The following is a 55,007-nucleotide window of genomic DNA, read 5'->3' on the forward strand; positions in this document are numbered from 1 at the left end:
ACATATAATATTTTAATCACGTTATATATTAATTTATTTATACTTTTCAATATCTGATTATAATCCAAATATGATATAAATCCACTGGACAATACAAAATTCGGATTCAAATATAAACGAACCAAATTTGGATCTACCAGTATCCAAATCGATTGGACATGTTGGTAACCCTTTTGAGTTATTGATGGTTCTCTTAGACAAAAGTGTACAATGACACTTTTGGCCCTGGCATCTATTTAACCAAAATAAATAAAAGAGAAAAACATAACCAAAATGTTGATTTGAAATAACACAAATAGAAAATAAAAATGTAATAGACAATAAAATTAATATTTTCTATTATGGTCAATTTTACTTATTTTTATGTTTTGTCTTCCTTTATTTCTGCTTTATTTTTTAAATAAAATAATGTGAGGAAGTTTATTCTTTCTAAAAGGCTGATATGAGACGTTTTTACTGGTATTTTTGGAATAAAAATTCATTCCCAAATAAATATACAAATGGTTCTTAACAGAAGATGTATCAAATAAAGCGATTGCAAAATAGAAGGGGCATCTTATTATTACCACACATGAACTTATACAAGTGAGTCTTACTGATAGTTACATTTGAAAATGACAAACCCTTTAAAGAAGACACTATTCATTATCATCTACCTTGAGACCAAGACAAAAATCATAGATTCATTTTGCAAATACAGAAATCACACACAATGCACGTCGATAACAATGTTTTTGCATAATTCTAAGATCTATCCAATATGCAGCATAAAAGGGTGTTGACATCTTGTAAACAACATAAAGAAAGGCAAATACATCTTATGAACGGCACAAGTTCATCTAAAACAGGACCCAAATTCCAAGTATTCTTCTCTTTTCCTCCAACTTTTGGACAATAAATCTTCCTCTGATACCTCCCCACTCTCAACCTCAATCCATTGAACCCATAAATCAGCATGTTGACCCAACACTCTCTCCCAATCACCAATAACAACGGTCCGCAAATTAGAGTCCTTGGCCCTCTTGAGCATTAATTTTTTGAGAAGTCTGAATCATCGGAAACCAAGAAGAGCCAATCAATACCGTGGGTCATGGAATGCTGCATCTACCATTTAAGTGCCCAGTCGACAACCTGAGGTTATCCTCCATGGTCTTAACAAAAACCCTGGCACACCTTAACTCCGAAGCAAGACCATATATATCCAACCTTGGGAATGAGCAATCAAGGATCTAGCGGCTTCCTCGTACTTGTGGTTCCCAGAGATGAAACGCTCCTTGTAGCATTTTCGCTTCTTGCCCTTGAAGGAACGAATGCAATTCAACTTCTTCTTCTCGTACTCCCGCTCGTGGAGCTGCTTGAAGTGCTTCTTGAGGTCGAGGTTGGTGAGACACTTATTGCCACAGAATGCTGCAAACGTAGGGCTCAATCGGGGTGGAGAGGCCCTTGCGTTCTAGGATGCCCATTTGGCAGTAAGGCTGCAACTTGGGCCAGGTTGGCTTGAACCCATTCCAAAAAAGTCAGGTTGGTTTGGGTCGGGTTGATGCTCGGGTTAGAGTTAGAATTGAAATTTATGAAGCCGACTTTACTTCAGGTTGGATTAGGGTTGACCCCTTTGGCAATCCGAACCCAATTCTATAGTATATGTCATATATAAATATATGTTATATGTGTGATATATCATATATTGATTTGTTTAGATGCATGATAATTGTATAGCCCCCACCACATACTATCATTTATTTCTTTTAAGATAATCACTTCACTTAATCCTAATTGGAAATACTAAAACCTTAATAACATATTTTATTCTTTATCTCCTCTAGGTTGTTTTCCACCCATAGCTCGATGCCCATAAAAGATCTATTATAAGTCATAACTCATAATAAATTATAGTCATTTCAAACACATTTTTTTCTAAACCTTGTACTTGAAAGAACCAAGAAAAACATCAACAAACAAATACTAATAAAACATAGGGTTAATATATGTAGTGAAAGTTGAGTTAAGATCTGGGATTAAGAAGTTTGTATGAGATTTTAAGGGATGGGAAGAAGGTTGGGTTGGACCCAATCCGAAGTTGACCTTGGATTGGGTTGGGTTGGGTTGGGTTGGGTTGGGTTAGGGTTGAAAGAACTTAGTTAGGGTTAGCGTTAGGGTTGGGTAGGTCGGGTTGGATTAGGGTTAGAGTTGGGGTTCAGAACTTAGGGTTGGACTCAACCCAAACTAACCCGACCTGACTTACAGCCCTATTTGGCAGCACCTGTGACGCTCCTTGATACCCTTTGGGGGAGGTGGATGAAGGCATGGCAGTTGGCGTAGGCGGAGATGTCGACAACCTCACCTAAGCGTTGGGCAACCTCTCACAAGGCCATGGCCACCTGATAAAGCGAAGTGCGAGGAGACTTGTTGTCAGGTCCCATAAAACAACTACCTTCTTCTGTTTCGCCGTCCAGACCCCTTGACGATCCCTCACCATATCGACCTCTATAGTTGCGAGTAAGACTGCTTGGTTGGCCACGCTGGCTTCAAATCACCATCAGCACCGCTTTGGCTTGGATGGTGCTACTGCATTTCGTAAGACGAGAGGCTTACTGGTGATGTTGAGTTTGAATTTGGGGGTCATCAAAGGGAAAGTGGCAGTAGATGTAGTGGTAAGCTCATTTTTACGAATGGGAGGGTAAGCTTTAAGAGGAAGAATATTAGATGGGTTGCAGAGGGGACTCATCCTCATCGTCATTTCTCTCTCTCTCCATCAACTCTTGTGCACTAGGTCCTGTTGGGGATTATCAGTTGCAATTGCAGTTGCAGCTGCAGTGCAATGAGAGCCTGATCATTAGATAGAGTATAGTGTCAAGTGTGGATATTTTACTCCGGATCCAGTGCGCGCGTTTAGACTCAAAGGGATTTTCTTTCGAGTCTAGTAATATTTTGACACATCATTCGATGCTCGACTGGCAATCACCTACAACCAGTTGGGGATGTCTTTCGTACTCCTTCAAATGCATATCTCATCAGTCATGGCCTAAAGACGATAATCAACAATGTTCATAGTGGTCATCATCGCTAAACGAATTGGTTAGCAGAATATTGTAGCAGTAATGGTTCAGTCTTAACGTAGAAGACAATAAACAATGTCATCAAGAAGAACAAGGACCTCAATGGTAATAAAGCACAAGGACCAAATGGGTTTCCCATTACGTTTTATAAGAAATGTTCCCCTGTCTAGAGAGAAGAATTTATTTAAGTGATGCAAGACTGTCATGATCAAGTAAATCCATCACAGGCAGATAATTCCATCTTCATATCTTTCATTCAAAGACAGAATGTTCTTCAGACATGAAGAATTATCGCCCTATCAATTTAATTAGTAGCATTTATAAGGTGATTTCTATAGTGTTGGCAAATAGATTGAGAAGAGTGCTGACTTTTATCTTTTATCTTCTATCCATCTCAAAGTGCTTTTATATAGATAGATGTGAAATTTTACATGGTTCCCTAATTACCAACGAATGCATCAACTCAAGAATACGTCAAGGAATTTTAGGATTGAAAGACAAACTGGAGAATGGAAATAGCATAAGACCATGTCTAATGGAGTTGGAGTTTTGTTGAGTACATGCTTCATAGATTGGGCTCTGGAAGTCTGAAGTCAAATGGAGATTGTGCATTTCAAGTTTCAACATGTATATCATCTACAATGTTCTCTATTTTAATCAATAGCTCACAGAAAGCATATTTTGATAGAAAAAGGGACTTGCAGCAGGGTGATCTCCTAAAACCATTCCTCGCACAATCATGGCTGAAATGCTTAGCAGGCTGGTGTAATGAGTTGTACAAGGTGGATGCATTGAGAGATTCAGGGTAAACCAAGGCATCCTAACAGTTGTGATACTCCATTTTGCAAATTATAGATCTAAAATTCAAGCTAGCTAGCCAAGTTGACATGCTTTTCTTAAGATGTCCGTTGGTTTGTTTCAAGACAACATCGGATCTCAAAATTAACCATTCTTTGGATGCCAATTATATCTAGAAATTACAGGTACCATTTAGCAAGAGATTTAAAAGGAAGCTAGCAGGATGGGGGAAAAAAAGCACATTTGCGGAGGAGGGTCCTCATGCTTATTCAAAGATCTCAAAATTAACCATCAGTCATCCGAAGTTTGGAAAAGTTGTGGCAAGTATTATCACCTATTATCCTTGTCACAAGTGTGTGTAAACCAAGGGAGCTAGAGACTGTGGGAGTTTGCTTATTGGGCACTCCTACACAAGTGACTGTGGAGGTACACGGAAACAATTGAGTTATAGTGAAGATTGATCAAGAGTTAGGTATAGAATAATGGTTCTCTAACCATCGCATGGTGGAAAAGAAAGTTTATAAGGTCCCTGAAAGGGTTTAAATAAGTTAAACAAATCTTATTCTGGTAAGTTTTTCCAAACAAGAATAATTATTAACATCATCTAAGTCATGTCATAACTATATGAGGTTGGCTAGGGGTGAGCATTATTCGGTTAAAACCGAAATACCAAATCGAAAATTGCAGTTTTGGTTTTTCAGTTCGGTTTTTGGATAATTCAGTTCAGTTAATTCAGTTCTTAGGAATTTCAGTTCTCAGATTTAGAAATTCGATTAACCAAAAAAACAGAATTAACTAAAATTTATTATATAATATGTAATATATAATATACAATATATAACATTTAATATATAATATGTTATATTTTTATATACTAATATATTATATATAATGTATTATAATGAAATTCAATTTCATAATATATATATATATTATAGGTTATAATATATAATATTATATATATATATATTAATTAAATTCGGTATTTAACTGAAAACCGATTTGAAAAATTCAGTTCGGTTATTTCAGTTTAATTGTAATTCGATTTTGGTTCAGTTTTCTTTTTTATTTATTTCAGTTTTAAAAACTTCAGTTTATTTGGTTCGGTTTCTAACCGAATGCTCAACCCTAGGATTGGCAACATAAATCCTGATTACCTTGCAAAAAAATTAAAAGAAAGAAATGAATGCTAAATTGCGAGTTAAGTCCTTATCAAACTACATATATTGTACAAATCATAAGATTCATACAAGGAGTCATTTCTGGGACCTGTGGAAGAACAGTTCACCAAGAGGTTGGCCTTGTGGAAGAGTAATTATTTGTCCATAGGAGGAAGAATCACTTTGATCAAATCTACTTTGGCCAATCTACACGTTTACTACTTGTCATGTATAGGATACCAATTAGGGTAAGTAAAGGCCTAGAGAAGTTGATGAAGGATTTTTTGTGGGAGATGGCTGAGGTGAAGAAGGATCATAAGGTAAGTTGGGAGATGGTCTGTAGAAGTAAGAGATATGAGGGTTAGGTCATGGGAACATACAAGAGAGGAATATGGCATTGCTGGGGAAATGGTTATGGAGACCGCCAATGCATAGAGATAAGTTGCGGGCAAAGGTGATAGTCAGTATCCATGGACTTGTAGCAAATGGTTGGGACTCTAGAACTTCAGTATCCATTTGTAGTATTTTGCCTCTTTTTACCACATCAATTATAGTCCGAGACTTGAGAATCTAGTTAAGTTTTGGAATCATGTTTGGGTGGACAACCTTCCACTAAAGATACAATTTCCCGCTCTTTCCATCCATAGAGAGGAACCTATATCCTGTTTTCTAGATCTATCTAATGCAATTGCCGGGTGTAATTGGGATTTGGGCTTCAAAAGAAGGCTTCATAATCATGAGTTGAACAGTGTCACAAACCTACTACAAAGCTTGGAAGAGGTGTGTTTAGAAGATGGTAAGAGGGATAGCAGAACTTGGACCCTAACACCCTCTACTAGGGGTGGCAACGAGCCGAGCTTTTCACGAGCTGCTCGAGCTCGGCTCGTGAAAAGCTTGGCTCAGCTCGGTTTAAACAGAGCTAAAGCTCGAGCTTGAGCCCAATTCACTAGCTCGATTATTAAACAAGTCGAGCTCGAATATATATTATATATATAATAAAAATATTATAATTATTAATTATTATAATTCTTAATTTTTTAAATATCAAATAAAAATATTTTTATATATAATTTTTTATTTGTATAAATATTTTTTCTCAAAATCGAGCTCGAGCCGATCTTTAGCTCAAGGTTCTGGCTCGAACCAAACTCAAGCCTTGTAGAATAGTCTCGAGCCAAGCTCGAGGCTCGAATCCACCCCAACCCTCTAGTACCTTACTCGCAGTTCCTTTTTATCATCCCTTACCCAACCAAGTGAAAACTAGGGCCCTCTCTTTCCTTTTAGGGAGACTTTTGAATACTCCTATCCCTCCTAGGGTAGGTGATTTGTGCTAGGAAATATCTCTAAAGAGAATTAATACTTGTGAATTACTACAAAGAAAAAGACCTAATTGGTGCCTCTCCCTCCACTAGTGCTCCCTTTGCAAAGTTCATGGTGAGAATTGATATTTAATCTCCTGCCCTTTTTCTTTTTCAATTTGGGATTGGTTCTTTTCTTTGTTTGGGTGAAAGTGGAACGCTCCGACTAATGTACAAAGCTTATTTGCTCTTACTTTCCTGAGTTGGCCAAAGAAGAGGGGAAGATTTCTTTGGAGATGCACAAGGGCAGCGGTGTGTTAGACAATTTGGGAAGAGAGGAAACAATGAATATTTTTTTTTTATCAATAACATACTTTCATTAGATTAATATATTGCAACAGTACAGAAAACAGAGTTAAAAAAGGCTTAACCCTCCCCAAGAAGGCAACAACAAGCTCACAATATAGCCCAGTACAATTGATCCCTTCCCACACCTTGTTTTGCCAAAGCATCTGCAAAGGCATTCGCTGTTCTTTTCACCCACTAAAATTGGATGTCCATCCCCCTAGTTAGCCATTTGATTTCACTTCTTTCATTAGCAAACTTCCAAAGACCAGTTCCCCTCTGCAGCCAGCTCAACACTAACTTTTGAGTCCCCTTCAATAATTAATTTTTGTACACTCAGTTACTTACTCTTTCTAATACCCTCCAATACAGAATAGATCTTAGCTTTTAGAGAGTTTAAAACCCCAATGAAGCCTGAATACATTGCCATCACCTTCCCCTCCTCATCTCTGAAAACACCTCCTACACCTGAAGGGCCAAGATTACCTTCACTACTCCCATAAAAAATTAACTTTATAAAACCATTGCCACATGTTGACCACACAGGAGAAGCAGTAGACTAAGCCCGAGCAGAATTAGCCACTTCCACCCCGCAATTCAACAACATATTTGTAGACACATCATCAAATAGTTGCACAGATTTTAGCCAATGCACCACCCTAACTGTTATGGCCTCAATAACACCTTTGTTTCTTTCCTTTTCAGAAAAAAATTTCTGGAATTCCTTTCCTCCCATAAAGTCCAGCAAGTAGCAGCCCTCACACATTTCCACATGATCCTTCCCCTTCTTTTAGGCCATCTAAAGAACAAAGAGCTAAAAAGACTTTGGATGTTTGATGGGGGTCCACCTGCAACCAAAAAGGGAAAAAAAACTATTTTCCAAATAACAGAAGCAAAAGGGCAAGAAATTAATAAGTGGTAAGAGCTTTCACGATTAGCCTTACAAAGAATGCACCAATAAGGCCTTTTCCTTTGGAGGAAGTCACAAGTGTTACATCTTCCCAAGAAAGCTTCCCAACAGAAAGCTCCAATCCTTGAGGAATCGGCTTACCCCAAACTTCCTTAACTAGGAAAAAGGTTACTGTTAGAAGGCAAGAGGGACTTGAAAAAGGAAGCACAAGAGAAAGACCCGGAAGGAGTTAGAGTCCAGTCTCTTATCCCTTTCAAAGGGATCCAACACCACCTCATTTAAGATTTGAATCAAGTTCAGTATGCTTTCAGCTTCTGAATCCCTTAGGCCTCTCCTAAGCCCTAAATTCCAATCAAACCCAAATTTGGATTGAGAAGGAACCAGAAAACTAGATACAACCTTGCCTTTATATCGGGAAAGTGAGTAAAGGAAAGAAAAATTTTCATTCAAAGGTAAATCACCCACCCAAATGTGTTCCCAAAATTTAACCTGATTTCCAAAACAAAGGTCATACCTGATGTGTTGCAGAAAAGAGGGTAGAATTGCATGTATGGATTTCCAAGGAGAGGCATCAGTTGATCTTTCCAAGTCCCTGTATCCCAATCAAACCCAAATTTGGATTGAGAAGGAACCAGAAAACTAGATACAACCTTGCCTTTATACCGAGAAAGTGAGCAAAGGGAAGGAAATTTTTCTCTCAAAGGTAAATCACCCACCCAAATGTGTTCCCAAAATTTAACCTAATTTCCAAAACAAAGGTCATACCTGATGGTAGAATTGCATGTATGGATTTCCAAGGAGAGGCAACAATTGATCTTGCCGAATTCCCTGTATCCCAACGATCCTCAACCTGACTATGAATACTCAAAATAACACTAATCCACAACTTTTCCTTTTCACCTTCCAACCTCCACAATCATTTTCCCAACAAAGCTTCATTTTTCTTTCGAATATTACCTAGTCCCAAGCCTCCAACCCCTACTTTTAGAGGCCAAAATTCAAGCATGTTTGGTCCCCACCACCTAGAGATTTGTTAAGCACAATTTTGATTGTAGTAGTGAAGGCAACCTGTGCCCATAGCATTGGAGGAGTGCTGAGAAATGAGGAAGGAAATGTTAATGCATTTTACTCAAGCCCAATTGGAGTCGGGGACTCTATAGGGCTGAAAATTACAGTGGTTATTTAAGGGATTCAAAAGGCTAAGGAGATGAACATCAAGAAGTTTCTAATTGATGGTGATTCAAAGCTTATAATAAGCTGGCTCCAAAAATAAGAGGAGGCTGGATGGTGGTTCTATATATATGAGAAGAGGAAGGCTGTTAAATTGTTACAAGAGACAGAGGAGACTTGTAATTGGGTCAAAAGAGATGCAAATGCCTTCCCTGATACACTTGCTAAACAAGGGGTGTGAAGGAACAGTTTATTTTGGGTTGTGATGTAATTTCAGTTGGGGAGTGGCTAAGAGAGTTTATCCCTTCCCCCTTCTTTCTCTTCTATTGTACTTATTCTATTCTTAATTAATAACAATGTTTCTGTTAATGATAAAAAAAAAAATCATAAGATTCATGAAATGAATTGTACGATACTAATATTTTTCAGAAAAGATTCAAACATAAGATTGAGTCACGAATCGTAGTGTATTTTAAGATATTAACAACTAGCTTCGAGGGAAGGTGTAAACATGGCTGTTTCAGGATGGGGTGTACCAGTGCTAGAGGTACAGCCAAGAGTATAATGTTTTACTAGAAGCTAGAAGTAAATACTTTCCTGTTTTTCTTTTGGATATCAGCATATGTTTATTTGCCTCTCCTGGCCTTCCTAAGAGTAGGCACAGCCAAGGTTTAATCTTTCTGGTTGTATTACTTGTATGTCCTCTTCACTTACCTAATAATCTCTTCGGTTGCTATTGATCAGAAAGATAAGATGCCTACAAATAAAGACTGAATTACAAAAACAAAGAATAAGACCTATTACTGGATCCTCTCTATGCAATTAAATAACCAAAAAAAATATACTATTCACATCAACGAATTATCCAGCAAAGGTAACACTAAAATTATACTGTTCATATCAACGAATTATTTTACCAAAAAAAAATATCGAAGAACTACCAATTATCCAGCAAAGGTAGAAACATCTTCTCCAGTTTTACTACTGTGTCTCTTTCTTCATAGAATTTGAGGAAACTTTAAAATCTGTCTTGGCTTCTTTCTTGTTTTTTTTTTTTTTTTTGATCAGCAAAGATTTTGCTTTTTTAATTAATAATAGAGAAAAAGTTACAATAGTTATAGGTTGCAGAAATGCATTAACCCAATCTGCAACCACATACAATCAGCTACAGTTCAGCCCAGTACAAGGTAGATCTATTTGCTCCTTGTTTTGCTAGGGTATCCGCCATCCCATTTGCATTCCATTTGACCCAACCAAACTGAGAGTTGAACCTCCTTGGAAGTGTGTCAATTTCTCTGAAGATAAATTTGAGCTTCCAAGGTACTGATGTGATGTTTTTAGCCCAAGAAATGACCAGTAGTGAGTCTACTTCTATTTCTATATCTGTTGCTCCTATCTGCTCATCCATCTTTAAACCTTGAAGTAGGGCTAGGGATTCATCCTGTATTGAGTCACCAATACCTATTGGTCCTGAGAAGAGTGCCACCACCACACCTAGATGATTTCTAATCACACCCCCTATGCCTGCCCTTCCTGGGTTACCAAAGGAACTGCCATCAAAGTTTAGTTTTAGTTTGTTCAATGCAGGTGGCTTCCATTCCACTCTCACAACTACTTTGGGTGCATCTATTTGTGCTACTTCAGTCCAACTTCTTAGAATCTCATTCATGGAGAAATTTTTGAGCTCCATGGTCATCACCCAATGTGCAGCTTTGATTTTTATGGCTTCAATAACTTCCTCCTTTGATTTACTTTTTTCAAAGAAAAGTCTTAGGTTTCTTTCCTTCCATATAGTCTATACTGTAGCAGCTCTTGCTGCCTTCCATAAGTACTTCCCTCTTTTCTTCTGTTGTCTCAGGAAGGAGGGGCTGAATAGACTTACCACATCCCGTGTGGGAGCCCATCAGCATCCAAAGAGAGAACAAACAACATTCCAAATACCAGAAACAAAAGAGCAGGATACAAGGTTATAAGGATGTCTTTCCTTTATATTGGGCACATATATGATATATCATCCAAAGGTTGGAGGAGGCCTCAATTTAAGACCCCTCCAGCAGATAAGACCCCTGTTAGACAAGTGGTGGTAATTTGGTATTGCACCTCAGCACCCCTGTGGAGGACAGTGACAGCAAAGTATGGCACCATGTGTCTTGCATGAGGACCATCTCAAATAAGCAGTCCTATCATCCTATGTTATGCTGTTTGAAAAGGTATCAGAAGGCCCTTATCCTTTTATTAGTGGAATAATATATAATGTGGGTAATGAGGACAATTTTTTGGAAGGTACATGGTGTGACAGGTAATTACTAAAAGGTCCTCTTCCATTACTAAATTCAACTATTCAATAACATCCAACAAAGAGTATGTGATGCAGGATTTTTGTTTTTTGTAGTTAGCTACAACTATTATTATTCAAAAGATTAATCAAAACAGTACAGTTCTCTACAGCAGAGCTAATGATGCAACAAAAGTACAAAACTAGAAGAAGACAGCAACAAGAAGTGTTGAATCTTGAGGTGAAACAGTACACTTGAAACTAGAACGAAGAACAACCCACTTTTAGGAATGGAAATCACCACTTGAAACTGAAAATCCTTCTACAAACATTATATGAGGCTTTTATAGCTGCCTCCAAGCAAAGTGACGCCCTAACACAGTTTGACAAAAACACCCCAACTTAAGTGACTCACATGGCAGTCACATAACTCAACTCGAAAAAATAAAGGGTATACGCTGTACATTTGAGAAACTACTTATATATGCCCTAAACTTTTAAAAACAACTTATATGTACCTTGTTGAACTCTCCAATGTTAATTCTAACAGATAAACTGTAAAAAGACAAAAATATCCTTAACCTAGTCATTAAATTTTCAAAATCTGCCATTCTCTATTCATTTGGGAAGGGGAAAGAGAGAGAGAGAATGGGATGAAACTAACTATAGGTTCTCCATTAAACAGGAAGAGAGGTGGTGAACTATGAGATACCTAGACTTAACACTGGGATCACATGTTTGTGTTTGTTCTCTTCAAGCAGAAACAAAGACAAACAATCACTCCACCTACTTCAAGGGACCACTTCAGCACTCAAAAGTTCGCAGAGGAGAATGATTTGGGGTTTCCTGTGACCACTGCTTTCTTCAATGCCTGAAGTGAAACAGCTATGAGAAGACATTGAAGGAAGCAAGCAAATACCACCGAATATTCATTGGGCCATAACCAAAATGACTGGGGGAAAATTTTGAACCTCACCTGTTTACCCAAAGTCATATATGAGAGAGACCCCTCAGTACTTAGTACTTCCTCAACGATCTCAAACTCTGCGCTGAGACCTTTTAGATTCTAAATCTTAGACCTAAGTCATATATGAGAGAGACCTGTTTTCACCATTTAGAAGCCTAATCTTAGACCTTTTAGATTCTAAAACCAAAATCTTGACAAAAGACAAGAGTCAGAGATGTCGTCTCTAAAAGACATTGAGGATGGTGCCAAGGGATTACAGATGAGGAGTCAGAGACATCAATTATCAAATGTCCCTAAGTAAATGTTTTCTTAACAGATAGCCTATTTGTGTTATGTGGGGCCATCTTGTAAGGTACATATAAGTTGTTTTTAAAAATTTAGGGACACTGAAATAGAAAAGTTTTGCATTCTGATTGGGCAAATTATGTTATGTGAGAAATTATACTAAATTTTTTCCACTAATAGGCACAAAGGACAAAAACACTGAAATAGAAGAGTTTTGCATTCTGATGTCAATTTATGGACTGTTAATGGCTGCTTGCAAGAATTAAAGAGAAGATAAAGACCAAAATCTAGAACAATTCAATCAGCCCTAGAATAGAATCACTATAGGACTTATATGAATCACTCAGAATAGCAATAATAAGAATAAGTTACAATCAAAATATCCATAACCACCTTTTTGCATAAATATATAGACACTATATGGGTAATCAATCCCACTAGAACAAGAAAAACTAGATAACTCCTAAATTACTTACCAATTATTATGAAATTTTATACAAAACTAAACTGTGACCAGAAAAATCGAATTCTAATGTCAGAAAAACATGTAAAATGACCAAAATACCGCTAGTATCTAAAAATAAAAAACACATAAGAATATCAGAAATTTCATATCTGACCACTTGCCCCTGCATTAGATTGTCCGTGAACCAGTTAGAAATGACCCTCCAATTCATTAAGCACTCAGGGAGATGCATAAACCATAATGAGAAGAATGACACAAGGAAAAAGGAAAATGATATATGCATTGAAGTCAAGACAATAAATAACAAATGCTCCTAGAAAATGCAAAAGTCAATGGTAAAACAACTACTGAAAACATTCACTTACTCGATGGTAGAAATAATCATACAAGCATAGAATATGGTATATGTCAGCTGCATCATGCTTTTTGACATATTTGAGAAGCTTTATTTCATCAACGCTCTGATCAAACAAGTCTTTGTTGTTCTTGATAATTTTCAGATAGACATCCATACCTGTATGCAAATCATGTGCTTGAATAGCTTTGCTAAATGCAGCTGATCCAAGGAATTCAGTGACATGATAATGTCCAGCAATCACTGAATTTAGAACAAGATGGAAATTTGTATCCTCTTCAAAGCCCATCCTGCAGGGAAAAGAAACTGGATAATCAAGTGAGATAGATACAATACCATGGAGAAAGAGGAACTTAGAAAGCCTCTCACGAAGACATCCACCAGCGGTTACCAAAAAGTAATAATTGAACTACTCTAGCACAGATAGCATATTGTTAGAACAGTCCATGCGAGAATACAATGACTAATAACTCATATTTAAACAACCGTACGACATTTTACCCTCACTCTCTCCACCCCCCCCCCCCCCCAAAAAAAAAAAAAAACAAAAAATGGAAGCAAAACATGCCTGTTTTTCCCATGCACAATCTTGAGATTAAAAGTTTCAAACTCCTCCTAAGCTTTTATCTGTCTCACTTTCTCCGGCACAGCAGTTGCTTCTTCATCCTCTAGCGCCGTCCCCGTTTCCTCTTCTCTCGCATCGCTAACTTTGTCATCCTCCCTTTTCTTGATATGCTCCTCTTCACTAATAGCCATAGTTTGAGAGTGTTGAAGCAGTTGAGTTTGATGATATTATGGCATTAGCATTATTTTCATCCTGGAAACTCTTTCAAGGTGAAGAACCAATGCTCTTCCTCCTCCATGAGGCAAGCATGTCATCAGCCCCCATCAATGCATTCCCATAATCATCAACTTCATCACCGATCACAGCATTGCCCTCGGCAGACCATAGAGATTTAGTAGAATTTCCCTGTGCATCAAGTCCCCATCTCTCAGAGGGGGTGGAAAAGAAAATCCACCGTCAGTCCCTGTGCATCAAGTCCCCATCTATCAGAATCCTACTTGTCCTTCTTTTATATGTTATTTTTTATCGATTTACAAACCTTAATTAATTAGTTTTATTCTTAAGTTTTGAGGTCTTTTTGGGCCATTACGCCTTTAACCTTTTATCATCCTGTCTCCATCCCATCTTTGATTCCCTACTCCTAAACCTGAAAGCTTCAAAACTCTTACCTTCATAATGCTTCTTAAACAAATTGATCAATATCAACCGTGATCACCTTTTGATTTTGATGATAAGCCCACGCTAATAACCCCATCCCCAAAGTTGGTGGTTGTTGGAATCGAATCCCCATCTATATCGGAACGAACAAACTCGGATTCAGTCCTCTCAAGACCATGCTCACACTGTCCTCACAGCCCCTTGCAGCTGTGCATTAAGAATATCTCCCCCATGAACAAAAATATGCAAGTAAGGAGATATTCCCAATACACGGTTGCAAGTAGACCTGTTCATAGGCCGGGTAGCCCGTTGGCCCGGCCCGCACCCCGATTGGGCTTGGTCATGTAATTAGGCCCGCGAGCCTAACCTCATGCCTAACACAATAAGCCCGACTGTGTTACGAGCCAGGCTTGAGATTTGTCAAAAAAACCCAACCCGACGCGACTCAGCATTATATATTTTATAAAATACATAATATGTATTTTATATATTTTATAAAATATATAAATAATATAGTATTTATTGAAATATATATATTTATAATTTAATATATACATTTTTTTATTTTTTTCTTTATAATTTTTCTCTCACTCTCTCTCTCTCTCTATTCAGCCGCTTCGGCAATAGTAACAACATGGGCTAAATTTCGGGCTCGGGCTCAGGCCCGGGCTTCGGGCTTTTTATGAGGCTCGGGCCCAAGTTATAGGCCCGATGGCCGGGCCGGGCCGGGCTCAGACTCGGGCCTTAGAAAAATCTGTTAATACAGAATGAAAGCCCGGCCCGGCCCATGAATAGGTCTAATTGGCTGTGCAGAACAAACCAGCTAACCTACCAACCAAGCCACCCCTCACTTGGCTTGAAGGTACAGACCCAAGAATAAAGTTCCTCTATCAATATTAACATATTTTAATAAACAGCATAACTTTTGTTTATCCTCCAGGAAATTCGGAAGAATAGGAAGAAACAAGACTTGAAGACTAGGTACATAAGTATGATTGCATTCTTATTCCACCTCTTGTTCTGGTTCATGGTCCTGTTCTTCTTTCGAGACAATAAGCTTGCCCTCTGTAAACATACATGCACAAATAGGGATCCCAAGCTGTCTTTGAAGCTTCTTCACAACAAATACCTCAGGCTCCTCGCATATAGTGACAACCGTTCCCTTTCGACCCAGCCGACCTGTCCGGCCAGCACGATGTGCATAGTGTATTGAGTCAGTAGGCAAATCAAGATTGACCACAAGATCACATTCTGAGACATCCAATCCCCTTGCTGATAGCTCATTCGTCACCAGCACTCTCACCTCCCCATCCTTGAATTTCTTCAGAGTAGTCGATCTGGCAAGCTTGCTGAGATCCCCATGCAGCTCCACAGCCTTCAATCCACGAGCCTCTAGCTTGAACACAACATCCTTTAGTTGTTTGTTGTGATTCATGAAAGCAATCACACACTTAGCATTGAGTGCATGAACACATCTTCTCAGGGTGTCCACCTTGTGCTGCGGTTTTGTTACACAGTAGTAATGCTTCAGGACAGGTGGTAAGCTCTCAATTGCACCTTGAGTCATTGAGTTAGATGTAGAAACACAAGTAGTGCTTGACGAGGACACAGGTCCAGAAGGAGGCACAGACTCAAGTGGGACAACACTTTTTGCTCTAACAAGAAGAGGGTCACGTCCCCAGCTCCGAGCTGCACGTATCACAGAAAATGGCACAGTTGCAGAAACCATGATAATCTGACGTTCAGCCCACCTAGCTAGTGCACTCTTTGAGCTGGAGGATGTGTCTGCCCCGGACCTCCTTCCAACATGTTCCAATATCCTATGCATGTCCTCACGGAAATTGAAGGAAAGGAGCTCATCAACTTCATCTAAAACAAGGAAACGACAACCATGTGTATGCAGCTTTCCAGCTGCACTAATCTCTGCAATCCGTCCAGGTGTTCCAACAACAATTGCAGGCTTGTTTTTCTTAAGAGCTTCTTCCTGCCTTGATCGGTTTGCACCCCCAACAAGCTGCTGAACCTTCTTCTTGTCATATGGTCCAAAAAGCTTCTCAACTTCTCTCACAATTTGCATACCTAGTTCTCTTGAAGGAGCAACAATAACTGCTTCTATACCAGTTTTCTTTTCAGATTCATCCCCATTTGATATTTTTTTCTTCAGGGGACCCACTTCAGAGAGTATGGGAAGGAGATAGGCTAGTGTCTTTCCAGAACCTGTGTAAGACTGTATTACGACATCATGATTCTTTGTAATGGTGGGAATTGCTGTGGACTGAACATCTGTTGGAACTGTGAAGCCTTCTCTCTCCAAACGCTCAATTATCAAAGGTGAGAGATCCAGCTCAGAGAATGTCTTTGCAGCAAAAGGAGCTGCCTCTATTTCAAGGAATTTTTTAACTTCATTTTTGCTTCCACTGCTCTTAACTGGCTTGATTTTAGTCTTAGAAATTTCAACAGCCACATTTACCTGCCCAAGCTTATTGCTTTTATTTCTCTTTGTCGTCTCAACTTTAGGTTTGAATCCAAGGCTTGCAAGGGTTAGGGGCCCACTATTGCTATCATTTGATCTCTGGAACCGCACACTATTGTGAATCCCAGTTATACTGGATAAACTTGATAACTTTCGTAATGGCAGAGAATCTCCAACATAGAGGAATAACCGTGCTGAAACTAATGTAACCATGCTCCGTTGGGTTTTCCCAATTATTAGTTCCATAACTTGTTCACAACAGCTGCCCTGATCAACACTGGAGCATAAGCAGTTACACCCGCAGGAGCGAGGATAGACCCTACGTTAAGCTGCAAATCCAATATGTAGCTAGTTATGCTGCAAAGGTAATTAAAGAGATAAATACTTTCACTTCATGTATACCAACATGCTAGTTATTTCATATAGCATCATCAAAATTCAGGACCAATACAAGTCTAATGATTAAAAAGTTAATGCATCTTATAAATAAAATAAAAGTATAGTAATTTTGTCCATACCTACTGACTGGAAAAGTTAGAATCTAATGTTCCTTTTTTTTTTTACAAGTAACTTTAACTTTTATTAGAAAAACATCAATATATACAAGCATTACAAACAACCCAGGGAGAAGAGCAAGATGCAATCTCTCCCATTAGAACAATCAAAAAAGAAAATTACAACTGAGCCCAATACAAATAATCCCTATTAAACCCCTTGGTTGGCTAAGAATCAGCTATCCCATTAGCTGATCTCCTAACCCATTGAGTCCTCAAAGTCATGCTTCTGGTTAACCATTTAAACTTCTTAATTCCATCTCTACAAATCCACATTACAGACTCTGGCTCTTTAGCCATCCCACTACCAGTTCAACAATCAACTCATCCATATTCAAATATTGTCATCTGCACCCCTTGAGTTATACAGCTAGAAATTCAGCCCTGAGAGAATCCCTCACACCATTGGATCCAAGAACAAAGGCAAAACATTACCTAATCAAATTTTCACCTGATTAGGGTGGTGTGAGTGTTGGGAAACGGCTCACTTGGGTTGGTTTGGGTCACCACCCATCATTTGCAAGAATTAGAGGAGATGGGACCTCCAAGAATGGTTTTCAAAAATATTTTCATTTGATAGTGACTCCGAACCCAAGGCACCAGCTAAACCAGTCCGGGTATGACTCGGATGGGAAAGGGAAGGAGTTAAGCACCCCTCTCCCGGGTCCAATAGGTGAAGCCCACATGGAACCTAAGCAACCACAAACACAAATGCATGTTTCTTTAATTACCTAAAGACAACAATGATAGAGAAAGCAAAACAAGCCAAGAACAAGTCAACACAAGAGAATCCACCCCACTTCTACTTTTATTTATTATTTTCATAATTTATTTATTTATTTGAATTTGATTTTATCATGTTATTTTCTTATGGAACCCTATTTGTATACATATTGATTTTATTGGACTAGCAATTTATTTACTCTATTCTTTTATCAATTTTTTATTTTTTTATTTTTTTAAATTTTATTTATTTTATATTATTGTTCCTTTTTGATAGCTTATTCTTTTTTTGATCAATATTTTGATAGCTTATTCTCCTCCCTTGTCACCCAAATATGGTCGAATCTATTTAACTAGCCTCACCCTTTCATCCTTTTGTCCAATTGATTTATTATTTTATTTTTTATATTTTTGTTTTTCTTTATGATTGGATTAATTTGTCCTCCCCGGCCAATCACCCCTCTCATTCCGGTTCTGCACATCAAAGGACCATCTCCATTCTGCTATCTATTCCTTGTTGTCATTATCTACTTTTTCCCCCTTTCTTCTGTTCTTTTTTATTTTTTTATTTTCTTATTTTTAGCTATGAGAATCAAACTTCTCATTTACTGGGCGGTCTTCCTCAGCTCAGGCGACAAAAATAGCCAGCAAGTCTGAAATCCTTTATCACAGTGTCGTATGACCAAATTAAACAGACAATTCAAGCCTTGAACATTCATTCGATCAGCACAACAAAATACTCATTCTAAACATCAACTAGCAGAAGCAAAACAAATTTCGTCTTCGGACCGATTCCTAAACTAAACAAAACAAAACAAAATACTTATTCTAGACTACTGTGATGAAATGATTGAAAGGAGAAGATGCATGGGGATACATGAATCACTAGCTACTTTATTCAAACAGAGTTCGGCCTTCACTAATCGAAAACAATAAAACATAGTGAAATGGATAGCATCGTTATGAGCAGAATCTTCAGACAGAGGAACTGAACTAGAAAGAAATAGAGAGAGAGTGAGAGAGAGAAAACAGCAGAACTCTAATCGTCTCTCCGAATAGCTAGGAACATCTTTCCTCGAAAAAATGCACACGATAATCAGTGTAGAAGAGGAAAGCTGCGGCAGACCTGAGTAAGTTTCAAGGTTTTCACAGAACCGGTTCAGCAGAAGCTTCATCACAGGCTACGGCAACCATCCAGATATCGATTATCCCATAGCGGTGTTGCAACAATACAATGAATCAAACATTAAAGCAACGGAAAGATTACGGTGAGAACTGGACTCACCAGAATCGAATTTGGTCTGAGATTGGACGCTGCAACGAGGGAACCGAGAGTGTTTCGTTCTTAGTTTCCTTTCTTCAAACGATAATGACGACTGATGATCGCAACCGGGAGATTGGAGAGAAGAAACAATCCTCTCGGTATAGCTTTCGCCGGCGACCGAGAAGATAATGGATTCAAGTGGCGGCTGTTAGTGTGGTTTGCTCATGACCGGAGGCTGAGAACAGGGGGGCCGTTAGAAGGTTGGGGGAAGACGAAAAGGGAGGAAGAACGGAGAAAAAAATCGATGAGGGTAGAAGAAGAAATTGAAAAACAATGAAGGGTGTGCATAACGGTGATGAGTAAGAAAGAGGAAGAGTGGGAGAGTGAGTGAGGATTAGGTTTCTATTGGAAAAGATTTATTTTTTAAAAGATGGGGTGTATATATAAAAATAGAAACCGATAAAAATATACAAATTGATGAAAGAAAACATAAAGAATTTCAGCAAACTGAATAAACGTAAATAAAACCACCAATACAAGTAAATAAGCACATCTCAAATCAATCATAAACGGTCAGTAGACAGACGACTCTAAAAGACTGCCTTTGACGGAGAGATGCGAACAGAAGTCACCATGAGCAGCGAACTAGGGCTGCAAATCGACCCGGGTTAGATCGGATTGAGGCCAACCCTAGCCCAATTCTAAGTTTTAAACCCTAACTAAATTACTTCAATTCTAGCCCAATTCAACCCAACCCAAATTTCAGGTTGGGCCCAACCCAACCTTCTTCTCATCCTTTAAAACCTAATAGAATTTTTTGACTTTATATCTTAATTCGACTTTCACTACATATATTAATCCAATGTTTCATTAGTATTTGTTTGTTGACATTATTTTTTTAGTACAAAGTTCAGAAAAATAAATGTTAGAAATGACTATACTTTATTATGACTTATGATAGATCTTTCTTGGGTGGCAAACAACATAGAAGAGATGAAGAATAAAATTTTCAAAAAACATAAAATAGTGTTATTAAGGTTTTAGTCTTTTTTATCAGGATTAAGTGAAGCGATTATCTTAAAAGAAATACATGATACTATGTGGTGGGGGCTATACAAATATCATGCATCTAAACAAATCAATGTATGTTATATACATATAACATATATTTATATATGACATATACTATAGAGTCAGGTTCAGGTTGGGTTGGATTGGCTAAGGGGTCAATCCTAACTCAACCCGAAGTAAAATCGGGTTCATGAATTTCAACCCTAACCCTAACCCAAACATCAACCTGACCCAACCCAACCCAACATTTTCGGATTGTGTTAGGGTTGGGTTCAGGCAAACCCGACCCAAGTTGCAGCCTTACCGCGAACTGACTCAATCATAGACGAGTTAATTTTGGTTGTTGGGGCCCAACAACATAGGCTGTTGAGAAAGTTTTTGGGTTGGGCACGTTCTGGGCAGTTCACCTATTCATGCCCATGCTTTGGTATTTAGTCAAAATAAATTGAGATGTAATTACTAATTTACCCATTCTCATGGTAATGTGGCATTTCTAGAAATTGTCTCAATAGTCTATGCTATTGGCCCCAATAGCTAAAGTTTTTCCATCATAAATGGCAATCGTAAAGCTACATCCAACATAAAATAAAGTCCAAGGGAAGAACCTCGTGTCAAAACGCAAATGGGAGAAAAACAAGGGGAAAGAAAAGCCCAAATGGGAGAAACTAGAGAACAAAGCCTTGAGTAAACTCAAGGGGAGCCTCTCACATAATAGAAAGAGAGAGAGAGAGAGAGAGAGAGAGAGAGAGAGACCATATGGGGGAAGGGGAAGGACAACCAAGATGAGGCTCCCTTCGTAAGGGAGCCACCCCAAAAGAAAACCCTAAAGATCACCTCCTTTCCTCGATGAGTGGCTCCCAAGTTAACATATAGATAGTACTTTGGACCTGTGCGATGTATATAGGGACTTTAATTATTTATAAGTAAAATTGAAGATGGAACTATACTATATTTACAATTAAATGGTGTCCAACTAAAATCAATTCAAGTATTATTTTTTGGGGATATATCTGGTTTATCCGATCACAATCTAAGTTGCACTTTAGTGAAAGTAGTGATTTTCTTATTCTCTAGATAAATTTATATTATTTTTTATATCACAATGCTAATTTTTAGTATTTTTTAAAAAGATTTTGTTATTAATTTTTTATTGCTTATTATTATTTTTAGGTAAATTATAAAAACAAATATCCTCTTATAACAATTTTATAAATTACCTTTGTATTTTGACCGTAACAAAGGTCTTTCCTATAGTTTTGAGAAAAAAGTGCAAATATCTCCTTTTCCTTGACTTTTCGGTGATAAAGACATTAAAGTTACCAAAATACCCTTATCCTTTGCATTATCATACATAATTTAAAGTTTCAACTCTATGCATCACTAGTTTATTTTTTCAAAGAATAATTCTCCTAACTCTTCTTGAACAAAGTAAGGTCAAAAGGCTGAAGTGAAGTAAAATTAATGCATTAAATCAACACTTTTTATTTGGAATGCTGATGAGAGGACGGTATTTGCATCTTTATTCAAAACAATAAGGGTGGTTATTTGTTAAGGTTAAAACACTAGGAAGTTTTAAAGGATTGTTAGAAAACCTAAGGAGGTTTTAATAATTTTCCTTATTTTTAAATGGAATTTAAATTAATATTAAAAGAATTAAACTATATTTAAAATCAATATTTATATTAATTTTTAAATTAGCAAAAATTCAATTTATTTAACTATATTAAGTTTGTATTAAATTTAAATTCCTTGTGAAATTTAATAAAACTATATAAATTTTTTATTTTTCAATGGAATTTAAGTTGGTTTTTAATTAATAAAATTTAATTATAAAACTAATAATTGTTTGGAATTTTGTATTAGTTTTATATTAATTTTAAATTGACATTAGCTTTTAATTTATATTATTTCTTTTATTAATCAAATTATTTTTATTATATTAATAAAAAGATTTTAATAAATAACAATACTTAATAACATTTTTATTTTATTTAAGTAGCTTACTAAATTATTTTTATTATTGTTATCAATAACAATAATTTTTGTTGTCAAATAAATAGATTATAATTTTAAATGAAAGTAGATTATTTAGCACAATAATAAATCATTGAATATCTCAATTTCAATATAATTAATCTTTACTAATAATTACAATTTAATGCAAATGTATCTAATATATCTAATATATATATAGAAATAGTTAAATTAGAATGGATATATATATATATATATATATAATGGCATAATTAATGAGGAGATATTATTATTAAAAAAGTTAGGGAAAATACAAAAACTTCCATATATTTTCATTTTAATAAATACCTCCCCAGAACTTTTGATAAATGCAACAAAAACCTCTCTTCTGTTACCTCAACAAATGGAAAACGTTAGATTCATGCACCATTTTTTCCAAATACCCATTTTACCCATTTATGAATGATTTTTACATACAAAATTACTAAAGTAACCTGATGAGGGGTGATTTGGTACGACCTAGTAAGAAGGGGACACATAGACGCGATGTGCTCGAGGGGTGACAACTCAGCCAAACGAACCCATTTCGCAACATTCGGAACTCGGGTATCCAACCACCTCATCTTAAAAAACTACATCGGCGTAGAGACACCTTGACACCCAATACAGTTTGGGAATAAAGAATCGAAGTGCCAGTTCGGAGCTAATGAGTCGAAATGCCACATAACCGACTCAAAAGGCCCCCCCAACAAATCCCGAATTTCTCGAGATCATGATGAGAACTCGTCTTGGCTCCACCTGAATCGGAGGTAAACGATAAACCTTATCAACATCTTACTCTTCTTCAAAAACGTAACAAACCTTATCTGCACAGCCCGGAGATACCAAAGCTCTTTTGTAAGGCCCATGATTACTCCATTATATAAGGACAAGAAACCTCAAGGCAAAGGTACGCGTGATTATTTTATTCACTAGCATTCAAGCACTCAAGATTCAACTCGCATTTATAGCATAAGTACTGACTTAAGCATCAAAGCGACCTCACCGGATCAGCTACCCCGGATTCTCTGATTTACTATTCTGCAGATCGGTCCAACTTGCTACCCAACCAGAGTTCGAGTCGTCTTCCAGCTATGAGTATTTAGATCGCATACCATCATAACCCTTTTAACCCTTTAATAACTCGACAAAATTACTGAAGTAACAATTTTAGTCTTTTTAATTCTCTCCGTTCACACCACAAAGACCTCCTAGTTTGGGTCTGGGATTTTGTACATTATCTACTTGTGGATTCAATGGAGTGGGATGACAACGAGTTCTTTCTCTCTCACATACATAACAAAGAGTCTCAAAATGCTTCAGTCCAAATAATTCCTAATATATTATCACAACTATCTGTACACACAACATAGAAATCACTCGTGACATCCTTCCCATGGCATCGCCCAAGCAAAATTTATTAGATTTTTATAACAAAAAAACTAGTGTCATTCTAAAGATTCCAATATGATTGTTCATAGACCATGTATTTAGGGTCCATTTGGTTCATAGGAATAGGGGTCTGGAATCGGAATTGGAATGAGCTATTCTGATTCCAATTGTTTGGTTGCGGAATCCCATTCCTGCTGGAAAGACATTGCCCCATTTGAGGAAATGGCCATTTCTTGTTTTTCCCTCGAGAATGAAATTCCATTCTTGTTGATTTTAATTTTCATTCCTATTCCTGTCTGAATCAAACTTACTATGGGAATGGACCATTCCAATTCCGATTCTTGAGGATTTTGATTTTGGTTCATATTCTGATTCCAACTATGAACCAGACGGACACTTATTTCTCTCGTCATGTAAAAGAAAACAAAGAACGTCTGTCTGAGTCTGGATTCCTCCTCATGTTCGACCATTCAATCATCCCAAGAAAGAACCAAATAAGGAAAAGAGATCAAGAAAATGTCTTTTCCATTTGAATGATATAACTCTATGAAGCTTTAAAGACATCCACCATTCACAGTCAAAGAGACAAGAGTCCATCTCTTAGAATTGCTACAACATTACACTATCTGTCTCGCTATATGTAGCCAAAGATGCCTTCTCTGCTCCTCTTTTGCATTACTTCTTGCTTTCATTCTATTATTTACGCTGAACCGAGCAGACGCAACTAGCTTCTCCGTTCCTCTCAAAGACACCTTTGAGAGGGGTTTCAATTGCAAAACTAGGCAGACACAGGCAAATGACTTCGGGTGAGAGAGATCAACTGAGAGAAAAGAGACTAAAGGTTGTGTTGCATTTTAATTGGATAGCTATATAGAGGCAGGAACAGAGATTTGGTAATATGTATTGCGAGATAATATAGCAGTGTAGGTTGTCGAATGGATGCCGTTTATGTTAGACCGAGTGGCCTATCGCCAGCATGCACACACAATTATTATTATTATTATTATTTATTATTTTCCTATAAAATAAAATTTGTTTTTACTTATCTCTTTTAAACTTGGTCCATTAGAATAGTTGCTGGTTGAGAAAATGTCTCAACAACCAGGGACAAGTGTCTCATCCCAGTGGAGGCTAATCCCGATTGTTAAAAGAGATTTATGGGTAGTTCCTATCCATTGAAACAAACCCAACAGTCATAAAAGGGTTTATAAATAACATCTCTCTCTTAATCTTTCTTGATTATTAACAATTCTAGTTGTAGTAGAAAATAGCCTCCACTTTGAGCTGTTGAAGAATTTTGGGCCCCGTGTTCAAACTTGGCAAGAGTTCAGGGTGATTTCATAAATTTAATGGTTTTCTGTTTGGGAAGGTGATGGAAGGGAGGTTTTTGTCGATTCTTTTAAAAGTTCAAAGGAGGGTTTTGTTAAAGCGAAACTACGAAGGTGTTTTTTATAATTGTTAGAAACTTAGCGGAGGTTTTTCTATTTCACCCAAAAAGTTAATGGAAAAAAGGGGGGAGAGAGAGAGAGAGTTAATGATGTATTAATGATGAGTTTTTAATTTTAAAATTTGAAATAAAAAAAGAAAAAAAAGATAAATACCTTTGAGAAGAAACGAGAAAAAATAAGTGACTTTGAACATAAACCAAATCCAACCCAAATATTATCGTTGGCTTATGTATTATTTGATAATTTTGTATTACTTTTTATTACTATTAGATAAATTTATATTACTTATATTATTTTAATTAAATTTAAATGAATTTACTTTTTTAAGACATTTCCATTTGGGGAGAACCAGTCCAAGTCTAAAAGCTATTAATGAATGTGGCCACGACAACCAATCATTTACCGCTAAGTACGCTGGAAATTGGTGATGATTTAGAGAACAAAATCGGTTGATACACTTTAGAAAATAACATGATTGGAAAATAAGAAAACCAGAAACCATTTCAACATGTTAACGCATAAAGGGAAAAATGTAGGAATTGCATCCTTACCTCACTATTTGTGTTCCAAATCCAACATGTTAAAATTTCAAATTGCTTCATTGTTATGGTTGAAAAATGAAAAGAATGACAAATGTGTAAAAATGAAAAAAAGAAAATGCAAAAGAGTTAAAAGGTGATGGGTAAATGAAGACCAAATGGAAATCCAAAATTCATGAAACAAATGGACCACGGGACAAAACATAAAAATAATGTTAAAGTGCAGGAAGAGAGTGAGCATCGATCAGGTTTCTTCTCTCACATTCATGCTAGCTGCTTCAGTCACAAAGTATAAATTAGAAAAAATGGGTTCTCATTAGAAATGTAAAGATTGAGAATCTGACCTCACACTTAACCAGTGAGAATCAAAGAGATCAAAAGGTCCAACAGATGTACTTTCATTGAAGATATAACAATGTAACGATGAACCTATATCTGCAAGCTAATGAAAAAATACAATTAGAACAACATAATAAATATAAGAACAACAAATGGAAACAATATATAAGAAGGATGACACTGAACCATTTCATAGTTTGTACTCTGTAGCCTTAATTCAAGCAAATCGAGAGATAGAGAAAGAGCTTCCTCAACAACTAAAATAGGATTGAACCAAGGAAATAAATATGTGCCAAATCCAGTACTTTGAGAAATACTTCGGTGACACTTACGAAAACATGCATGTGCTTCTTCCTCCTGAAGTGGCCAAAATGCTCATGAAGAATATCTCTATCTAGTGTTTTTGAATCATCGTTGACCCAGACAGTCAGATCATTTGACCAGAAGCCATCCAAGAAACCAGTTCATTTCACCCTTGACCTGTTCTTGGGCCAAAAATCGTTGATTTGGTGAAAGAACCGATGACACAGGTGGTCGAACCGTTGACCCGTTCAACCTGGACAGCGGTTCATCATTTAATAACAAAAAGATGTTGAAAAATGGAGAGGATCTCTCGAATCAGAGATCACTTAGATCCCACTTTCCAGAGAGAAACAGAGGGGGAGATGCCAGAAAAAGATTGGAGCAAATAGATCTGAGATCTCAGTTCTCAGATCTGACTTTTGAGATCTCAGTTCTCAAATCTGAGATCTGAAACGAGAGAGAGAGAGAGAGAGAGAGAGAGGGACAAGAATGGATGTTGACTTGCTGCTGCATTTTGTTGTTGCCGTCATCACTAGTGAACGTCGGATCCTCCTGTTCATCCTCTTCCTCTTCCTTCATTTCCTTTCTCTCCTTTTTTTTTCTTTCTTTCCTTTCTGTCCTTTCTTTCTTTTCTTTCTTTCTCAGGTGATAACCACTTCTGTCTCAACCTCTCTTCTCATAAAATAAAGACAACCACAAATATTTGCCCTAATCTAATCAAACTGTCTGAACCATTCAACCTGTACAGTTGAACTGCTAACCGAGAACCGGTGGCCACAACAGTTCCATTTCCAAGTTGGTTTTTAAAACCTTGCTTCTTTCTACAAATGAATGGAGGGCAATCGGGATTCAGCAGAACCGAGGGTGGATTCACTCCGGAGCTGCATCATGCTTGAAACTTAGAATGGTTGAAACGTTTGAAACCTACAATGTTGTGTTTGTCAACTAAAGGTGTGAGAGATTAAGAGGGTGTGAGAGTTGGGTTTTAGATGTTCAAAAGAAAAAAATGAAAGAGTGAATGTGTGGTTCAGTTTTGAGAATATAAAGGCTTAAGTGGAGAAACGTTTGATCTTTCGAAGGTGTTTTGGGAACCCATACGTCATTACATGTTCACTTTAATTATATTTTTTTGAGAAAAATCTAAAAAATTCTAAACCGTAGCTAAGTGCGTTCTCATGAATGTACTAGCTTAACAAATTGAAATTTAATATATATATATATATATATATATATATAATAAGGGCATTTTCATAATTTTTGGGATGTATTAGGGTATTTTAGTATTTTGGGATAGTTAATATATATATATATATATATAGGGTTAGGAGAGGTCAAATCAAATTACAATTGGATGGTGGGGAGTTTCGGCTAAAAAATGGAGGATGGATATGGGTTTGAGAGTGCATGGAGGTTGTGTGTGTGTAGGTTCACAAGATTGACCGAAACAAAATCTTTTTAGTTAAGTGGGCAAATGTGTGTATTTTTGTCTGAAATTTGTTAGGATAAGGTTTTTGCGCATTCTGGATCGATTAGTGAGGTTAGATTAGACCAGATGGACATGGATCAACTAAAAGAAGAGTGATTCGACCAATAAGAAGTTTTGAAATAGAATTTTTATACGATGAAAGGGTAAACAAGGGAATTTTGAGTTCAGATTTTGTGGATAGAGGTTCCAAGATGTTTATGATTTGATAATAGTGTTTGATTAGCTCAGGGGTGTCAAGATCATGGGAATTTGAGTCAACAAGATGGTATGGAATGAAATCTTAGTTTGATAAAGGGGTAAATGAAGGAATTTTGAGTTGAAAATTCATGGGTTAAAGGTATTAACGAGATTTGGGTTAAAGGTGTTAACGAGAGGATTCAAAATGGAATCTTAGCTTGATGAAGAAATAAATGGATGAATCTTGAGTTAAAAGTTTATGAGTAGGTGCTTTAAGATGTCTGGAGTCGAATGGTAATGTCTGATCTGGTGATTGGGATGTAAATAAGGGTTAATCAAGGCCATCGGATTGGGATTAGGTAAGTTCAACGATGGATTTAGAGGCTTCTAGGCTAAAATTTGGGTTCTTGAATTTTTTTTTGGTATTTCGAAGAGATCCAAATAGCCTAAACAAATGTTTGAGGTTAATTAGGGGTTCAAGCAGTAGGCTGAGCAAAAATCGGGTGTTATAGGTAGAATTTTTTGTGTAAGAAAAATAATCATAAAAAGTACAAAACGATCTATAACATTCTAAACATTTAACAAACATAGGATATAAGAAATTGGTACTAGTTTTAACCTTATCAAATATTCAAATCTCTTAGGCCATTTGGTAATAGATGAATTGGTTCAACTAAATAGCTTATTATATTTTAGAGAATAAGTCATTAAGTAGGTTTGTGAGCTCTTTAATAGTTGAAAGGCATATTGGCGGGTTAACTACTCTAGACTTGAATGTTTTATTATGTTACTATGTAATCTAATAAAAGACAAAGAAATGAGTCACACAGTTCAGCTACTTAAGCTGTTATCAAAAGGCCCCTTAGCCCCAAACACATCTAATTTTTGTAGCCCATAATATTCCAATTGACATGGAGTTCCCACCTTTGGATGAATACTAAGGAGAATGTGCTACATTTCTTGCTTGAGTGCCTTTTCTCCAAGTCCATATGGGTTTTTTTTTTCTTTGGGTTATTCAAAGTGGGTGGATGGAATCCCAATTCGGTGGAGGAAATTTTCTCTAAATGGCCTAAGATAGTTGGGAATTACAAGGCAAAGATCACATGGAGTTGCATTCCTTTTGCATTCTGTTGGGAGCTTTGGAAAGAAAGGAATAGGAGAGTTTTTGATGGGAAAGCTTGATCAAGGGATCACATAACACTCTTATGTGGCAAATGAGTCATGGATTGGATCCTAATCTTCTCAGAATTTGAAGGAATCTAAAAAGAAGACCTTGGTGTTGGACTTGCAATTGCCTTGAAACAAACAAAAAGAGTAATTACAACCAACACAGTCATGAGCTATGCAGCCTAATACCATAAGTCAAATCAGTTTTACTTATACAAAGGGTATCATTAACAAAAAAAAAAAGTTATATGGGGTGTTACAATCTAACAGTTGCCACCCAAGAGTACATTCTTCTCCATAGATATTTTAAAATGTCTGATTCCTTCTTTTCCTTTAAAAAAGCCTTCCATTTCTTTCCTCCTAGATAGTTTAGATTAACGCTAAAGGCATGACTCCCAAAACCTCATTCCCTTTCTTACTCAAACCAGATATATATGTGCCAACTTCTAACAGGACCCTCCATGGTTTTGGAGAAACACCATGTACTCCAAAGAGGCCAACAGCCTAGCCTAGAGTCTTTTGATAATAGGAGAATGAAAAAACATATCATTAACTACTTCCATCTCTTGTCTACAAAAATTACAGTTTGTATTATCTACACGGCAACCTTGCTTCAACAAATTATCGGTAGTCAAGCACTTGTTAAGAACAACTAACCGAAACAAAAAAAAAACTTTGTAGGAGCCTCTATATGCATATCCTAGCCCAAGGAAAGTTGGTTTCCTCGAATTCAACCAACCTGCTATAGAAAGATCATACAAGAACATCCCATCCTTACTACGTCTCCAATGTCTTGAAATTAAGTTATAATGTTAATCAAATATTTCTACATCTTCCTGTTCGAAAGTAGGTATTAGTGAATCTTCTAATCTTATATAATGGGCAGCTTGTGTGTTTAGTCCCTAAATTTGGAGCCTGATTTTTGGGTCGAGTGTGATAATCAATTTAAAATAGTCTTATGTGTTGATAAGTTAGAAATTTTTTGGTTTTCAGTGTTTTGGTAGAACTAGATAAGTTATCTATAGTAGTAGAGGTCAAAGACCACATGTATGTTAAAACACAAAATTTTACATATGTGAGTTCACATGGTAGGTAAACAGGGAAGTGACTAGTATTCAATGAATCATACTTGAGAACCAATAAAATGGAAGATCATGAGATGTTTGATGTTTTATAATTTTTTCGGGTGTAATGGGAAAATCCCCATCACAATTCACCATTTGTTTGCATTAATGTCTTAAAATTTTATTCTTTTTCCCATCCAGCTAATGGATCAGTGGTTCAACTAACTAGGTCAAATGGATTAACTGTAATGTCAAAAAATAAAGTAGCTACAAATACTATAACAAAAATCGAACAAATATGATTGAGCATATATTAATTAGAAGCTTTGCAAAAGCACAAGGAAATTAAATCAAGTGAAGAATTTATGCAAAACTAAAAAAAGCAGAAAATTGATCATCTCTGTAATCTTATCTATTCATCATATTAAACAAAGGACAAATTTATTAAAGTACCCTTATGGTTTAGGAAATTGACTAACTCTATTTTTACTGTTTATATATTGTCCTAAAGTACCCCCTAAGTTTTATGATAATTGTCTAAAACCTCCCTTGCCACTAATTTTTCGTCCCATTCCATCACATGGTATATTTTACAAAAATTCCTAAAATACACTTTTGCCTCTGTTCAGATCTCAGAGGGTAATCACACCAAACAGCATAAGAATACAAGTTCCAAACCAAAAAGCTTCATCTCATCATAAGTCCCCGTCTTTTTGAAAACCTTGACTACAATGGGCACCATCGAGTTCACAGTGTTGCTAATCATGGAGTCCCGATCTCCTGCACATATTCTCCTGGCCTATATGTGTGAGCAACTTAATAGATATATAAGCGACGTCTGTTTCTTTTATTCTTTTTCCTCACTTTCAAATTTTAAAATATATTAAAACATAAAAAGGGGCACAAACGATACAAATTTTTGTGGAAGAGAAACACATCTTCTTTAGAAAATGTTTTCCATCAAATTCAAGAAGTTGGTGAAAATTCATTCATACGATAATGGCGATAGAAGGCAGATACCCAAATCCATCTCTATCAGAAATTGAAGGAAATATTTTTGATCTTCTATTTCAAATAAAGAGATCACACACAAAATAAAAAGCAAGAAATCCAAAAATTGGAGGCATCTATATAGATGTTTCTTTGAGAAAAGAATACCTTTGTTACTCCTACAAACATCTACATGGATGTTTCTTTGATCCTGTCACCTTCTCATGGATGACATCAGAATCTTTGGTCCAATATCCATCAACCCATACATGCTTTCGAAACCGTCAAATACTTTGTATGAAAGGTGTTTGTTTCATTTCAACCTCTTTATCCTTAGTTTAACTGAAAGCTACTCTCGTGTTTAGTCTGTTTTGCCCATGGTTTTAGTTTTAGCAAATTTTTTTGAATTTGCAACACTTCATGTAATGATGCCATTTGAATACTATGATAAGTCTAAGATACAATTAAGGCATTAGAGAGGAGTGCGCAGAAACACATGAGAAACACTCTTGAAACAATAATGGGTTGGGTTTCTCAAAGGAATATTTGATAGTCGGTTCTTGCTCTATTTTGGAATCCCTTATCTTTGAGAATACACCAATTGGGTGGATGTACCAAGAGTGATCCTTGTATTGTACTAGGAAAGAGAATACGATGGATTTAAACATACTGAGTGAGTTGGATCCAACCCTTTCGTATTTGTACAAGTATAAGGTTGTTGTAATGGTAGGAAGAGAAAAAGATGGGAGCAGCCATCTCAGAGATCACTAAGATCATTGGATTCAAGGTCTCTACAAACAACCTTGAACTGTGTCCATGGCCCATTCTGTAGTTTCTCCAACTCACCCTTACAAACCCCCATCCTCGTCCTCATCGTCTTCCTTATCTTCAACACCATCACCACCGTTGGATCTCACCAAACCCATTAGAGGTGTTAAGTTTGTTATCGAACCTGACTTTTGCCTTTTCTTTTTTTACTTGCCCACAGTCCCTTTTACTTTAAAGGACTGATATGGTGTAGCACATGCACATGCACACCATAAATAATAAAGCTCTTACACCAATGAAAAAACAATAACAGAACAGTGACAAAACAAAATGCAAATAAAGAGTAACTCCACTTTTTCTTGATGGATCCAACAATACTTGAACACAACCTTGGACTTCACAAAGCTGATAATACGATCCGAATTGGGCAGATCCTTTTGGAGGTTTTGATAGCCTTCCAATAAAGTGAATATTTTTGTTGGAGAGGTCTTTGTGACTTCTGCACATTCCCTTTTATAGGTGATTGCCACAACGCCTCTCCTATGAAAGTGAATATTGGTTTTATGCAATTTGTGATGCTTGGATCAATCCATGTTTAAAATGCTGCTTCGGTAAATCCATGAGCATTGGCTACATGTGTAATCAAAGAAGTTGATGATGGGGACCTTTCAAGCATCTTAGGATCAGCTGCACGTGGTTTGGAATATCCTATTGCATCTAGATGCTATGGAGAATTGAACTTCTTGGTTTAGTAAGAGAAGTAGGACCATTGGCAACAAACTTAAATTTCTAGTTGAGGTGTTCATGGTGGAGATGTGACTATTTATTGAAGGGTTAGCTGAAATTGCTACTGAGCTTTGGTTCACCATATATTTGGGGAAAATTCTAGAAATCCCAGGCATGTTTAAGTATTTTCATGTGTAAGGATTTGAATTCTGAAAATCCAACCTACCACCTGCTCGCATGTTTTGAAAAACATACAGAACGAAACAATTTGGGAAGTGAGGAGGAAACCAGATCCGATCCGCTCCTCAGCGCACCTCACACCCCCATCTCATCATGTATTGGAAACATTTCCCAGTGAATAACATCACAACATAAAGGATGGGAGATGTTCTCAATATACGGTGAGATAGGACTGTGCGGCCCGTGAGGTGCACTCCATGAGGAGCAGATCCAGTCTCGATGAAGAGGGTCTAGAATTTACGAACCTGCTGCCCCTTGTCATCCTATTCAAAATAACCAAGCCTAAGATGCCAAACCCAATAAACAAGTGAATCGGCTAATCCCTGGCAATTGCCCTTCCCTGAACTCAAGCTTGACCCCAAATGCAACTTGAATGCAGTCATTGCACGAAAACAACACTCATACCCACCACTAGCACATTGACTCAAAACCCCTCAGATCCCAAAGCATCAGTTCACAGTACATTTGGTTCTATGAAAAAGAAATGAAGAACTGAGATTTCAACTTAAATGGGGTTGGGCCCCATATGAAGACCATTATACTCATGGCTACACTCAAATGTCTCCATGGATCTGTGGTACATGACTACAAGGTTCTGTTTATAATACATTCATAATTCAACAGTGTATATGTAAAAATGTGACCGTACTTCCTGTGCCCACTCCCAAACTCCCACAAGACGCAGCCAATCCTTTGTTAAACCCCAACCAACTTGAATAAACAGCTATTAGCATAAAACCATTAACCATAACCAAAAGAACCCTTTAAAGAATAATCACATCATATACAACAGGATCAAGATCCCTTCCCACTAGAGCAAGCAAGCAAAAAAGCCTAGAAATAGTGGTGCAGGCAAAAATTACATTCTAAGTTACAGCCAAGTTAGGATACAACTCGATAATGTGGGAGAGAGTCCGTCAACAAGCCAAACAACACCTTTCAATGCACCAGCCACACGTGTGAAATGCAAGACCTGCACAGCCAATCAAGGGTGAAGCACATTTAGTTGCCTCCAGTACTGTCTGGTTGCTTCTGAATTGAGCGGGCTTCTTCCCTTTTGATCAAGGCCAGAACCCAAGCTTGAGGGTTGCCCGTAACATATCACCTCTTCCATCAAGGATTGCTTTCCATGGTTAAGAAGAGATGGGTTCATATGGATAGGAGAGCCACGGGTGCTTCAGAGCTTCTGATGCTGATGGGCGCTTCTTTGGATTTATTTCAAGGAGATGGGCTACAAAATCAATGAAGCCTTGGTCCCCCATTGGCAACCGATGCCGTAAAGATGTCTTTTTAGGGATGAGATATTCCAGTCTGTTAGTTTCCTGAAGAGAGAAGTGAAAACACATTACCATAGGAAAAGCTGGAAATGTTTCGCAATAGAAGAATAAGTAATATTATTATTATTGAATAAGACTGTTGAAATGGCCAAAATACTAGAGGTATTGTAATGGGCAATCCTATCATCCTATGAGTGAAATCACTGATTCCAAGATCAAAATTGGAAGACGGAAAAGCTAGGATGCATCACTTGGTAGAGATTGCTACATTATTTACCAACCATTCAGGCCCCTAAATGGTGTCCCAACTACCAAGGCACCAACATGGGTGCCCAGCCATTCAGGATGTATTTCAAAAGGAACTGGCCAAGCAGCAAAATTTACTTAATTCAGTCCTCAATTGAGCATTCATCTTTTAGGCTCTAGCAATATAGGTATTGCTTGCTTCATAAGCTTTCAACAAATTGTATAGTACCTTGTAGATTATGATAAGAACCAGGTAATTCAAAGTGCAATGGAGCCAGAATTTTTCCCTTGGAAAGCCAGAACATAAATGGACAATTGTGATATCAGATTGTTAAATAATGCTGTAACGAAATAATATGTACATCTAAATTATTTTGAGATAAAAGTAGTTAGATTGTTTCTAGAAAAGGTGCATAGAGCAGCACTATGAATGTACACATTTGCATTGAAATATAAACAACCGAATGCATCAGACAAGACTTAACCAGGTGACCATAATAACTTCAGAAAGAACCACATAAGCAAAAAAGAACAATATGATAGGAAAGTGAAGGGAAATTACCTGATTCCGTTCATAAAGCATATGGTTTTTGGTGAAATATTTGTATGTGTCCCGTCCCTTAGCCAGCATGCTTTGGTCAATAGGGCCTATGATTCCAATAACACGTGCAAGCAAAGTTGCAGGTGAATCATTTTGGAAGAGAACCTGCACATGCACAATAAGGTTTGTATTCAAAACATTTTTTTGATAAATAGGTTTATAGTGAAAACATTGTCAAAGATGTATCTCTATATTGCAAGTGAGATGTGTTTTATTAATAGTATATAATTATATATTTATGCAACACGAAAGCACATCAATGTTTTCCAGTTGTTTGTACTCCAAGAAGGTACATTCAGAAATATTATACTTTGAAATGTACAAGCAAGATAATAAGAGAAAGAAACATCATCAACAAAATGCAAACTCTTTAGCTCCTCAAAAAATGTATTACCTACAAACATAAAATTATAATGAGGAATAACAATAATAATAATAATGGTTAAAAGAAACAAATAATACCAATATTAAGTTGCAAATCATCAAAAAATAACATTATTACGTTATGAACACCAAGTTGCAAATCATGGTTTCGGTAGTACCAGTTTTTGGAAAACCAATAACCGAAACCAAACCAAAGCCGACTGGTTCAGTTAACCGCCGATTTGGTTCGTCGGTTTTTCGACTTTTTTATTTTATAATATATAGATAATATAAAATATATACGAAAACTATGTATAATATATATAACTATATATAATATATATAAATATATGTATACCGGTCGGTTCGGTTAACCGGAATTTTTGGTTCAGACTTGTTGGTTTCTCATGATCACCTATACCAATTATTGGTTTGTCCAGCATAAGTGCTTAAAAGACAACCAATTCGGCAGGTAAACGACATACCATTCTGAAAACTTCCCAAAGCAATATAATCTCATTTTATCAGAAAAACGCACATCTTCTTAAAAACATGATATCCACATTGTTAACAACATAATAATAAATTGAGGAAGAAGATGTTAAAACAGGGAGATGGAAGTTAAGATACTTTGGGTTAAAAGATCGGCTAATTCCCTAGCTGATGGTTTAGCTAAACAAGGGGCAGAAAGGGATTCACTTTTTTGGGCTAAACTGTAACTATAGTGTGTTTTCTTTCTTTTTTCTCTTTTCTTGAGGTTCTTTGTTGCTCTTGGAAGATAAGTGTGTCTGCCTTCCTATTGTAAATCTTCTTTTGATGAGTTAATGAAAGTGTTATTGATATAAATAAAATGTTAAAACAATGACAATAGTACTAAAAAGTAAAAACAATTAGATTATCACAATTTCTAAAGATTGATGCAACTTACATTTCCAGTACAAAGTTCCGCCAAGATGCAGCCAAGTGACCATATATCAATCTTTTTATCATATGGAAGTCCCAGAATAACTTCTGGTGCCCGATAGGATCTAGACTGGACATATGAGCAAAGATGATCTGTTTCAAAACAACTACTCCCAAGGTCAATAACTTTCACCTCACACCTACTGTAGCTCTTTACCAAAATGTTCTCTGGCTTCAAATCACAATGAATAAGACCAAGCCCATGCAAAAACTGCAATGCTTCCAAACACTGAATGGTTATCGACTGCAGAGATGAATACAAAAATAGGTCATACATCAGCAAAGAGAGAAGATGAATCATACAGATTCGAGTTTCAAAAAATCTAGCATCATACAAACCTGCAACCTTGGCATTGTGAAGTAAACCTCTCCCCCTGATTCTCGATTGAATTTGTGAAATTCATATAAATTTGCCTTGAGTAGTTCACACACAATCAACAAATGCTCCTGCAAATACAAAAGGAACCAGTTACCAACTACTTTATCATGCAGTGAATAATCCTCATGCCAGGTCCTAGTAATTGAATGAACTCAAAACATGATAAAAGCAATGCAAAAGGTACAAAGATGGAAAAACAAATATTTCAAAGCATGATAGAAGCTATACTTGGTGATCGTGAATTATGAACATAAAAGATGCATATCATTTTTTTTTGGAAAAGGTAAGGTAACTTTATTCAAATAGAAATGAGAGCATACAACAAAACCCAGGCCAAGAAAGAAGCCTGAGAACAACACAAGTTACAGACTCCAACAAGACTGAGACCGAAACAAGAGAGACAAGTTCAGGTATCTGAACTCCTCAGTAACAGACACCCAAGAAATCAGCTTGCCCACAGCTCTCCGCACTAGATCTTCAGGACTCTTAACTAGGGGTGGACACGAACTGAGCTTTTCACTAGCTATTCAAGCTCGGCTCGTGAAATGCTCGCCTTGGCTCGACCCAGACCGAGCTTCGAGCCGAATGCGAGCCTCATATATGGCTCGTCAGTCAATCGAGCCGAGTTCGAACATTTTAAAGTTTGGCTCATTAGGTTCGCGAGCCTAACGAACCTCTATATAAATTATATTATACATATTATATATATAAGTATATATACCTTTTTAGAATTTTTTATCGGTAGGGGCACAGTTATACCATGGTCCCTACACAGTACACTTCCTCGAGACTTGAGAGGGAGAAAAAAATGTCATCTTCTTCAATCAAAAAAACCTAAGCGGCTAAACCCTTTCTTTCTCTTCCTTGACTTTCAGACTTCCGTTCTCCTCTGCAGACTGCAGCCCTGTTCTCACAGGCCGCAACTCTCACCAGTCGGCGGTCGACAGTCTCACCCTCTCAGCTCTCACCTAGTTATTGAAAGTGGGAGGACTGAGGAGCCTTCTGGTCTCAGGTTCTCAGCTCTCAACTCTCAGAGTCAGAGTTTCAACACCTCTGGTTCTGGATCTCTCTCACTCTCTGCTACAATTACAAAAATACATGAAAAGCTGCAGAAAAACAGGTTTTCGTTCTCCTCTCAGTGCTTTCACAACCAACGTCCAACAACAACAGTTTGCACCATCCTTTCTCTGCTTCTTGAAGTAGTTATCATTACCGACAAGAGCACCGGCAGCGGCAGGTCCAAAGGATACGGCTGTGTGAGTCCTTCTTCTTCTTCTTCTATTTCTGATTTGGGGTTCTTCTCTACAGATAGGAGTTGGGACTTTGAAGGTTCATTATTGAGCTCGAACCTGTGAATTTTGCAATCGAACCGAGCTCGAGCCTTGCATTTTCCTACCAAGCTGAGCTCGAATACTCAAATGTTCGGCTCGGCTCGGCTCAAATCCACCCCTACTCTTAACTCTACTACAGAAAATTCTGTTGTTCCTTTCAGTCTAAAAGCACCACAAGACTGCTGCAGGAATGGTCCTCCACGCTAATTTTCCTTTCTTGCTTAGGCCTTTAACTTTCCAACAGCACAGAAGCTCCTTGATACACCTAGGCATAACCCAGCTGATGTCCATGGATTTCAGGAAATGCTCCCACACCAGGGAAGAGACCGAACAGTGAAGACATAGATGATCTGTAGATTCTTGGGAGGGAAGCACAAAGACCACAAGAAGAATCCAAAATTTGGATGCCACACCTCTCAAGATTAGATCTGGAAAGGCATTTGTCTAGGGTCATTGTCCACACCAGAAAGTTGGATGCATATCATCCGCCGCATCTAATTAAAACTTTGAAAGAAACTATTTCATGGGCACAATTCTAAACACTGTGGTTCCCACAATCTCATAGCCTAAAATTCCAGTGTGCCCAATCCATAAATGTATAACTTTTTACATGTTTGCATTGAGATAGTACAGTGTGTTCAAGCACTTCAGTCATAAGTGGCAGATTGACAACTTCTGGAAAGATAATTTTAAAATAGAAAAAGCAGAACCCTTCTAAACCCATTGACTCCATGGTAGCTTGAATTTCTACTGTCCACGCAATCCAAAAAAATATATGATATTTGATTAAGACATAAAAGTGCACTCAACCACCATAGTTATGTGCAGATGAGTGACTTTTTTTTTAAACAGTATGTATTATCGTGAAAGTGAACATTAAAATATAAACAACTCATGCTTTATTTTTAAAGAGTAACATGTGAACCATTTAATCATCCATTGTAGAACATTGGAGTTATCACGGTATATCTTTTCTCCATATTTAATATTAAAATACCAATTTTTGTGAAGTTGTGACACATTTTATGGTTAACCTAATATATCAATTACTAAAAACAAGGCTTCAACTTGGACAGACCTAATACAAGCCCTGCCTAATCCAACCTGAACTTGTTCTTAGCTTGGGTTCAAATTTTCAAGCTTCAGTTTGGGCATGGGCCTGAAAACCCAGGCCTAGCAAAATCTTGAGTCAGGCTGAGCTTAAGAAATAGGTAGCCTGAACCAACACAAGCCTGGCCAAATGTAGGCCCAAGTTCATTGTTGACTTCATTTCATTGAAATTACACACCATAAAATATGACATAAATTACAAATAAAATGTCAAAATATTCAACTAAAAGAAATTTAACATTTGAACTTTAAACATATCTATAATAAGCAACTCTTCAACCATTTAAAACAAAATTGTTTCAATTTTATGATAGATCAGTAATTATGTATATAGGCCTAATAAATCTGCCCAGCCCAACATAGGCCTGGAATTTTATTGGTTTAGGTTAGACCGTGATTGGGCCTAAGAGATTGGACTTAACCTCGGAACAGGCTCGGGCTCAGGCCCTAGGCACCTTTAAGGTTGGGGGGCTAGGATGGCCCTAAGCCCAGTGTGGCCTCCCTAAGTTGCAGTCCTACCTAAAACAAATCAACCCATGTTCAAGAAAACACCTTACAGCATCAGATATCAGACAAAAGAAAAACTACCCTCAAATCAGTAGTCTATGAACAACTCATATACAAAATGTTCATTCCAAAATGAGAAAAGTGTGGGGATTCCCCGAATTCCTTGTTAACTGATAGCCACAATGATAAATCTTCTCAAGACTGCCATATACAAGGAGGTTTTGTTGTTGAATATTCTATTTCTGTTTTTCCACTGTTTCATGGAAAATTTGCAATTTAAACAAACAGGAGCTGAGCTGCATTTATAGAAGGAAAGCATGTTGGAGCAATCAAAGAACTAGATTTGTAGTAGCCTTCAATACTAAATGAGGAAGAGGGTAGCCCTGAAACATAGCCAGGGAGGAATTTGGCCATTTATCATACATTGAGAATACATTGACACCAAAAATCGGAGGTACAACAGCTGAAAAATGGTGATAAAAGCATTCACTTCTTTCATAAGGATTGCAACTGCAACACCACAAGAAGGTTCAATTTGATTTCAAGAATTAAGATAGGTAATCATACTTATGAAGGGGAGGATGAAACTAGTGAGGTTGTTGTAGATTTTTACAAGAGGTTATCTGTGACTCGTGATGTCACAAGGCCCAAGATGGAAAGCATTGCTTTTCATCAAAATTGACCAGCAAAATAAGAAAGGTCAGAGAGAAGATTGGAAGAAGAGCAAGGACCCCAATGGAGATAAAACACCAGGAACAAATGGGTTTCACATTGTGTTTTATAAGAAATGTAGGCCTGTCTAGAGAGAAGAATTTATTGAAGTGATGCAAGACTTTCATGATCAAGTAAATCTATCACTGATAGCTAATTCCATCTTCGTATCTTTCATTCAAAGACAGAATGTTCTTCAGACATGAAGGATTATCCCCCTATCAATTTAATTGGTAGCATTTATAAGGTGATTCCCATAGTGTTGGTAAATACATTGAGGAAACTGCCGATTCTTATCTTTTTCTTTTATCCATCTCAAAGTGCTTTTATACATGGATATGAAATTTTACATGGTTCCCTAAGACGATGTTTGGAGTTTTGTTGAGTACATCCTTCATAGACTGGGCTCTGAAGTCAATGGGAGATGGTGGATTTCAACATGTTTATCGTCAACGGTGTTCTCTATTTTAAGCAATAGCTCACATAAAGCAGATTTTGAGAGCAAAAGGGACTTCCAACAGGGTGATCCCCTGACACCATTGCTCTGCACAATCAAGGTTGAAATGCCTAGCAGGCTGGTGCAATGGGCTGTACAAGGTGGATGTTGATCCCCTACCTGTTTACTACTTGTCAATATTTAGGATACCCATTGGGTTAAGTAGAAGCATAGAGAAGTTGAGGAAGGATTTATTGTGGGAGATAGCGGAGGGGAAGGATCATAGGGTAAGTTGGGAGATGATATGTAGAAGTAAGAAATATGAGGGTTAGGTCTTGGGAATATAAAAGAGAGAAATATGGCATTGTTGGGGAAATGGTTGTGGAGACTGCCAATGGATAGAGATAAGTTGTGGGCAAAGGTGATAGTCAGCTAGGGCTACAAGAACTTCTCCTTGGTTGTGATATTTTGCCTCTCTTTTTACCACATATCAGATATAGTCCGAGACTATATGTCTATATCTAACTTGGCCCCCTCCGGGAACCCAGCTACTGGTAGGGTTACATGTAGGCCCTGCATGCTCTTGCATCAGCTAGCCTATGGTTAAGGAGTAAAAGTGAGCCCAGGTGAGCCCAGAAAAATTGCAGAAGTCCAAGGAGTTTTACAGGGAGAAAAGATTGCTAGAAAGCTGAGCTATGAAATTTGCTAATTGAAGTGATTCTAAACTGGTAATTGGGTGAATAAAGGAACCAGAGGTAGTGACTTGGTCTTATAGGAGGGCCATGCAAAATTTCAAGTGGATAACTACAAGTATATCAGTTAGAATTCAATGGGAAAGGAGATCTCGGCAAACAGGTTCACAGATTTACTAGCTAACAAAGGGATGCATAAGAATCAATTATTTTGGGCTCAATTCAATTGTAGTTTTATCTTTTTCAGCATCTCGCACCTCTTTGCGGGAAGCCATCATTGTGTAACTGTTTTCATTGATCTTTAATATAACATCTATGACTTATGAAAAATGAATTAAGCCCATAAAAGCAGGTCCCTAGTTTAGTTAGGGAGTCTGCAAAAGAATTTGCAGATCTGTTTACCCATCTGAAGATGATAAAAATCTACCAAGGGCTAAATATGAAAACAATCAGAGGTTTTTTTCATAGATAACAGGAATCATTTCATTAATTTAAACAAAAATGTAAAAAGATGAACAAGTGGGGTATGATTACCCCTATGAGATAAAAGTTGATACAATTGAGCCCAAAATAATTGTTCCCTCGAAATCCCCTGTCTAGCTAACAAATCAGCCATCCCATTAGCATCCCTAGAAACCCAATGAAAACAATGAGAAGGTTTGGCACTGTTAAAGCCTTAAATTTTGCATCTTTCTTTTTAATATAGTCTTCTAAGCCCAATCATATAGATGGGATGTAGTAGAAGTTTATTCAATAAAAAAAAGGGACCTGCAATTTATTTAAGTGGACAGCAGGCCCTGAATTAACTTAAAAGGGCATTTGGGCCTTAAGAACAACTTATTGACATTTAATGGGCTGGAAGTAGAGCCAAGTTTAAAGGGCAGCAGAATTAATTGTGAAAATTAATCATAAAGAGAGGTTCTTTTCCCTCTTTAAACCATTCTAAGGTCCTGTTCGTTTCCTCTTAACTCTTATCTCTTAAGAAGAATCTTTTAACTTTAAGAGAAAAATGGTTGTTAGTTTCCTCTTATCTCTTATCTCTTATCTCTTAAAGTGCAATCATACAACTTTTTGTTTTCTTATGATACCCCCAACCACCGCCCTTCTCCTAGTGGGAGAGAGCACCAATGGTATTATGTTGATAGAACTTCGAGCAACAAGAGACAAACAAGAGGAGAGAGGAGAGAATTGTGGTGTGAAGAACAAATAAGAAAGGAGAGAGAGGAAGATAGGGATTTCAATGTTCTTCCGCCTCTTCACTAAGATACTTCTGCAGTCTCCTTTTTTTTGAGTTCCACAACCTACTTTGTGAGAAGGATGAATATGTCACCTTTTATTTCTTTATTCATTTATTTTTCTTCTTTCTTCCAAATCTCACATTTAATCATATGCAAGAGGGACAACCATCTATAGCCTTGTTCATGAAACTAGGCTGATTATGGTTCCTTTTTCTTTGATAAGTAATAGTTGTATTATTAAAATTCAAAAAGAGAGATACACACTAAAGGCTTCCCACAAAGAGGTGAAAGATGCAGCCTCCAATCTACTACAGGCTTTCCGTGACAGTAGAGCATTTTGCAAGTTGCAACTAGTTCCCAATTTCTCCAAATGTCACCAAAGGAGAAGTTTGAGAACAAGTCCAATGCTTTGACCCAATTTATAGCCTTGTTAATTATACAACCCCAAACAGCAACCTCATCCCTCTCCTTGTCATTGAAGATTCTATCATTTTGTTTTCTCCCAAGCTGTTGACACCAAAGCAGCCTTGTTCATGACACTATTGATTATGGTTTCTCACACCATATTAACTCATATAATCACTACTTTGTGTGAGGGAGAAAACCATCTATAGCCTTTAGAAATTAATCCTTTTTTATATCTTCTGAAGGGCTACACAACAGGTCACAGGGGGTAGCCTATCCCCCAACCCATAACCCCCACAACCCAGGTGCAGGTGGGATTCGACCCCAAGTCTCTGCTACGACCAGCAGGAGACCTTACCAAACAGCTGGTTGGCACCTTGCAAAACCATCTACAGCCTTATTCATAGAACATGGCTAATTGTGGTTCCTCTTACCATATTAGCTCATAAAAATCATTATTTTGTGTATGGAGAAAGGCCATGTACAGCCTTATTCATGAAATATAAAGAGTAAAGGAAGGACCGAAAATGAACGGCAAAACAAGTATTATAAAGAAATTAATGGTCATATCAAATGTCCCTAAATGTTTTCTTAACAGATGGCCCATTTGTGTCATGTGGGACCATCTTGTAAGATACATATAAGTTGTTTTTAAAAATTCAGGGACACTGAAATAGAAATGTTTTGCATTCTGATTGGGTGAATTATGATATATAAGAAATTATACTAAAATTTTTCCACTAATGGGCACAAAGGACAAAAACACTGAAATAGAAAAGTTTTGCAATCTGATGTAAATTTATGGACTGTTAATGGCTGCTTGCAAGAATTAAAGAGAAGATAAAGACCAAAATCTAAAACAATTCAATCAGCCCTAGAAAATAATCACTATAGGGCTTATAAGAATCACTCAGCATAGCAATAATAAGAAAAGCTACACTCAAAATATCCATAACCACATTCTTGTACACATATATAGGCACTATATGGGTAGTCAATCCCACTAGAACTAGAAAAACTAGATAACTCCCAAACTACTTACCAATTATTATGAAACATTAAACAAAACTAAACTGTAGCCAAAAAAATTGAATTCTAAAGTCAGAAAAACACGTTAAATGACCAAAATACCACTAGTATCTAAAAATAAAAAACACATAAGAATATCAGAAAATTCCATATCTGACTTCTGACCACTGGCCTCTTGCATTAGATTGTCAGTGAAACAGTTAGAAAAGCCCCACCTTCAATTCATTAAGCACTCAGAGAGATGTACAAACCATAATGAAAAGAATTACACAAGGAAAATGGAAAATGATACATGTGTCAAAGTAAACACTTAATAAATAACAAATGCTCCTAGAAAATGAAAAGTCAATGGTAAAATAACTACTGCAAACATTCACTTACTCGATAGTAGAAATAATCATACAAGCGTAGAATATGGTATTTGTCAGATGGATCATGCTTGTTGACATATTTGAGAAGCTTTATTTCATCAAGACTCTGATCAAAAAAATCCTTGTTGTTCTTGATAATTTTCACACAGACATCCATGCCTGTATGCAAATCATGTGCTTGAATAGCTTTGCTAAATGCAGCTGATCCAAGGTATTCAGTAACATGATAACGTCCAGCAATCACTGAGTTTAGAACAACATGGAAATTTTTATCCTCTTCAAAGCCCGTCCTGCAGGGAAAAGAAACTGGGTAATTAAGTGAGATAGATATAATACTAAATGGAGAAAGAGGAACTTAGAAAGATTCCCACAAAGAAATCCATAACGGTTACCAAAAAGTAACAATTGAACTATTCTAGCATGGATAGCATATTGCTAGAACAGTCCATGCTAGAATACAATGAATAATAACTCTTATATTTAAACAGGTGTACAATATTTTCCCCTTACTCTCTCCACCCCAATCATAGAACCAAAACTGGAAGCAAAACATGCCTGTTTTTCCTATGCACAATCTTGAGATTAAAGGTTTCAAACGCCTCCTCCTGAGATTTTATCTGTCTCACTTGCTCCTGCACAGCTGCTGCTTCTTCATCCTCTAGTGTTGTCCCAGTTTCCTCTTCTCTCGCATCGCCGACTTTGTCATCCTCCCTTTTCTTGATATGCTCCTCTTCAGTATAGCCATAGTTTGAGAGTGTTGAAGCAGTTGAGTTTGATGATATTATGGCATTAGCATTATTTTCATCCCGGGAACTCTTTCCAGGTGAAGAATCATTGCTCTTCCTCCTCCACGAGGCAAGCATGTCATCAGGCCCCATCAAAGCATTCCCATAATCATCAACTTCATCACCAGTCACAGCATTGCCCTTGGTAGACCACAAAGATTTACTAGAATTTCCCTGCATCAAGTCCCCATCTCTCAAAGGGGGTGGGAAAGAAAATCCACTGTCAGTGTAATTTGGTACAGTTGTACAAGCACCCTTGTCATTCCTCGTAATGTATTTATCAGAATCCTGCTTACTTGCCCTTCTCTTCTCCCTGTTTGATCCATCAACATATCTTTTATCTCTGTCATGTTGAGAATGCCTGGACACACCAATACCAACATCATGATCATGGAAGTATTCCAAGTCCCCTTCACTGCTTCCTCCAACTAAACTTTCTCGTACTTCACTGCCAATATCAGCAGCATCACTGTTAATCCCCACACCAATTGATCTAACAGAACCATGCTGGTCATCATCCATACAGAGATCATCTGGCCGCGGTCTTTCACACTCATTCAAAACTCTCCCATTCCCCAACATGATGAGTTCATTTGTCTGAGTGACAAAGCCCTGCCATACGGGTTCTGAACGCATTAGATTTAATTCTTCTTCATCCATCAATTGCCCATCATACTGGGCAATTAAATCACTTTCATCATTCCTCCCATAAACTTCAGATATCGTAAGCCCTATAGAATCATCTGGAGCAGTAACCTGTTCAATATTTTTTGCCTGAAAATACTGCTCTCCAGAGATATAAGAGTCCTCTTCAGCAAAAGATTGGTCATCATCATCATCTTTTGTTGGACCCCTTTCCCGCTGGTCTGGAACAACTACATGCCCCGTTCCTTTTTCATTGTCGCTTGGATAATCAATTTCATGAGCCAGAAACCACGCCTCATCTTCAATCGGTTGCCTCATGTATCCCACATCATCATCATCATCATACTCATCAGAGTCCCAATACTCATTTGGATAGTCAACAGATTCACTCACTATGTCCCCAACAGTTGCAAAACCTGAAATTATATCAGAAGTATCTTCTGCAATGCCCTGACTTACAGATAGCCGACTACTTCCCAGAGTCCTCTTTCCACCTGTTACCATCACTTCCATAATAAAATGTTAGTTCAATATTAAAAGAGGATGAACAGAGCAGAAAATTAGCAACACATACAAAATAAAATAATCAATATAATATTGTGAACTATAAATCCCAAACAGAAAAAACCAAAGTAAACCTAAAGTCTACCCTTCTAAGATCATAATGATCTATCATGCTTATGTTTTAACACTGCAACCTAGTCATAGGTAATAGAGAAAATATCTGTTACTAATAATCAAGGATATAATATACGAATTGGGAATACCATGCATGAACCAACACATTGGCCTAAAGAACATCTCAAATCAATAAAGTCTATTATCACATGACACAGTCACACAGACACTAGAAGGGTAGGGTATTGAGTTATAAGGATATAATTGTTTTTTTTTTTTACATAATTTTCAGGAATATTGGGCGAAGGTTGGTATTTTTATTGATTTTTTCTGCAAAAATGGGAAAACCAGTTTCAAGATTTATTAACACCAGCATCCCATCAAAATTCCTGTTCTGCATAGGACAACTTGCATTTGACCCATGGCACTTTTAGGCTCCGTTTGGTTTGTGGGAAAATTTGAGTGGGATGGAAAAAGATGGGATGGAAAAATGTAAAAATTTACCTTTCCATTGTTTGGTTTTATATATGCAAAAATAATAGGAAAAACACTGTAGCGGGTTGGTTCTTCGCTGGAGTTGAGAAAGCAGATTGCAGCGGCGAGAGTTGCCAAGAATTGAAGAACAGAGCTCCATGAGTTGCAGCGGCGAGAGTTGCCGAGAGTTGAAGAACAGAACTCCATGAGTTGCAGCGGCGAGAGTTGAGAAAGCAGATCTGGTGAAGACGGGAAGAATAGGAGTGCCCCTCGCAGATCGCCACAGATCTGGAAGACAGGAAGAAAGTGAGGGAGAAGAGAGAAGAGGAAGATGGAGGGAGATCGCAACTGCCCCTTGCACTGGTTCCGTGCCAGGTGAAGAAGAAGGCCAGTAACAGTGGTTCTTTCGATGGTAACAGTGGTTTCTCAAATTTTTCCACCGGGGTCACACGGTTTTGGTGCCATGCAACCCCAAATCCACGATTTTGAGATCTGACATCCCACATTTTTCTCATCCCATCTTTCTATTTCCCTCAAAACAAATGAAAGAAAAAAGAATATTCTTGGAATATTCCCTTTTTCTCATCCCCATCCCACAAACCAAACGGAGCCTTATGGATTAGCATAATCCATTTTTACATCATTTGGTGGAACAATGAGGATTTGACATCAGGTTTTTTTTATAGGTATTTGGCATCAGTTTTTTCACTCTATATTTACCACCCATCTCTTTTTCTTTTATTTTGGACTATTTTATCAGTCCTTTGGTAGGCAGCTTCCTGCTTATTTGAAGAGCTGCATCCAATAAAGTCCAACCTGTCTACACCTCAAGCAACAGTGTCAACCAAAGGATTGGCTGATCTTGGGATCCATTGATGAGATGTTCACCTGAGATACCAAGAAGTCTAGCCTAATATATCGTATAAAGAAGCCATTGTTCAAGATGACCACAAATGCCAGCATTTTGATATGGAACTGCCAATATGGCACCATATCGTGCAACAAGTTGCTTTTTATGCAATAACATGCAAAAGACCAGGCACATAGCCAAAAGGGTAGTCCAGTGAATGGGGCTCCCACCAATGCGGGATCTGGGGGAGACAGAAGTACGCAGCCTTACCCCTACATATACACAGAGAAGTTGTTTCCAAACCAGGCAGATATGCTCTAGTTATTAACAGAGAGGCTGTTTCCAAACCAGGCAGATATGCTCTAGTTATTAATGGTGCCTAGATACTTCCCACAACAGATTATTCAAGGAAAAGGAGATCTATAAGAACATGTAAATCAACGCATGTTCAGGCTAGTTCATGATGAAGGAGAATTCCAAATAAGCGGTCATTAAACATGGAAGATATGATAAACATGAGGAATGAAACAAAGAAATAGCAACAATAGAAACAGTTTGAAAGAACAAATGAGGCATGTGAGATTATCAGATTGATTTCATAGCATACAACAATCCAATGCATTACTTCAAATGAATAAATATATTGAAATGTTACTGATCAAAATAAAACTCTAATGCATTCCAAGTCAGGTTGTTTCTACTAATCAAAAAGATGCCAGCTTATCTAAGTTAACACATTGAGAAGACAGCAGAGGCATGCTTTATCCATTCAATAACCAACGAATATAATCTGAAGTATTCAAGAATAAACCTGAAGAATTGATTTCTTGTCCAACAGGAACATCCAGAAATGATCCTATTGAAAATGTCTTGTCTGGATTGGTGAGCTTTGCTCCTGGTTCTTGTCGATCAAACTTTTCGTCCCAGTGAATGTTCATGGGCTTGTCCTCTGACTTGAGTTTAACAGGTGGCAACCTTGGTAACTCCTCCTTATGGTTCTGTGCTACAAGTGGCAATTCTATGCTAGAAATGTTCAGTTGGTCTGAACTTCCTTGAGCTTTACCAAAAAATAAAGATCTTCCTACCCCATCCACTTGTTCCTTCAATGCTGCCCTGATATCAATGGACTCTATTTTCCTCTTTCCTTCCTTCTTATTATCACCAGAAGGAAGACTAATATCATAATTTGTTGATGCATCACCCTTGGAGAATGGAAAAACAGTTTTGATAGAGCATTCCTTCCAAGAATCTGAAGAAGATTTTGGGGGTTCCTCACTATTTGACCATAGGCTGTTCTCCAAATTATATCTAGGGTACAAACTAACAGGTCTAGACTGCAGATCAATTTCTTTGTGATTACTTGTCTGATTTCTATCATATTTGACTTCAGCATTGGCTTTACTTGTACTTCCAACCCACAATGTCCTTTGTTCTCCTGGCAAATCCAACTCGGCTCCATAGCTATCTCCAGATTTCACTATTCCAATAACTGAAGTCCCCTTATCAGAAACTTGTGGGTGATACTTGAGTTGTTCAGATATTTGAAGTTCAGAAAACTTACCCATAGTAACATCACCATCCTTCTCAAATGGATCGGAAGGACCATTGCTGGAATTAAATTTCCAAGGGTACAGATCTGTTGAAGTGTCTTCAGAAGTTCGCACGAAAGAGAAACCCCTGTTACTTGTCCCAGCAGATTCATTAGGTTTATTCCGTTCTCCAACAGAAGCAGTACTTCTCCATTTGTTCTCAGACCCATTTCTAGTTCCACATTCAATCTCTTTAACAATAAGTTCTTTAGAAAGTTCAATACTGTTCCGGGAACCTGTTCCTTGGTGTTTCACATCCGCTTTGTCCTTCTTCTCTCCTTCCAAAACATCTCCAGAGTCCTTTTCCTCCAAGATGGGTTTCTGAAGCGAACCATTCAAATCTGGGCGATTACTGAGCTCCCCTCGCAAGGCAGCCTCGGCCCTTGTGAATTTATTGTTTCGCAAAAATTCCAAAATGGCATCGACCGAGTCCGCCATTATTCAAACCGCTGCAAACCCACACGCAGTCACTAAAAACAGGAACTTGCACCACCTGAAAAGATCAACAGAATAACAAAAAACAATAAAAACGGAACCAAAACAAGAAGCAAAACCAAACACAAGACAAAAAAGGTTCTCTATGTTTCATTCCCAAAGCATTCAAACCAATCCAAACCAACTCATCCACATTTCAATGTCATTGCCAAGTAACTAACTAAAGAAACGAAGAGTTCTCAAATTCAATCATTCGGTACTTGTACAAGCAGAGGAAGGATTCAGAATTCGGATACTATCTACACGGATGACACGCCGTAACACTGTAAATCAGTCACCAGCTGTAAATCCCAACTCGACAACCCACAATCCCTTCAAGAAACCCTAGACAGATTTTCCCAGCAAACGCCACAAATCCAATCACCAGATGCAAAGATCTGCAGCTCCAACAAAAACCCTAGAAATCTCAAAAACCATTCACCGGGCTAAATGCCGCCAAGAAAACCCTAGCTCTCGACACCCATATTTCCGATAATTAAAAACATGCATTGCTCCAAAAATGGGCGAAAATATTTTAAAATAATAAGACAAACGGAATGAAACTCGCTCCGCTTACAGATTAGAGATGTCCGATCGCAGGAGAGACGAAGAAAATCGAATAACTTTTCGCGGGTTTTCTCTGTAATGAGTGTGGATTCAACCTCGTTGCCTCTGGATTCCATCGCCATTAAAACCAGAAGCAACAACGACAACAACAATCCCCCCACAGCATTCGTTTTATTTTTCTTTTCCTTTTCTTTTTATTTTACATTTAAACCCGCGCTGCCTAGACCAACCAGTGCATCGAATAAAAAAACAACAAACTTTTATTATTCAAAATTTCTATTTTCCTTTTTGGATTTTTAATTATTAATTAAACTGTAAATTAAAATAATATATAGACTATATGTGGGCCTCTACCTCTGCAAATTTGGGTCTGTCGTCCTTTTGGGCTGGCAGACTATATTTACTGCAATACCTTCAAAATTGTATGTTTGTCCTAATGGTTTGTGTAGTCGTGGGCGTAAGAGAGGAGGATAATTTTGTCATTTGGGTAGGCAATTGTACAACAAGAAAGAGGGGTTAGATCTTTCCAGTGGTAAAGGTATATAGCATGATGAACAAATCACTTAAACTTTTTGAAGGTTTCAAGGATGGGTGATGTGGCTGATCTGAACCGTCCATCTGAGAAGGCGACAAGCTGGATCGTGGTCCGCAGCTTGCAAGGTGGTATTATGATAACGTGGACCCGTTATATAGCTGCCATGTGGTTGGGAGCTCGTGAGTCAAGAAAAGGACGCTTACCAGCTTTAACAAGTGGATGGACTGGTTTTAGGTGAATATTTATGCCGATAGGAGATGCATTATGTTGCTAAGTAGATTCTAATCTGATGACTATTATGCAGGGGATCCACAATCGAATCAACGTCAGGATGCCCGAGGCCTCGAGATGAGGAGTCACGGGAGAACATATCCCGATTTTGCCTAGGAAAAGGTATGACTACTGGTATGTTGGTTTTAAGAGAAGCACGATAGCTAGGCCTAGGCCAACAGCAAAGTAGCGTCTTGGGGGAATTGTAAAAAAGTTGTGTGAAATTGGCTCGGGAATCGTACAAGCAAACGGTTCCGATTTACCCCCAAATCTAGACTCCGGTCAAAAATCATTGAATTTATCAATAACTGATTAAGTGGTCAGATCATTGACCGGTTTAATGGGGTTTTGTCATTTTTATTTTTAATTATTGACCGGTTTTTGCAATAATTATTGGCTTATAAATGGACGGGCCATCCATTTGAACTATTGACCCAAAAACCAGTTGCTAGCAGGTAGTATTTTCAAACCATCCTTTTATAAATGATCTTTATCGTCTACAAGTTGATCATAAAAGAATAATAATCAATAATTTTTCATTTTTAGTAATAATACATCCTAAAATTTTTTATATAATTCATAAATTTCCATAATTCTCTATAAAATTCATGTATTTTTATATTTTTTATTATTAATTAGATGTAGGTTTCAAATACTTCACGGTGGGACCTAAAGTTTTGGATATCATTAATAGGCCAACCAGTTAGATTGGACTCTTCTTATTGTAATATTTCTATTTTCTTAGTGTATTTCTTTTTTTCATTTATCAAAAAAAAAAAACTTAAGATTTAAGGAGCGGGAATTAAGTGAGTTGAAAAATAAGTTCAAACAACATTTTAAAACTCACAATTAAGTAGGGATTAAATTCAATAATAGATACTTTAGTCAAAATAATGTTCCACAATTTTATTTATATTTTTAATAGTAATGTAAATACATAATTATAGATGTCTTCAATTTTTTCTATAACTTTTTTATTTCATGTGTGTAAAAATAATTTAGTTATGTAAACATATTTTTTGTTTAATATAATAAATATATGATATTATACATGTCCAAATGTGTTTTTGTAAAATTTATGTACTTTTTTCATTTTGTATTTTTTTTATTTTATTAATTTTTCAGTGTAAGTTCAGTTCAGTCCACCTCGGGATTCATAATGCGATCATATATTAAAGTCAGTGTCGAGAGGGGAAAGATTCCCAATTCACGGGGGGATGTGGTTTATAAAGGGTGGCCATAAATGATTTGGGAAATTAATTAATGAATTTTGAGTTGGAGTGAACTGTAAAAAGGTGTAACTTTTATTAATTAATCATTACATTAAAGATTGACATATTTGACCAAACAGTTGAACAATTGATCTCAAGATTTTCAAAATCGGGCTGAACGTGAAATCATTTTAACCACCAGTTCCCGAGTCAAATGTCTCATTTTTTGGTTTGAACAAACGGCTCATTCTGATTTTAAAAAATAAATAATTAAAAAAAATGGTTAAATATTGTTGTCCAAGATGACAAGTTGATTGTTTGACTACCTAGGTCAGCGAGTCACTAGACAAGTCAACGGCTTTTGACTGCCCAGTCTAACCCGTTTTTCAAAACTATGATTAATCTCCGCCAAATAGGAAAATAATTTAATTTTTTGTTAGTTTTATATTATGTATTTCATTTTCATCATCAATAAAAATAATTCTTGTTTATTACACTTTTTTAATTTGATTAATAAAAATATCATAAATGTGTCTACTTTTTCTACATTTTTGTAATTTTCTATATTTATTTCATTTAAAGTTTTTATTGTTTTAATATGACTTCATGGCTTGACCAATTTGATATAAATGGTTGAATTGCTTAATCATCACTTGGGTAAATAATGGTTTTGTTTTCAAGTAAATTTTAAAATATATGGGTTTATATTGGAAGTAGATCTAATTAATGGCATTAATTAGAGAAAAAGTAAGTTAAATATAGGATTTAATAAGAGAGAATGGGAGTTAATACTTTAAGATTAGATTTAATGAGAATGAATTAAATGATGTAAAAAGCATTAATTTAAATTATATTTTCAACCCTCATAATGAGATGGACTAAATACATAAATATGGACATTTTAGTCAATAAAAGTTTTACACCCTCATTGCTACTTTTTATAATAGTATAAATATAAATAAGGATTGTAGAAAAGTTTGGGAAATATAGAAACTCTATATGAATAAGCTCGTCAATGACAAACCCTTTAAAAAGCTAGGAAATGTTGGGATAATAATGCAACAATTTTTTTCTCAGTAAATAGCTTATGTAATAACATAAGAGAGAGAGAGAGAGAGAGAGAGAGAGAGGAAAATAAATAGACTAAAATTTTGGAATGGTTGTTTTAAATGAGTTTGGATCTCTTGTACAAATGTATAATGCACAAATTTATACACTTCCAATTGCACGATGCCATGTTAGCATTGGATCATGTATGCATTTCACATGGGCAAGAACATTAACAAATATCAAATGTCCTCTCTTATTTCAGCATATTGGAAAATACAATAAAATTTAAAAATAAAATAAAAATGACAAGATTGATAGTTGAGATGTGAGAGATTAGGTGTCCTATCTTCTTCCTTTATTGGCTCAAGGGTTTCTACATTTGCTAAAGCATCGACTGGCCATTGCCAGAGCAACAATGTAGGACGTCGACTGCCAATACTACCATCTCCTTCTTAGTTGTTGTCCACATTTCATTAGCCACCACTACCATTTATCCTAAGTTTTCAAACTTATTCCCCCTCTCCACCACGTCCCCACTTCATACACAACCTAAAGTCTTAAAGACTTAAAGTTGATTACTACTTGAATAATTTTGTTCAATTTTAATAATAAAAATTCCAAAATAACACCAAGATAGATAAATAGCATGGGAGAAAAGAGGGCTATGTTGACATGACATGTCTTGTTCTATGTTTGTGTGTATATATTATTTAATAAAAAAAATTATAAAACACCTATAAACGGGTGTACCGGAGCCCAAAAATACAATATGATATGATACGCACCATATTGGGCATATCATGTCGATACTTTAAACCTTGGGTCTAGGTAAGGCTGCCAAGGGAATGATCATATTCGGTAAATGATATGTTCAATTCAATCAAATAAAAACTCCAACTAATCGAAATTTAATAATAATTCAACGAATTTTCAATATCGATTTGATTAAAATTTGAATATATTATCAAGTAAATGGTTCAATTTTGAATGTAATAAAAAAATTGATGATATAATATAAATAAATGGTATCACACACATTACCCTATTTGAGCATATGCTTCGACTTTGTTGCTTCACGCCCACCTCACTTTCTCTTGCTATTCCATCGTTATGCTACCTGCTTTCCCTCTCTTTGTCTCCTCATTGGAAACCTAATTGCCCTAGAACTCTTCCATTTGTCTCTTTTCATCTCTTTCTTTCACCAGAAACCTAAACATGCAATGTTTTTCATATCTT

General features: G+C 36.9%; 2 protein-coding genes, 2 long non-coding RNA genes and 1 pseudogene across 15 annotated transcripts; all 5 read right to left on the bottom strand.

Moving 5' to 3' along the window:
- Positions 1-535: 535 nt before the first annotated feature.
- On the bottom strand, positions 536-1,597 carry LOC148855391 (uncharacterized; annotated as a pseudogene). The gene has a single exon (XR_016094788.1). The product of XR_016094788.1 is annotated as an uncharacterized LOC148855391 (transcript).
- An 11,000-nt stretch (positions 1,598-12,597) lies between these two features.
- Positions 12,598-14,139, bottom strand: LOC148855392 (uncharacterized). Its single transcript, XR_016094789.1, has 2 exons — positions 13,654-14,139; positions 12,598-13,375 (listed from the first exon to the last, which is right to left on the bottom strand). It is a non-coding gene; the product is annotated as an uncharacterized LOC148855392 (long non-coding RNA).
- A 1,050-nt stretch (positions 14,140-15,189) lies between these two features.
- Positions 15,190-19,921, bottom strand: EMB1586 (P-loop containing nucleoside triphosphate hydrolases superfamily protein). 4 transcript variants are annotated; one of them, XM_088940915.1, is made up of 3 exons: positions 19,343-19,921; positions 19,184-19,238; positions 15,190-17,109 (listed from the first exon to the last, which is right to left on the bottom strand). In XM_088940915.1, exon 3 carries the CDS (start codon positions 17,024-17,026, stop codon positions 15,311-15,313), a length of 1,716 nt encoding a protein of 571 aa, XP_088797041.1. In that variant the 5' UTR covers positions 17,027-17,109; positions 19,184-19,238; positions 19,343-19,921; the 3' UTR covers positions 15,190-15,310. The 4 variants fall into 4 exon arrangements, with proteins under 4 accessions (XP_088797041.1, XP_088797042.1, XP_088797043.1 ...); XM_088940916.1 differs by having other exon boundaries at positions 15,190-17,137; positions 19,343-19,480; XM_088940917.1 differs by lacking the exon at positions 19,184-19,238 and having other exon boundaries at positions 19,343-19,872.
- A 5,891-nt stretch (positions 19,922-25,812) lies between these two features.
- LOC148855394 (uncharacterized) lies at positions 25,813-27,047 on the bottom strand. The gene is made up of 2 exons (XR_016094964.1): positions 26,456-27,047; positions 25,813-26,226 (listed from the first exon to the last, which is right to left on the bottom strand). It is a non-coding gene; the product is annotated as an uncharacterized LOC148855394 (long non-coding RNA).
- Positions 27,048-33,626: 6,579 nt separating this feature from the next.
- Positions 33,627-50,974, bottom strand: LOC148855395 (uncharacterized). Of its 8 annotated transcripts, none has more exons than XM_088986407.1 (9): positions 50,716-50,878; positions 49,637-50,157; positions 48,887-49,564; positions 45,259-46,627; positions 44,714-44,993; positions 36,834-36,941; positions 36,460-36,738; positions 35,130-35,273; positions 33,627-34,366 (listed from the first exon to the last, which is right to left on the bottom strand). In XM_088986407.1, the coding sequence occupies exons 2-9, from the start codon at positions 50,100-50,102 to the stop codon at positions 34,178-34,180; spliced, it is 3,513 nt and encodes a 1,170-aa protein (XP_088842533.1). In that variant the 5' UTR covers positions 50,103-50,157; positions 50,716-50,878; the 3' UTR covers positions 33,627-34,177. The 8 variants fall into 8 exon arrangements, with proteins under 8 accessions (XP_088842533.1, XP_088842532.1, XP_088842530.1 ...); XM_088986406.1 differs by having other exon boundaries at positions 45,259-46,639; XM_088986404.1 differs by adding an exon at positions 50,360-50,536 and having other exon boundaries at positions 48,887-50,157.
- Positions 50,975-55,007: the final 4,033 nt, after the last annotated feature.

This window comes from Nelumbo lutea, chromosome 4, assembly GCF_056320005.1.
Source record: "Nelumbo lutea isolate HS-2025 chromosome 4, American lotus-T2T, whole genome shotgun sequence".
In the NCBI taxonomy this organism is placed as follows: Eukaryota; Viridiplantae; Streptophyta; class Magnoliopsida; order Proteales; family Nelumbonaceae; genus Nelumbo; species Nelumbo lutea.

What these genes read in the sequence shown, in the direction of transcription:
- EMB1586 (XM_088940915.1), bottom strand. Translation starts at nt 17,026, where the DNA reads ATGGAACTAATAATTGGGAAAACCCAACGGAGCATGGTTACATTAGTT.
- LOC148855395 (XM_088986400.1), bottom strand. Translation starts at nt 50,102, where the DNA reads ATGGCGGACTCGGTCGATGCCATTTTGGAATTTTTGCGAAACAATAAA. An exon ending in ATGATTATTTCTACTATCGA is followed by an intron (nt 36,942 to 44,713) that starts GTAAGTGAATGT and finishes TTGTATTTGCAG; the next exon opens with GAGCATTTGTTGATTGTGTG. An exon ending in CGGAACTTTGTACTGGAAAT is followed by an intron (nt 35,274 to 36,459) that starts GTAAGTTGCATC and finishes GTGCATGTGCAG; the next exon opens with GTTCTCTTCCAAAATGATTC.